Source organism: Engystomops pustulosus, chromosome 6 (assembly GCF_040894005.1).
Source record: "Engystomops pustulosus chromosome 6, aEngPut4.maternal, whole genome shotgun sequence".
NCBI lineage: Eukaryota > Metazoa > Chordata > Amphibia > Anura > Leptodactylidae > Engystomops > Engystomops pustulosus.
Window position 1 is genome coordinate 32,728,411 of NC_092416.1, and position 57,319 is coordinate 32,785,729.

The 57,319-nt window shown below is 43.0% G+C and overlaps 1 protein-coding gene across 1 annotated transcript; it reads right to left on the reverse strand.

Moving 5' to 3' along the window:
* Positions 1-3,603: 3,603 nt before the first annotated feature.
* MCAM (melanoma cell adhesion molecule) lies at positions 3,604-57,039 on the reverse strand. The gene is made up of 18 exons (XM_072155600.1): positions 56,930-57,039; positions 34,035-34,150; positions 26,564-26,771; positions 25,807-25,874; positions 23,193-23,280; positions 21,857-22,036; positions 21,641-21,762; positions 20,268-20,409; positions 19,876-19,991; positions 18,625-18,766; positions 18,427-18,551; positions 16,724-16,871; positions 15,256-15,291; positions 12,843-12,878; positions 11,254-11,283; positions 9,517-9,658; positions 7,042-7,153; positions 3,604-5,822 (listed from the first exon to the last, which is right to left on the reverse strand). Exons 1-18 carry the CDS (start codon positions 56,973-56,975, stop codon positions 5,796-5,798), a joined length of 1,884 nt encoding a protein of 627 aa, XP_072011701.1. The 5' UTR covers positions 56,976-57,039; the 3' UTR covers positions 3,604-5,795.
* Between the last annotated feature and the right edge of the window lie 280 nt (positions 57,040-57,319).

Here is a 57,319-nt window from a genome sequence, read left to right on the forward strand (position 1 = left end):
TTGGACAGTTTTTAAACATCTGTTTTCAGTCCGTTTTTGGCCGTTTACCATGCGTTTGGTTGCTTACAACCTGTTTATCTATTAAGATAATTGGTAAAAACGGACCAAAAACGCCATTTGTGTGTCACCAGCCTAAGTGATCACATTCTATATATCCCTTCTTAATAAGACAAGGTTATTAATACTCTTTCGGTCTCTGAATGGAGGCGTGGGTTCATATCCCAATTCTGACACACTATGGAATATAATGGCGCTAGATAAATAAAGATTACCGGTATTATCGTCACTTTTCTATGATGTAATATTTTACAAAGTCTCCAAAAAGCAAAAATACATTTTGGCCAAAAAGTTTACTCAGAGGTGAGACGGTGTTAAATTACCTCAGGAAATCAGGAAATGAAGGCCGCCCCTGCAAATATACAGCATCTACCTGAACAACGTGCAGCTGTGTCATAGGGCCACAGGGAAATGGCTGGTTTGTTTAGTCTCCTCCTACAGGCCTAAGCCTCTAGAAGTGGCGGGAATCCAGAAGACTACCATGAGGGGGTTTATTTTCCTGCCAAAATAATAATTGTGATGTTTTTTTTCAAGAAATGCTGCCGACCACATTCATTTCTACAACATACTGTATTTAGCTTCTTCATTGCTGTTAATTTTCTCTTTTACTTCATTCTCCGAAGGCTGTGGATTTGGATGTAGTGGGCAGAACCAGGATTGGTCACACTGGGTCACACTGTAGTCAATGCCTTAATATGTAAAGAACAAAAGTATCCAGAGAGGATACAGCAGCGCGTGGTGAGTCCCAAGGGAGGGGCAGCTGCAGCCTGTTTGTGCCCAAGTCAGTCTCCTCTTCCCCACAATCATGTAGTTCCCTCCCCACTCCTGTCCTGTGCGTTGAGAAGACAGGGGAAGGACGGGGATGGTATAGAGGAGATGGAGAATGCAGGAGGAGACACAGAGAAAAATAAAAGAAAACTGTTACAGCACTTCCTCTATAAAAGCTTTCTTTTCTATTTCATATTAGTTAAAAATAGGTAACGGTTACAGGTAACATTTTCCCTTACCTGGGGTAGTGTTTAGGATGAGTATTTGCATTAACATGCAGCTTTTATGTTGATCATCTGTATTAAGCCTTGTTTTTTGCAGCCTGGTTACTATTTTTGTGTACAAAATGTATATGTTAAAAATGTAACTTATATTGATTGATGCTTTTTTCACTTCTTACTTAAAAGAACACTCCAGTCAAAGCTAATTCATTGAATAAAACATGGTGCAGGACCTGAAGGGAGGAGCAGGACCTGAAGGGAGGAGCAGGACTCATTTTCCAAGTATTCCTAGACCCTTGCTAGAACCTAGAGTCATGCTCCTCCCTTCAGGCCCAGGGTCAGCTCCAGGTTTCAATAGGCCCCTGGGCGATAGACTCCAGTGGGCCCCTTTGCACTGAACTCATATGGCAACATTAAAAATTCAGAAACTAAAACAGTCTCCTGTTCCCTAAAATATTCCCTACTTTATCATATTAATCAGCCCCCTCATGATTATTTCATATAAAGCCCCCCTCACCCCTTATGGAGTCATTAGATATAGCCCCCCTCTCCCCCATGGATTCCTTATGTACAGCCTTATGTGGGCCCCCCAGCAGCTCTGGGCCCAGCACTTGCCCTTGGTGTATCAGAGTTTTAAAAAGCTACATAACCATTTATTAACTTATTTATTTTTTATTTTATCCATGCATACGTAGAAAATTTACCATAAGTCAAAGAGCCCCTGTCCAGCTTAGTAATGCTAATGACTTACCCATATCAGGCAGGTCAGTAGGCAATGCATGATCCTCACTGATCACATAAATAAGGCAGCAGAATCAATACAGAGAACAGAACTCCAGCCCAATTCTCATAGCCGTGTTCTCCAGTCCGGCCGCTAAGACGAAAAATCTATGTCATTGTCAAAATCAGCTATTAGGAGGGGGTCCTGAGTGCATAGGTCATCTATATGGATATGGGAGCATTGCAATCAGGGGGCTACAAAATTAGTGGCAATATGTGGGTGTTACCAAAAATGGGATATACAGTGGATATATATATATATATATATATATATATATATATATGTTGGGGGCTACAAAAAAGTGAGCATTAAAAGTGGGAATTAACCTTTTAAATGGGAACCAAGAAAAAGAAGATATAATGAGTAGTTTGGGGGGGGGGGGTACTGAAAGCATTAATAGTGGTGCTACAGGGAAACTAAAGGGCATTATTAGTTGATCGGTCACATAAGGCGCCTTCCTCTGGGGGAAGACAGTATACAATGTGGGGGGTACCAAGGGGGATGTTGAATAGTGTGGGGGCCAGTAATGTCCATTCCTCACATGACATTCTGCTTCTACAACTCCAATATTCTGGAACACTCTACCAAAATATATCAAACCTTCCAACCTAAAAACCCATTTGGTTAGGATTGTCTACAACGCACAACAACCCCACAGCTCTGCTCCCTCACCTACTATGTCCATCTACCCTCCCATACAGATTGGGCCACATTTATCACTTTTGTGCGCCTAAATGTAGTAGTTGCGCCTAAATTCGGGCGCACTGTTTTGCCAGAATTATCACAAGCTACAACCATCTGTGATAAGTATATTTTCTGCCTCTTATTAATCACTTTACTTTAACACAGTTTAGGCGCAGTTTAGGCGCAATGTTAGATTCGGGCACTTACATGTGATCCTGCTACAAGCTCCTCTCTGCTTCTCCCACAGCCCAGAATGAAGATAACACTCACAGCAGCACCCAGGTGTGTGACACCCTGCACCCAGTGACCTCCTCAGCAGCACCCAGGTGTGTGACACCCTGCACCCAGTGACCTCCTCAGCAGGGGCTTCTCCTGGAGGGGATCCCCCAGTGCTGGTCTCCTGCTGCACCCCTGTAATTCTGCACAGTATCCCCCTCAGATACACTGGTGATGCTGTGCAGAATTACATGGGGGACACTTGTATGTAGTATCTGCAAGCTTCTGCAAACTTGTGCAAACTTCTCTTGCTCTTGCTGTGAGCTCAGGGTTTTGCAGAATATTTTGTAAATAGAAGGTGATGAACTGTAAATAGTCTGCAGCTCCTGTCTGTAATGTATCTAATTGTATCTATTATATGTTCCAGTGTCTGGCTGAGCTCTGCTGCTAGAAATGAGCTCTTCTGCAAAGGGGCTCAGTGCTTTCTTCTCAGATAACGCCACCCTCGAGCTGGAGTGTTTTTGCGCCCGTTTTTGCGCCTAAATGCAAAAGTCGCCCGTGATGAATATCATTAGGCGCAGCAAAACATCTGGAATTGAACGATAGATGAGGGAAAGGTGGTTATTTTTGCTGCGTGGCTAATTTGACGTTTAATCGCAAAACGGGCGCAAAAACGGTGCGCCTAAACGAAAAGGCGCAAAAACAACAGAAAAAACAAGTGATAAATGTGGCCCAATGTCTATAAGGTAACTGGTATCTCAGAAAACTGCAATTCAGAACTTCCTAGACATCTGATCTTCAGGAGAAGGTTGAGTTCATAGATCAGTTTCTTCAAAAACATGTCAGAAGATGGAAAGACAACAGAATTATGGACATTCCAGGATCGATTTTTTTTATTTTCACATACATAAAAAACATAGGCAAAGCAATATTAGATTCCTCAAATTTACACACAAACCAATGCAAATATATAAGTATATATAATATATTTATATATATATAGAATTTATTTCAGCATGATAAGAAGTAGTAACGTCTGTAGAAGAGACCCTCTCGTGTATAGCCATGTGCTCTTCTAGTCCCTTCTTGCCCTGAGGTTACGTCTATGTGTCATCTATGGGGGATGTGTTGATAAGGCCTATCAGTTCCAGCTAATATAGAAAGAATGACCTAGAAAATTCTGGATGAGAAGGTGAAGTGATGGGTTGTAGGATTGTCAGTGCATGTTACCAGAGGGGCACTACTAATACTGGCGGAGCCGTACATCCATCTTCTTTGTGCTGAACCACTTTACTGGTACCACCAGTCCTGTAGAGAAGTGGAAACTCCATGTCTAATGTTTCTCAAAATATATATGTTCCCTTTTATTATAGACAAAGTCTCTGCTACTTTTTGAACAAAAAAATAAGCAATCATCATATTTCTAGAACACAGTCTATGGGCTGTTGATTCCCTCGGCAGGTCCACCATTGTTTAGTTACATAGCAGGCACTAAGCTGTAGACAAGCCCTTAGTTTAGGTGGAGGTCCAACTCTCATTAGTCCCACCGGATGGGACAAAAATTTCACCATGATCCATTTAAAGTAGTGTAACTCAAGCACCAAAGACCGGGGGTAACCAAAAACTCACTCCAATGCTATTGGATGATAGTTTGGGGGCACTTTTTAGATATGACACAGGTCTATCAATCTACCATCATTGTGTGTATTGAAGGATGGGTGCAAATGTTGGCTCCCTCAAAGATCTCATTAAAATTGTGCTAAGTCTCAGAATCCCAGTGACCTGATCCTAACGAAAGACCATTTTCTGTGTATATCTGAGGTCCATGTGCTATTATGTTGTCGATTAAAACTGATTGGAAAGAGGGAATATGAGAATTGTGTGTTGCCTGGAAGGTTTCTTACTTCTTCCTGTTTAAAATAGTTTTTGGCCAAAAAATTCATAAATATTTAATAAAGTTTAAAATGAAGCCATGGAACCTTCTTCTTTAAGTAGAACTCTTTTACTCCTTTACCATTAGAAAGTTACATGATGTGAACTGTAGGGATGAATCTTATCACCCATGGATGAACATATGGGTTATCCTCTCCTTTCTGGTCCTGAGCTTTGTCCTATGACCAGCATTCTGATTCCCTGCCACCTCATATTGTCTTATTTGTGGAGCATAGTTAGTTTCCCTATGTATTTTTCTACTACAGACTCAATGAAAGTCTTATCGGAATGAATAGAGGAGATAATACACCTAACATAACGAGTCCGGTAGAGAGTCAGGTTTCTGGGCACATGACAAAGCTCAGGACGAGAAAGGAGCAGATCGGTCACATATACAGCCATCAGTGATATGATTATCTTCACTACAATGTACATCATGTACTTTACTAAATTCTTACTTTAAAGTAGAAACTATTGGATCTTGTAGAACACTGAGAAGGTTGGAAAATTTAATTGTCTTTTGTATATTTTAAATTCTATCAGTTTGTGTTTTCTGAAATAAATGTCAGAATTTGAAGTAGAAATTCCAGCCCAATATTAAGTTGGCCAAACTTCTTCGATAGGTTATTTAGCCAACAGCTGTTTGTCCCATTGTCCATTCAAATACCCAATCGCTTTGGTAAAATATCCCAGATTCAACATGTCTGGTTCTTTATCCCCCTTATATCACTATTCATGGTGGAGGTTGGGACAACAGTCATCTGGCTTCATCATAATGTGCTCAAATAATGTTAATATACAGTGTATGGACATCTTTACATTTGACAGAAATCTAGACCTTCAATGGAGGTCTGCATCATATTCATACCGGACAACCCTGGTTTCATCATACATGGACAGAGTAAAAAACAAAGTCAACAAGAAGTTGAGACCACACGGATTGTTACTGTGTCCATAGAGAATGTCCAGTACAAGCGGAGGGTACAGGTAAAGGGGGCATATACTTCTGCCAGCTGTTACAATACGATTGTGGATTGGGAGATCTTTGGTGGGTTGACCGTCGACATCCATATTTACAGATAAACATGGAGACAGTAACTGTTACTCCGGGGTTCAATCTTAAAGTTTCAGGAAACTCAGTTTCTTAAGTCCATGTATTTTTCCTAAAAAAAAAACACAAGCAAAATCTTTCAGTATCACATTCTGGAGAATAGAGTTGAAATTGCTCAGTAAAACCCCAACTGGAGATGCATTTTTTAGTGTATAACATTGATTTTGGCTGAGCATGCATGTGCACAGGGGGCCAAATATAGCTGTCAATTGAAGCAATGTCCAGCCAGCTTAAAGGGATTTTTCCAGTTTCAGACATTAGATCCCAACAATCGGGACACCAATAGATCTGATATTAATGACCAGTTCTATAGATAGATTGTCAATCTAAAGCTTAATAAGACCTTTAAAACCCCTTTGATACAGTCTCGGAGAAGTGATGAAGGCAGGGACGAAGACTTATGTGTGTATAATGTATTGTTAACTTACCCTATATAGGTCCCTAGTACAATGGCCTCTGGCCTCATCTCATATACAGTAGAAAGTGTCTAATCTACTGAAATTGACCAACAGTACTCCTTCAAAAGGATTGGCCACCCTCAATCCCTACTTGTTAGCTCACTCTAACTCCTAGCAGTAAGATCGGATCTATGGGGGACATTTACTTACCCGTCCCGTTGACGCCGCCCATCTGGAATGTCCGACGAAGATTCGGGTCTCCCGCGATTCACTAAGATCGTGTGTCCAATTTCCTGCATGTGTCGCTTCCCCCGCTCAGGTCCGCCGGAGTTCACCTTCTTCTTCCCGGTCCATGTGAGTGCTTGATCTTGTGACACAATTTGCTTTTTAAATTCCGCGGTTTGTCCGAATCAGTTGGGTGGCCCGACGTCCATAAAACCCAATGGATTCGGAAAAAACGCGGAATTTAAAAAAAAAAATGTGTCACTTGACACGCGCTTACCTGCACCCAAGATAGGATGGTGAACTCCGGTGGACCTCGGCGCAGCAGCGACACCTGGTGTACATCGGGCGCACTACTTTAGTGAATCGCTGGAAGACCCGAATCCTCGACGGAGAACGCGCCACTGGATTGCGACAGGACCGGGTAAGTAAATCTGCCCCAATATGTTTTTTTTTCATGCATAACAATAGGAAGACTTAGCGACTTCTACAAGATCTCAGGAGACCTGAAGGAAATGCTCTTCCTGTTGTTACCAGAGGGCAGTCTAATGGTGCCTTGCATAGTAGTAGAGCTTTAGTTGCCGTCCTAGGTCATGACCTCTACCTATATACCTGCCTCATAGTTTTATGCTTACTATGCCTTCAAATTACCTGCTCCACCGGCTGCTTCTTGTCTTGTGCTCCCGGAAGAAGAACAGATTCTTCAGCTGGTGAGTCCGGCTTCATTTCTACAACAATATGGTCTTTTTCTCCTGGCTTTGTGCTGGAAATTGGGAAAAAAATTGAAAGAAAAAAAAAAGAAAAATTAAAAAAAAAATTATAATTTACCTTACTTATATCTTAGTTATCTGCATGTAGGAGAAAGGTTAAGATGTTTTCCTCTTTGAATAAACCGCTCTAAAAATGTTGTGAGAAGTTCCCATTTTCAGCAAATAATTGATATTGTTTGTGTAATGGAAAAGTTATACAGTTTTCCACTATACTTTCTGTATCAATTCCTTACAAGTTTTCTAGATCTCTGCTTGCTGGCATTCTATAGGAAGCTTCAATGTTTACTTCCTGTGGGTAAAAAATGGTCATGTGATATCACACAGGTGCATGGCCCGTTATATCCCTGGTCATGTGATGTCACACAGGTGCACGGCTCGTTATATCCCTGGTCATGTGATGTCACACAGGTGCACGGCTCGTTATATCCCTGGTCATGTGATGTCACACAGGTGCACGGCTCGTTATATCCCTGGTCATGTGATGTCACACAGGTGCACGGCTCGTTATATCCCTGGTCATGTAATGTCACACAGGTACACGGCCAATGGTATCCATGGGCATGTGATGTCACACAGGTGCACAGCTCATTATATCAATGGTCATGTGAGGTCACACAGGTGCACGGCTCATTATATCCCTGGTCATGTAATGTCACACAGGTGCACGGCTCGTTATAACACACAGCTCTAATTACTCCAGTGATGGCAGTGACCGAGTGACCAAACTGAAACCCAAAACCCCCCTTATTTATCGCGAGATGCCAACCAAAAATTAAAGCAGTAACTTATTGCTCCCTGTTTTTCAACAGCTTTCAATCATATTGGCCTCCTGAGGACAGCAACACAGTAGAAAGATGGAAAATTTGCATCATTTTAGCTGCTTTCCATGGTCCCTCTGTACACTGAGAACCATGGAGCAGCAGAAGGTCTTCCAAAGATAATTTGGCCCTGTCTACTCATTCTCCCTCTTCCTACAGCTCTAAGTAGAGAAGCAAGTATCAAAATATGTCTGAAAGCAGCATCTTTTACGTGGCTTGCACCTCTAGGAAGATTCTTTGAGTCCTGTCTGATGTGCTGGGGCAATGACCAAAGTGCCCACAGAAAGGGCTCTGAGTGCCGCCTCTGGCACCCGTGCCACCACTGAATTATTCAATGTGATATAACGAGCTGTGCATCTGTGTGACATCCCATGACCAGGGGTATAACGTGCCATACACCTGTGTGACATCCCATGACCAGGGGTATAACGTGCCAAACACCTGTGTGACATGACATGACCAGGGGTATAACGTGCCATACACCTGTGTGACATCACATGACCAGGGACAGTTTTCAAAAAAGTAAAAATTGAAGCTTCCTATAGAATGACAGCAAGTAGAGGTCTACAAAACTGTGAGGAATTTATATAGAAAGTATATCGGAAAATTGAACAACTTTTCATTACACAAACAATTTGAATAATTTGTTGAAAGTGGACAACCCCTTCAAAAGTAAGTAGAAGAGACATAACTACCATCACCTGATTTGTTTACTTCTTATTTACTAGAGCATGGATATTTTAAATGGGTTTCTGACATTAAAATCAATTTTTAAAATCATGCTAAGGAGCCTGAAGGGCTCTGGAAGGTGTTACCCAAGCCCTTCCTCCTGTAGCTTCACACTGTGCCGGTCCCGTTGCACTTTCCCCTCCCACTGTGTGCTGAAACTTCCTCTACTGCTGTGAGATTACATCAGGCAGAGGGAGTGGGGGGTAGGTAACGAGGGAGCAGGGGGGAGGGAAAGATATTCTTCTGCACAGCGTAACAGTCTTTGAAGCCAAAGCACGGCTCCTTGGGCATACATAAATGGTGAACAAATTTGTATACTCCACCAGTGGAGGAAAAACTCTGATAATGAATGGAATGCACCGTACTCCAGATAGGATTTTAATTTACTGATCCCACTTTCTCTTTCTCTTAATATTAAACAAACCCTATTAAAAAGTTTTGTTTAATTTATGACAAAATGGGTTTATTTTACCCAACGGTAAGTTTCTAAAGTAATTGACTAACTAAACCCGGACATTACAGTGGGTCGAGTGGACTGTCTTTGTATCAGTTTATGAGATTAGAACAACCCCTTTTAAATGCAGCACATGAGTCATATCAAAAACTGAAAGCACAACATAAAAGTACAGTAACAGACATAAAGGTCGGCCTGAGGGTGACTCATATTGTACAGGAAGTGTTGCAGATCGCTATACACTGATTTGGGATGACTAATGAAGACAACATGGGGCTATCTTTTGTGTACATGAAATCAGATCTGAGATTTCCATTTAGAAAAGTGTCCGGCCATGTAGAAGACTTCTACTCACATATCTTTTGTTCCAGAACGTCCGCACGGAATACGCCCTTTCTTATAGAGGAAATACAGCACAGCGCCCAAGATGGCCAGCAGAAGGATACACACAATGACCGCCACAATCACCACACCGTAGCTCTTCTGACTCCTGGACTCTGCACACATAGTACTTTATGTAGTTAACCAAACATTATACATATAATACATATACATCTATATCCTGGCACAATCCTGTATATTCAGTGTCGGACTGGGTTGCCTTAGGCCCACCAGAGAAAATTAATCTGGTGCCCAATCTTCATTCTCTGCCAGGAAATAGACTCTAGCAACTTCCAAATTGGGTTGATTTCTGTTGGGTCTCAGTTCAGTATACAGTATAGTTGAACAAGGGCCCACCGGAGGATCCTCTGGTACTCCCGTGGGCCAGTCCAACACTGTGTATATTCCTTGTTTAAATGGTAAAAAAAAATGGGTGTAGTGTTTTTTGCTAAATCCATATATTTTTTGTATTTTTTATGTAAATTTAGATAAGTGCCAATACATTGTTTTCTTGCAAATCCAGATATTTGACCCAAGATAAATTTGACCAAAAAAATAAAATCTGGATATTTGACCCATATTAACCCGTGTAAGTGTTCTCACCAACTGGATGCAACTAAACCAATGTTTCTTACCTCAAGCAACCTCATTAAAGAGATTATCCGGGGTAAATAAAAAGTCTGCAGTTGTTCCCTCCCATCTCACTTTTTAAAAAAAAATCTACTGGTCTAAGGGACCAGGAAGCAGTGCCTTTCTACTGCCTTTCCATGACATGGTCTCTCCCTCCCAACAGTTGGAGCGTCATTACATCATGTATTTGGCTGGTTTTTGGATGCTGTACTCAAGACATCCAGTCCCCTCAGTCACAGCAGCTTCTGGATTGTGTATGTTTTTTATAAAGAAGTGCATGCGCCATTTATCAACTCCATAAACCCTGCTGGGACTGAGGGGGCTGGATGTCTTTAGTACAGCTGCATGAATTCAGCACCTGGTCACAAGATGCAACCACGCTTCTCATAGAGACCGCGTGGCCTGAAATCAGAACATCATTGCAAGGCAGTGTAAAGGCACTGCTTCATGGTCCCTTAGACCATATGAATTATTTTAAAAGTGGAGCCAAGGGGAAGGGGAAAACCAATTAATAAATGATATCACTCAGGATAATATCACTCTGCAAAATCCCTGTGAGGGTCTAGTTACTTAACTATTTTTGGAAAATTGCATCAACAAATGTATCAATTAACTAAAAAGCAACATTAAGGGGGTGGTAAAATCACTAAAAATGGCGGCTCTAACATAACAAAATTACTCGGATCTCCACAATCCCCTCCTTAATTCTACAATACAGACACTCTTCATGTCCTCCCTGCACTCCTCTAATAGGTATCTCCTAGAACACATGATATTCTTGAGACTGCCACTCAACCAATCAGTGACTCAGGCGGGTTGATGCTTTTCAGAGTGATTGGCTGGGGAGGAATCTCCAAGCATTTCTAGTGTGTTACGAGACACCAGAGAGCAAGGAGAGGAGACCTGAACAGTAAAGAAGGAGAGGTGACACCACTACAGGTTTTTTATTAGGGTCCCTCTGTTTATCCATATTAGCAACATTTTACTAAACCTGTAAATAAATTTCCTTAATTTGCTAATATATTTCATTTTTAAAAACAGTAGAATATGAGCTTAATGTACTTTTATTGATTTCTCTTACCTATGCTGGGGTCTTTTGTGGAATCAGATCCTATGGGGAAAATGTTAAAAATTTGTAAGCATGGAGATTTATTTTAAATAATGTTAAATTATAATAAGATTATTAGTATTATAGAAACTTTGTGATAATAAATTCCATAATTTTTATACATAGTAGAGATGTCACCTTTTAGGAGTTGTACATATAAGCATGAGGCTGCCTGCTCCATGATATGGTGCACGTACACTCACCGGCCACTTTATTAGGTACACCATGCTAGTAACGGGTTGGACCCCCTTTTGCCTTCAGAACTGCCTCAATTCTTCGTGGCATAGATTCAACAAGGTGCTGGAAGCTCCTCAGAGATTTTGGTCCATATTGACATGATGGCATCACACAGTTGCCGCAGATTTGTCGGCTGCACATCCATGATGCGAATCTCCCGTTCCACCACATCCCAAAGATGCTCTATTGGATTGAGATCTGGTGACTGTGGAGGCCATTTGAGTACAGTGACCTCATTGTCATGTTCAAGAAACCAGTCTGAGATGATTCCAGCTTTATGACATGGCGCATTATCCTGCTGAAAGTAGCCATCAGATGTTACAGGGTACATTGTGCTCATAAAGGGATGGACATGGTCAGCAACAATACTCAGGTAGGCTGTGGCGTTGCAACGATGCTCAATTGGTACCAAGGGGCCCAAAGAGTGCCAAGAAAATATTCCCCACACCATGACACCACCACCACCAGCCTGAACCGTTGACAAGGCAGGATGGATCCATGCTTTCATGTTGTTGACGCCAAATTCTGACCCTACCATCCGAATGTCGCAGCAGAAATCGAGACTCACCAGACCAGGAAATGTTTTTCCAATCTTCTACTGTCCAATTTCGATGAGCTTGTGCAAATTGTAGCCTCAGTTTCCTGTTCTTAGCTGAAAGGAGTGGCACCCGGTCTTCTGCTGCTGTAGCCCATCTGCCTCAAAGTTCGACGTACTGTGCGTTCAGAGATGCTCTTCTGCCTACCTTGGTTGTAACGGGTGGCGATTTGAGTCACTGTTGCCTTTCTATCAGCTCGAACCAGTCTGCCCATTCTCCTCTGACCTCTAGCATCAACAAGGCATTTCCGCCCACAGAACTGCCGCTCACTGGATGTTTTTTCTTTTTCGGACCATTCTCTGTAAACCCTAGAGATGGTTGTGCGTGAAAATCCCAGTAGATCAGCAGTTTCTGAAATACTCAGACCAGCTCTTCTGGCACCAACAACCATGCCACGTTCAAAGGCACTCAAATCACCTTTCTTCCCCATACTGATGCTCGGTTTGAACTGCAGGAGACTGTCTTGACCATGTCTACATGTCTAAATGCACTGAGTTGCCGCCATGTGATTGGCTGATTAGAAATTAAGTGTTAACGAGCAGTTGGACAGGTGTACCTAATAAAGGGGCCGGTGAGTGTATAATGAAAGGCACGTGTATCCCTATGGCAGTCCAAATGTTAGTAAAATCGTACTAAGGCCATGTGCATAAGATCTAATGAGCAATATATAGAGCTGCATCTTGTCCCATCTGAGATATTAATCTGGACTCAGATCCAAGTAATTCTCACCTGTCTTAGGGAGTGGTTCTTCTGTGGTTTGTGCTCCTAGAAGATAAAGTTGTGCAATTTAGTGGAGAAGAAATTTACCAACAATCATACAGCCCAAGTTGTCAGCTATTCCTCACCACTCCCCCATACATATACATGCTCAACAGTTAAGTTTCCTTGTGAACAGTAGTGATGAGCGGGGTAGACTGACTCCAGATCCAAACACCACAGATTGAGGGTAAACTGGGTACACTCCCGCACCGGTAACATCCATTTCCGTGGGAAAAGCGAGGGGAATTGATGATCCTCGGTATGAGCAGACCCAAACCCCAATGTTTGGGTTTTTGCCGAACGTTGCGGATTCTGGTCTTCAGAACACAAACCAAGACTTCAGTCAAAAGTCCAGGATTGGTTGACCCCCCCCACCGGTAACACCAGCAATCTATTTTGGCAGTAGCATGTAAGGCATCGCCAGCATCAATTGTGCCTGTTACCAGTGGGTGAGCGGACTCACAGGGGTTGACACCCGTGATCACTTGGTCCACAAACCCACAGGACCTAAATACTGATGGGTCCACTCATCACTAAGCAACAGTAAAATGCAAGTATTTATAATTGGCGTCATACAGAGGTACAGAATTGCCTGTGGTTGAGTAAATTACCGAGACATAATTTATAGTTCATATAGGTGCTGTACCATAATAGACACAATCTCCTTTCTATAAGTATCAACCACGAGGATCAATTGGAGACTGTAGGTCCAATACTGTACCACATACAGATTGGAGTGGTGGTGTGATGCTCTGTTCACTGCTATGGAACTTACCACACAGAAAGTCCATAGTCTATAGTAAAAAATGGAAGGAAATTCCTGGCAAATCTCACGACTCACAGTGAATGTTGTGAACAGTTCCTCTTTATTAAGAATAAAATCCATAGAACAAGTGCGTTGCAGCACCAGAAGTTAGAGACATTTTGACGCTGAGCATCTTGATGACCATTTATGACTCAAGTGAACCTTAACATACACTTAAAACACATTAATTAACAGGAACTGTTCCCAACATTCCATGGGAGTCGTAACTGTATCGGGCATTTCCTTCCATTTTTCCCACGTTGTGTCCGTAGGCTTGTGCACCTTATAAATTATCCACAGTACCATGAAGAGTTATCTTATTTGATGGCCATACATCTACATCTATTATCAATGTTAAAAAAGGTTTTTAAAATAATATAATATAATCTATCAATTGGTTCGGAGATTCTGTCTGTATTCGCCATTTTTGAAGTCCCAAATTGAATGTGTATCTTCTCGGCTTTACTTCTTTTAAAATGATGGTAAAATACTGCTGTCATTCATCCTAGAACGTAGGAACTTATAAAATATTTATAAAAATTTTATTTAAAAAAGCAATGTTTTAGAGGATTACCAATTGGAGCAACATGGTTCAGATCAAATAGATTCAGACCTGAACCGAAACATCAAATCAAAAATGACCGTAGGCAAAGTCGACCGTATCTTGGATAATTTGCTTGTTGTCTCTTAATATTATAAAACAAATTGTGCCATAGACTGATGTGAAAAGTAAAAGCAAAAAAAAAAAAAAACTGTGAAAAAAAATACCATGAGTGATCATTTCTATATTTAACCGTGTGGAGATGGGACAAAATGTTTCTACGAAAATCTTGTTCTTGTGAGTCTGTAGATAAGTGATAGTGATGTGTTATCTCACACTGTCTCATGTTGTCCTCACAAATAACAGCAGAATTACTTCCTTTGTGGAATGTAGATAAAACAAGGGAAAGATACAGGCAGTCCCCGGGTTACGTACAAGATAGGGTCTGGAGGTTTGTTCTTAAGTTGAATTTCTATGTAAGTCGAAACTGTATATTTTATAATTGTAGATCCAGTAAAAAAAAATTTTGGCCCCAGTGACAATTGGAGTTTAAACATTTTTTGCTGTAATGGGACCAAGGATTATCAATAAAGTTTCATCACAGACACCTTACAGCTGATTATTGCAATCTGGGACTATAGTAAAGCATTCAGAAATCTTTACCAGAGGTCAGAGGGGTCTGTCTGTAACTATGGGTTGTCTGTAAGTCGGGTGTCCTTAAGTAGGGGACCGCTTGTATTCAAAAATATATGTGCCCTTCTCCTATATTATTCCACAATGTGCTATCCAGGGTCTCTCTAAAGCTCATTGCCCACGAGCAAGTTAGATCCGAAAAATTTGCTCCGCACACTGTGGTATTTCCTGGACCAACCTGAACTTGAATCACCGAACTGAGCAGAGCAGCTGAGTTCAGTTCAGCTCGGTCCGAAATGTTTGCATTCGCATGGAGTAAGTTACTCGTTTAGACCGTAACCACGCAGAACAGCTTCATTCCGAAAAAAAATGAAATTTTCAGACAGATTTAATATTGAACATACCTATGTCTTCATCCGGTGTCACTGTGGTCACAGGTTCTGTGTAAGAAAAAAATAAAGATAATAAATAAATTAGACTGATATTACATAATGACTCATACTGCTAGCTGTTCACATGTGCTATTGTTCTAGGTACAAGTCAGCAGCAATAACTATTTGCTAATTTTGAAAATATTGCTGTATAACACTTTATAACACTATATCTGACCAACTTATTACTTTGTACTCTGCATTTTTAACAATTTTTTCACCTTGTCACTTCAAAGTTTCCCCAAGCTGGCAGGTGGAGACCAGCTGCTATGATGTCTCCCATACACTGCTCACAGGAAAGTAGGAGATTCTCCTCCCTCACTCAGAGACATGAGGTATTAAATTATATGGCACCGGGTATATAAATTGTGAATACAGGCGGTCCCCGTCTTAAGGACACCCTACTTACAGATGACCCCTAGTTACAGACAGACCCCTCTGCCCCCTGTGACCTCTGGTGAAGCTCTCTGGATGTTACTATAGTCCCAGACTGCAATGATCCGCTGTAAGGTGTCTGTAATGAAGCTTTATTATAAAATTTGAAACTCCAATTGTCTCTGGGGGTTAAAAAAAAATTTGTCCAGAACTACAATTATAAAATATAGTTTCGACTTACATACAAATTCAACTTAAGAACAAACCTATCTTGTACGTAACCCGGGGACTGCCTGTATAGCACTTGCAATGAGCTGGAATGCTTCCTATAACATGTTTCTATCTCTTTTTATTAGTCAACTTGTTTTCACTCCTCTCCTATACACAGACTACGATGTACTCATTTGTAATCTGATATCTCTGTGAGCTGCAATCAGGCAAATTCAGATGATACTTTACGAAAATATCAGACAAATAAGGGAGGATGAAAAGAGCCGGGTTAGAGGAGAAAGAAGCTTTTTATCTGATACTATTCTTATATTCATGTGATGTAAAGTAAGTCTCTATAAACTGTTGTGTCTCTTAAAGGGAACTTGTCAGCAGAAATTAACCCACTACCAGTATGTTGTCAAGCAGCTGAACACCTTCCAGATGATATTTCTTTCATGACCGAGAGTGGTGGCATTATCCAGAAAATCAATTTTGAAGTGAGATGTAAATTGGTTGTACAAAGTCAAGGAGGAGGAGATTTTAACACTGAAGTCAAGCTCTCTCTTCTGGAAAATGCCCCTTCACTGTAATTGATGGTCCTGCATCCAGAGACATCACTAAACAAGTTCTCGTGAAGTCCGATGAAGTTGGATGCTTCCCACCTTGACTTCAGTGTTAAACTCTCCGCCTCCATGCAACAAATTTACATCTCATTTCAAAGTTGATTTTTGGATGATGCCCCCACACTAGACAACAGAAACAAAAACTAGAAGGAGTTACGCTGTTAGACAATATTCTGGTAGTGGTTTAGTGTTGCTACGGTAGAGGATCATGGTGAATGCTATAACAGACTTACTTTCCTGTAATTGGATATATTCTGTGCTGCTGTTGTACTCGTTCTGGGCCACACACATTACTCGCTCATTAAAAAAGTCTTCAGTCACTATGAAGGTCAATTCACTACTGACTTCATAATCAGAAATAGGAGAATTCTGACCATCTACCTGTAGAATGAAGCACACAGTTACTTTATAGATGTAAAGGGGACATAATAGACACAATCAGGGTTTGCACTACAAAAGACATGTAGGGGCTTGTTTACTAAGGGTCCCGCGGCCGCATTTTCGTCGGTTCTCCGACTTTTCGGGGATCGCACCGGGGATTGTGTTGCACGCAATCGGATTTTGTCGCATCGGCACCAGCTTTCACGCGACAGAAATCGGGGGGGGGGGGGGGGTTTCGATCTGTTGGACGATCCGACGGATTCGGACTAAGCGCAGGATTTAACATCTAAATTTGTGTCGCAAGCCAAGCACTTACATGCACCGGGAAGAAGAAGGTGAACTCCGGCGGACCTGATCGGGTAAGCGACACATGCAGGAAATGGGGCGCACAATGTTCTTGAATCGCGGCAGGACATTCCGAAACGGGGGATCGCGCAGGACCGGGTAAGTAAATGTGCCATAAATATCTTTAAGGAGACACCAGGTAGTTTATGGCTCTTTACAGCCAATGAATCCTGGGAAAGTTATGCATCTGATTGAATTCTTCTTTCAATACCACCAATAGGTAGCTATCACATAGATCAGTAATGGCAAATTTTTAGAGACTGAGTGCCCAAACAACAACCAAAACCCACTTATATAGTGCAATTTAAGCAGTGACTTATTCTTCCCTGCTCGGTCACAGCTTTCAATCGTATCAGCGTCCTGAGGACACCAATACAGTAGAAAGAAAGTGGAGACATTTAGTCTATTATTGTAGCTTCCAGCCAGGGTTACTTGAACAGGAAAAATTGGTGGGGTCCAAAGCAAAAGCTCCAATGTTAATCCAGCTCTGTCCAAACCTTCTGGCTCCTCCAGTATCTCAGGAACTGAGCACGTTATGTCCTGGGCTTCCTTGGACTACAGGAGGAGGCCATAAGTCCTGAGTGATAAACTCAGTGCTAAGGTGACAGCCTGGGTGCCCAAAGAGAGGGCTCTGAGTGCTACCCGTGTCATAGGTTCGCCACCACTGATGCAGATTAATGTCTTACCCATTATATCGGTACTGAGCAGGGTGCTGGTTGGTTAAGACATCTTTCACACTGCCATTGTCTGTCTATAAATCACCGACCAGATAGTGTCCTGTTTTCACGGACCAACCGTGATGCACAAGATGGGACTTATATAGTGATATAGGACACAAGGAGACACTGTTTCTCGGCCAAACAGCAGCAACAAACTGTTGTCATGATTATAGTTCTGGGCTGCTGTTCTATCAGTAACATGGGACTTGCATCATATATTGAAATGATGCAAGGAGTCCCATCCTGGACACTGTGTTCGACTCAGAACACTGCACAGTCTGTGATTCACGGATGAAACCATAGTAGTCTGTAGTATCCTAAATCATGTCACGTTCATTCTCAACGTGGCCCTTTACCGTTTAGCCACAATCCATATTCTGCATGGCACAAAACGTCAAAAACAACTCCAGTTTCTGGGGATTATTCTGCACATATGCATAAATATCTCTCAAAGTTATAAAAAAGACTAACCATAGAAACAGTTCACTTACCGCCGAACCATTTATATACCAGGTTATAGTAGGTGTGGGATTGCCGAGGGCCATACATTTCAGAGTTATCTTTTCCCCATCTTCTACTTCTACAAGTTGTGGACTTACAGTCACTTGTGGCTTCCCTACAATAAGTAGACATGGTTAAATGGAATATACGGTGATCTCAGTCTCTATCACAAATTATATTTTTATTACCTTTGAGTATGACTTGCAGCTCTTTGGTCTGGGTAAGTCCAGGTACACTAGTTACGCTTGCAACACAGACGTAGCGTCCTGCATCCGTGTAATCCTGAAGACTAAGGTTCAACTCAGAGCCTTTGGCTACGGTGGTACCATCCTAGAGATGCCCAAAATATACAAGAGATCAGGAAAAAAGACATCAAAAATTTGAATGTAAATATGCATTGTCCTCCGGTGCCTTAGGGGACACAAAAGTTGTCTCCTCACCCTTCACTGAAAGGGATAATGTAAATAATTTACTATAGTTGAGGGCCCTGTACAGGGCCAGCAGCTTCAAGTTACATCTCTCTCTGGATACTTTATAAAATTGTAGATGGCTAAAAAGTTAGTGTTAGTGAAATCTATGAATTAAGGGGGTTGTCCAGTCACAACAAGTTAGCCCCTATCCACAGGTGATCGGTGGGAGTCTCAGTGGTGGCACAAATCACGAGAACGGGCATCTGTTGTACCCACATTGCAACTCAAAAGAATGGTTGGAGCAGTAGGTCGAACATGCCCGGTGCCACTTCATTCCCTGTCTAAAAAACTGACTAAGCACTCCACTCTCTCTCAGTACCATAGAGATGGATAGAGCAGGAAGGCGCATGTATGACCAGCAGTTCTGTTCGTATGGAGTACAACAAACCCTTGTTTTGGTGTTCCACTGAGACCCTCACGAATCCGCAAGTTAGCTCCTATTCCGTGGATAGGACTTACTTGTTGTGACTGGACAAACCCTTTAATATTTGCAGATTTTTATCTTGAATTGAGCATAAGTGCACATTTATTACTTTATTCAAAGTCCCCAGCTCTGGCAGCAGTGGTCATCCCCCCCTCCCCCCCGATTTATAGCCCTGTGGCAACTGTGACCACTGCTGCCGGACCTGGGAACTTTGCCTGAGAACAAGCCTCTGTACAACACAATTTGTTGTCTCACAATTTAAGCATCGTAACTCCTTCAAATTTCCTCTGTGCACTGAAATTTATGACACAAGCTGCCACACTGTTCCCCTTATTAAGCTTATAATGTCAGGCTATACACACATATTATCATTTTACTGTATTTTTATTACATTCAGAGAAGATGTCACTGGATATAGAGCATAATCACTACTCACCATGTACAGCTTGTATACATCTAACAATATAGAGGTGTCCCAGGGCCAGGGTTTTCCTTATTACGCCTAATAATTTAAGTATGGGTTTAAAATATACACCAATACTCACCCGCGTCCAGTGAATATCTGTTTGGGCTGATGCATTTGCCTGGCATAAAACACTAAGAACGCCCCTAAGCTCCACATGAACCGGTGACTCTTGAGACAGAACAGGGGGATCCAGAACTACAAGAAACGGAGAAGAAATAGAGGCATAAAGAATTGATCACACTTGTAGTTCACGTTGTAGGTGAAATCAATGACTCGTAAGACTGATCAGTTTAGTCACAGGAGGGAACTTTACTTTCCTGCAGGATCAAACTTCATCGATGAAAAGATTGGTTGGTTCCCAGTGTCTTTACCCATAGCCTATATGTATATTACACAAGGTGTAGATATGTAACCAAGTGTGTCTCACACAATACAGTGGTTAGATCTACACCTATGAAGGAAACAACTTACAGTGAACATGTAATTCAGTCTCTGCTTCCAGTTCATTAAAAGTATCCAGATTAAGCGCTTTACAGATATATCCTCCAGAGTCTCGCCTTGTGACTTTCCAGGAGTGTGAGAAATCTTCTGCGAGAGCCTCCTCCTCATCTTTCTGTAGGAATACACAGATATATTAAAATCTGACAAAATGTCTCATATCCCCCCCTTCAATGCTTTTTTTTAATGAAATGTACACATTTCTGAAATTGAAAATTTTAAATTTCGAAAATTTTTGACAATTTGGAAATTTTTTTAATTGAAAATGTTTTTAATGAGATTTTTTTTTCTAATACAATTCTGTGTTATAATACAAGAGTGCTTTTTTGTTGACGGCGCCAATAAAGACCACGTCAGGTGGAGGAGGAGTTTCATAAGGTCGGATGAAGAGAGTGGTCTACCTCGATAAACTTTACGAACTCTACCTGCTCCTGACATGGCCCTTATCGAGGTGTACTTCCCTCTTCATCAAATCCGGAACGCCCTACTAAATTGGGGCTAACCTTGATTCCGTCCGGAGTTCCAAATCTGATGAAGAAAGTGGTAAACTTTGATTAACCTTATGAACTCTACCTTCACCTGACATGGTCCTTATTGGCGCATCGGGTCCAATTTTTGTCTTTCCCTACCCACCTTGATTTCTTTGGATGACCTGATCATTCCAAGACTCTGACCTTGTCATCAAAATATGGCCTAATAAACCACTACTAGAGACTGCTTACAAGTCTTACATGAGCTGAGATCCATCATCTATGTATCAGTTATTTGCTGCAAAAAGTTCCAATGTTTGGCTAAAGGATCCCAACTTGGCTATTACCTCTCTTATCTGCTGCACAATAGGAATGCATTTAGCTTTGATGTACCAATATTGAAATCATCTAGGCCTCTCCAAATACTTTAGGAATGAAATAATATGAAATGTTACCTTACAGTACTACATTTACCGTAAGATCACGTCTTATTGCATTTAGATTGTTAAAAATGTACCCAGGAGTATCCAACCTCTGCTGGATTCTAATAGTAAGTATCCCCTTTCATATTTCCCAAACTCTAAAACCTATTGACGGGTTAAACATAGCAGACCTACTCTTTTTCAATTATTCTGCCTTCCAAAAAAAGTGGTAAGAAAAGAAGAACTAACAAGTAAACAATAGAGTGAAATAAAAGAGTGGAAAAACAGATTAGGAGGAAAGTAAAGTACAGAGGTTGATAAAAGCCAAAGTAAGTGGAGCAGGAAGCAATTTCCTCTGATATAAAGATTCTTGTAGTCACTTTTACTACTGATTTATGTAAAGTTTGTTAAGTTCCTGACCATTTAGAACTGGAAAGCTAAGATGTCGTCTTACCCTGTGCAGTGTAATCTGAGGTTGTGGGTTGCCATTACCCTTACATATCAGCTCTACTTCATCCCCCTCCTTTATCATGTCATGTTGACTCTTCACGTATATCTGTACTTCAGTATTTGGGTCTGTGAAAACCATATAAAATGAAAAAAAAAAGAACTGTAGTGAGACTGATACATATAGTATGAAGAAGAAATAAGGCATTGGGTAATTACTTACAGTCTACTGTAATATTTCGCTTCCCCGATTCCTTCATATAAGCCCCCTTCGGAAGGTGATAAGAAACCTCACAGTAAAAAGTAGAGTAAACATCAGACATGTATACTGGAGAGGACAGAACGCTCTTGACCGCGATCAGACCACTGGACTCCACTGTGATCTGAGTGCTGACCACTACACCTGTAGATGAAACGGTAGAAACGGGTGTTTAATTCACAATGCCGACTTTGACCTTACTTGCAAATGGGTTTGGGCCTATGTGCATGGCTCACATGGCTCTGTAGATCTAACTCAGGTCCAGGCTGGTAAATTCTGCCGAAACATAGTCTTAGTCACTTGAAACTTGGACTAGATGTTACCCCATTAAACCACCAGCCCCCTCAGGTAGGGTATGAAAGTTCCATTCTAGAATTCCCTCTAGAAAGCAAACCAGGGCAGTTTCAATACTCTATGGGGGAGATCTATCACCACCTTGTGTAGTTCGAACTACACTGTCAGAGTAGTGGATCCTATTCAAGAATGCAAAGAGTTGATGGACGTGGTATAAGGTCCTCTTTAATGGTTGCACAGCATCCATTGTGGAGAGGTCAATGTTGGACCATGATGTCCACAGTGACATGCGGGCAGGCAGTATTGGGAACGTTGTGGTATGGGATCTGTAAGATAAGAGGTCTTTAAAATATTTTTTGGAAAGGGTAAACCCATGTGGGTGCCCATACAACCTCAATAGATGATGACCAGAAACTTTTCTTTTAGTCAACAGCTTTCCCTTCCTGAATTATTTTGGCTTTGCGCGCGATCCATTTTTCCCTCAGAAACAATAAGACATTTCCCTACAGTTTGGACCTGCATACATGCAAACACCTCTGTCTTTGGTGTATGAGTGCTCTAAACATGTATTCCCATCTCAAAAATGACGATTCGTTATAGTAAAGTGACAAACGAATTTCCCATTGGGAGAATACATGTTATCTTATTTCAACAATGAGATCAACAATGTAAGCAGAAGGTGGCAGCGCATGCACAACTCAGTCCACTGACAGTGGTAGCGATACGAGGGTCGGGAAACCCTGTTCTTGAGATAGATGTAGGGATCCCTATCTATGGGACATTTATGTTTATTAGGTTACACATGGAGTTTAAAAAATACAATGCCACGAAACTTGGCAACTTCATAGTCTCCATATATGTCTGCAAAGTATCACATGTAGACGGGTAACTTATAGTTTCATAGTTTATACGGTTGAAAAAAATACACTTGTCCATGAAGTTCAACCAAGGAAGGGATTACTGACCAAGGTATTTTGAACATCTGTGGTCTCCAACTCTTACATACCATTCTTTTCATTTATCATCTGGGTATCGTTCCTATACCACGTGATATTGGGTGTGGGGAAGCCGTTCTTACTTTGACATGATCCAATCTGAAATAAAAGAAACATGTCTTATGACAACCATCATTAAACAAATTGTCTCCTGGTTCTTAGTGTTGAGTTCTTGTTGTGATGTTCTCCTGTCTTAAAAAACCTCAATAAAAGAATGATAGACACGCAGCGCACCGTGGCATAGTAGAGATGCACGTCTCCTGATGTCCAATAGATTTGGATTTGTAGGCACAATTATAGAGAGGTACAAAAAGTTAGGTAAGTAGTGGCGCTCCGGGCTCCATCTTTGCTGAGGTCTGAGCAACAGATCAGTACTTTACCTAACTTTTTGTACCACTCTCCTATACCCAAAGAATCTTCATGTTAAACTTCAACATGCGCAATCCTTTTGTTTACAGGACAGATAAGGCACTAATGGTGCCAGTCACTCCCATCTAAAATTGTCCTTCTCTGAATCACTTCTGTAGCTTGTCTTTTTACAATGTTACTTAAGAGTTTCAATCTTCAGGAGTTACAATCTTCATGGAAATCTATCATCAAAATCTATCATGATAAACCATGGCCTTCTTATATTTGTTATCCATGACCTCCTCCCTTCTCAAATCAAGTGTTAAAACTATGCAAAGGAGCCAGAACGTCTCTGTTATGTAGCTTCAAAAGCTGTTAAATTGTGCAGAAGCACTTCCCCCTCCCCTTGTGTGAGATTATATTAGGTAGAGGGAGGGAGTAGGGGGAGACAGTGTAACAGTTTGTGAAGCCGTAGCTTGGGGTGGGGCTTTAGTAACGCCCCCCAGAGCATTTACAGGTTTACAGGCGTCAAGATAGCGACCGGAGGCTTGCACTTAAGTTGAATTTGTATGTAAGTTGGAACTGGTATATTTTGTAGATGTACAGTAACTCCAGACAATTTTTTTTTGTTTTGTATGGCATAGGATTCTGTGAACAACCCTGTCAAGTTGGTTTTGATACCCTTGTTCAGATTTTATTTCACTTTCTGTCACTGTGACAATAGGATTTTCAGAATTTTGATAACCTTTGACAACTTTCTCTTACCCAAAGGGTATGGAGACTGTGACTTTTTGTTGTGTCAGAATGTGAGATGAAACCTTTGACACCTCTGATACCAGTGGATCGTACTTCTTCATGCACGTCTGTGTATAGATGTAAGGGCTGCCATCTTAATGTTATTCCAGCCCAAATATGCAAATCGCTGTATTTAGAACAGCCCACGGGTTGCTGGTAACTAAGGATGCATTAGCTGGTGCAATCTCACGCTTCCTTAGTTACCCGCAACCACCGTCTTGCAGTTCTTCCTGTGCCCCTGTGCTTCTTCCTTCGCCCACTGACTGGTAACTAAGGAAGCGTTATATCGCACCAGCGAACACATCCTTAGTTACCTGGTCCCCGGCATCTCCGTGTCTGCGCTCCAGCTCTTGAAACCGGAAGTGCAATGTGCATGCGCGTGGTGCCGAGTGTCCCGTTCGTATCTACAGGTTGTTCGTATCTCGGAACTCCGTAAGTCGGGGACTGCCTGTATTAGCATAATTGTAAAAGTTGATTTTAGAAGAAGGAGGCTATAGATAACAAATATAAGAAGATTACCACAGTCCCGGTGCCTGGATCTATGAGTAAGTGGTCTATCATGATGGATTTTGATGTTAGATTTCCTTTAAGTTTAATGTTTAACCACTAGTTAAAGTGAATCTGTGAGTGGTATATGATTGAGTGAAAAAAGATAAGCTTTATGATATATAGATTTATGAATAAGAGCGGATTTCACCACTCCGTAACTCCGCCTACGTGGGATGATTGACAGCTCTCCCTGTATCAGCATTTGTACACAGAAGGTTGTTAATCACTGGGTGTAGGTGGGGTCAGCTGGACTCTGTCTCTCTTTGGAGTCCTTTCAGGATTTTCATTGCTGTTTTAACATTTAAGCCTTTAATTTGCAAAGCTCAACTTTTCCTTCTCTAAAATATACTTCTGACAGGTTCACCTTAAAGGAAACCTACCACCACAGATCTACCTATTAAGGTAGATCCGGTGGCAGGTTCCTCTCATGTGGAGTTGTATAGCCCTTTTTAGGGCTAATTCTTTGGTGGCCCATAACTTTTGTAAATTTTAATTCACATAATATTCAAATTTTCTAAAGAGGCTACTGGGGCGTGGAGTAACCGGAGCTCCCACCTGACATCTTCAGTGCACAGTTCCTGGTAGCTACGCGCACTCGTCTGAGAAGCTGGGTTCTGCGCATGCACTGCACAGTCTCGGCTTATGCGCAGAACCCAGCTTCTCAGACTGAAGATGTCAGGGTAGCGGAACACAAGAGGCTACTGGGGCGTGGAGTAGCCATGCCGTGCAGCCTCAGCTCTGGCTATTCCACGCCCCATTGGCCTCTTTAGGGCTATACAACTCTACATGAGAGGAACCTGCCACCAGATCTACCTTAATAGGTAGATCCGTTGTGGAAGGTTTCCTTTAAATTATTGGCACCGTAGGTGACAGATTTATATTGCCTTTATACAGGGGAACATTTATTGTGTATATGATTTATTTCCCATTTACCTGAACACTCTCATCTGTGATGGGAATTCCATTTTCTTCCATTGTGATTTCTGGATCATCGGGAGTCTCTGTGTGAAGATATCAGATATTTATTGTCCTGGGACCAACATTAAACTCATCATTATCATGGTACATCTGCTTATCATTACAGCAGATGTACCTGCAGCCACCACCAGGAGAAGTTTACTGCTTAGAACAAACCCTCCCTGATGCCTGGCATTGGCATATTTTACATTATAGAAAACCAGAAGCCTCGTCTTTGATTGGGGATAGCTTCGATCATGGACCATAACTCTTTAGGTGTCATGGTCAGAGATGACCATGCTATCATAGAGATTGCTCTCAGCAGTGCAGTACACAGTGCGTTACAGCAGTGTGAGGACACACACTACTCCTTGAATATGGAGAAGGTACAATTTTTTATGAACTTTTGCCCGTGATTAATATTTAGTTACTGACTGTATTGTGTGTATACCACTATTAGACACCTATATTATTATGGCCTAAGAACCCCTTTGACATCAATGACATAAACAAATCTCAAAGACAAGGGAGTTATTTCTGAATAAATCTGTATTGACACGAGTAAAATATGTTGATCATGTGCCAGTCAATTAATAATAATGTCTCAATATAAAAATGACTATGATCTGTAAAGCACTGACTCTTTCTTGGAGACTCTACTCATGGCAAACGTTGGGCAGACTCCCGGTTGTTCCCCTCGGCCTATACTATGAGAATAGTTGTATAAACTCACTGTAGACTCTGAGTTGCACTTTGCTTTCTTTGGTTAAACCATTTTGGTCCTGGATCCGACAAATAAATAGCCGTTCATCGGGTATTTGTACATTTTCAATCACCAGCTGCATATTCTTCTTAACCTTGACGCGATCTTTCACGTCGGAGTCTTCCATGGATGTTCCTTTTGGGCCAGTTGTTAAAATCAGGTGATTTCCATTCTTCTCCTATGAAAAATGGAAAAGGATATAACATAACTGTACATGTATCTACATAGGGTGCTCATTTTGGCCACAGAAGTAATTCACTATTCAGGGGTTTGGTTACAAACCCCAAATGGGGGGGAGGGGGTGGCGTAGAAAAAAATGCTATCCTAACCCCTCAGACGTTCCAAATCTCCATTGCTTCCAAATCCCTATTACTTCTGCTCCCGACAGGTCTCTGGTCAGTTTCAAGTAGTATGTGATGTAATCCCTGGCCTAAAACATGACTTCTGATGGTGCATGAGAAGCAGAAGTTTTAGAGAGCAAATGGCCACCACAGAAATTCAGGACATCTTCAAGCTGGGTAAATATAGAAATTTCTGCTATTTTCCCCCCATCCCACTAGTTTTTGAGTTTATCTTGAAAATTGTATAGTGATACATTTTTGGATGGGTTTGTTACAATGCACTTACTGAGTCTACTCAAGGCTTTATAGACAATAGATACCCTAAGATACTCCAATGTTGGTACTGGTACAATGTATCATACTACTATAGACAAATTAACAATAATAAAGTGGAAGTTGATGATCTAAGCAAATTGAACCAACACTGGGTACAGAAAGAATTCCGACCCCTTTAAATTTTTCACTCTTTTTTTCATTACAGCCAATTGGTAAGATCAAAAAAGTTTTTTTTTTTACATAAAAAACATGAATGTAGATATTTTTTCTAATTTATTAAACAAGAAAAACAATAATATCACACGGTCATAAGTATTCAGACCCTTTGCTGTGACACATATTTAACTAACATGACATCCATTTCCTCCTAATCCTTGAGGTGGTTCCACTCCTTCAATGAAGCTCAGCTGTGTTTAATTAAACTGATTGGGCTTGATTATGAAAGGCGCACACCTGTCTATATAAGACCTCACAGCTCACAGTGCATGTCAGAGCACATGAGAATCATGAGGTCTAAGGAACTGCCCAAGGAGCCCAGAGACAGAATTGTGGCAAGGCACAGAAATGGCCAAGGTTACAAAAGAATTTCTGATGCACTCAAATTTCCTAAGAGCACAGTGGCCTTCATAGTCCTTAAATGAAAGAAGTTTGGGACAAAAATAACCCTTCCTCAACCTGGCCGTCCAGCCAAACTAAGCAATCGTGGGAGAATAGCCTTGGTGAGAGAGGTGAAGAAGAAACCCAAGATTACTGTAGCTGAGCTCCAGAGATGCAGTAGGGAGATGGGAGAAAGTGCCACAAAGTCGCCTATCACAGCAGTCCTCCACCAGTCGGGGCTTTATGGCAGATTCTGGCTGGGAAGACCCTTCCAGCAAGTCAATGACCCTAAGCCCACAGCTAAAATAACAAAGCAGAGGCTTCAGAGCATCTCTGTGACCATTCCTGATTGGCCCAGCCAGAGCCCTGACCTAAACCCAATGGAACATGTCTGGAGAGACTTGAAAATGGCTTCCACCAATGTTCACCATCCAACCTGAGGGAACTGTAGAGGATCTGCAAGGAAGAGGTAGAGGATCCCCAAATCCAGGTGTGAATACTTATCACCGGGGGCTGAATACTTATCACCGGGGGCTGAATACTTATCACCGGGGGCTGAATACCTATCACCAGGGGCTTAATACTTATCACCAGGGGCCGAATACTTATCACCAGGGGTCGAATACTTATCACCGGGGGCTGAATACCTATCACCAGGGGCTGAATACTCATCACCAGGGGCTGAATACTCATCACCGGGGGCTGAATACTTATCACCGGGGGCTGAATACTTATCACCGGGGGCTGAATACTTATCTCCAGGGGGTGAATACTTATTACCAGGGGCTGAATATTTATCACCGGGGGCTGAATACCTATCACCGGGGGCTGAATACCTATCACCAGGGGCTGAATACTTATCACCAGGGGCCGAATACTTATCACCAAGGGCTGAATACCTATCACCGGGGGCTGAATACTCATCACCAGGGGCTGAATACATATCACCGGGGGCTGAATACCTATCATGGGGGGCTGAATACTTATCACCGGGGGCCGAATACTTATCACCGGGGGCTGAATACTTATCACCAGGGGCTGAATACTTATCACCAGGGGCCGAATACTTATCACCGGGGGCTGAATACCTATCACCAGGGGCTGAATACTTATCACCGGGGGCTAAATACTTATCACCGGGGGCTGAATACTTATCACCGGGGGCTGAATACTCATCACCAGGGGCTGAATACTTATCACCGGGGGCTGAATACCTATCACCAAGGGCTGAATACTTATCACCAGGGGCCGAATACTTATCACCGGGGGCTGAATACCTATCACCAGGGGCTGAATACTCATCACCAGGGGCTGAATACTTATCACCGGGGGCTGAATGCCTATCACCAGGGGCTGAATACTCATCACCGGGGGCTGAATACTTATCACCAGGGGCTGAATACCTATCACCAGGGGCTGAATACTCATCACCGGGGGCTGAATACTCATCACCAGGGGCTGAATACTTATCACCGGGGGCTGAATACTTATCACCAGGGGCTGAATACTTATCACCTGGTGCTGATTACTTATCACCAGGGGCTGAATACTTATCACCGGGGGCTGAATACCTATCACCAGGGGCTGAATACTTATCACCGGGGGCTGAATACTTATCACCGGGGGCTGAATACTTATCACCGGGGGCTGAATACTTATCACCGGGGGCTGAATACCTATCACCAGGGGCTGAATACTCATCACCAAGGGCTGAATACTTATCATCGGGGGCTGAACACTTATCACCGGGGGCTGAATACTTATCACCGGGGGCTGAATACTTATCACCGGGGGCTGAATACTTATCACCGGGGGCTGAATACTTATATCACCGGGGGCTGAATACTTATCACCAGGGGCTGAATACTTATCTCCAGGGGCTGAATACCTATCACCAGGGGCTGAATACTTATCACCAGGCTCCGAATACTTATCACCGGGGGCTGAATACCTATCACCAGGGGCTGAATACTTATCACCGGGGGCTGAATACTTATCACCGGGGGCTGAATACTTATCACCAGGAGCTGAATACTTATCACCGGGGGCTGAATACTTATCACCGGGGGCTGAATACTTATCACGGGGGCTGAATACTTATCACCAGGGACTGAATACTTATCACCAGGAGCCGAATACCTATCACCAGGGGCTGAATACTTATCACCGGGGGCTGAATACTTATCACCAGGGGCCGAATACTTATCACCGGGGGCTGAATACCTATCACCAGGGGCTGAATACTCATCACCAGGGGCCGAATACTTATCACCGGGGGCTGAATACCTATCACCAGGGGCTGAATACTTATCACCGGGGGCTGAATACTTATCTCCGGGGGCTGAATACCTATCAGCAGGGGCTGAATACTCATCACCGGGGGCTGAATACTCATCACCAGGGGCTGAATACTTATCACCGGGGGCTGAATACTTATCACCAGGGGCTGAATACTTATCACCAGGGGCCGAATACTTATCACCGGGGGCTGAATACCTATCACCAGGGGCTGAATACTTATCACCGGGGGCTGAATACTTATCACCAGGGGCTGAATACTCATCACCAGGGGCTGAATACTTATCACCAGGGGCTGAATACCTATCACCAGGGGCTGAATACTGAATAAGAAACCCAAGATTACTGTAGCTGAGCTCCAGAGATGCAGTAGGGAGATGGGAGAAAGTGCCACAAAGTCAACTATCACAGCAGTCCTCCACCAGTCGGGGCTTTATGGCAGATTCTGGCTGGGAAGACCCTTCCAGCAAGTCAATGACCCTAAGCCCACAGCTAAAATAACAAAGCAGAGGCTTCAGAGCATCTCTGTGACCATTCCTGATTGGCCCAGCCAGAGCCCTGACCTAAACCCAATGGAGCATGTCTGGAGAGACTTGAAAATGGCTTCCACCAATGTTCACCATCCAACCTGAGGGAACTGGAGAGGATCTGCAAGGAAGAGGTAGAGGATCCCCAAATCCAGGTGTGAATACTTATCACCGGGGGCTGAATACTTATCACCGGGGGCTGAATACTTATCACCAGGGGCTGAATACTTATCACCAGGGACTGAATACTTATCACCAAGAGCCGAATACCTATCACCAGGGGCTGAATACTTATCACCGGGGGCTGAATACTTATCACCAGGGGCCGAATACTTATCACCGGGGGCTGAATACCTATCACCAGGGGCTGAATACTTATCATCGGGGGCTGAATACCTATCAGCAGGGGCTGAATACTCATCACCGGGGGCTGAATACTCATCACCAGGGGCTGAATACTTATCACCGGGGGCTGAATACTTATCACCAGGGGCTGAATACTTATCACCAGGGGCCGAATACTTATCACCGGGGGCTGAATACCTATCACCAGGGGCTGAATACTTATCACCGGGGGCTGAATACTTATCACCAGGGGCTGAATACTCATCACCAGGGGCTGAATACTTATCACCAGGGGCTGAATACCTATCACCAGGGGCTGAATACTGAATAAGAAACCCAAGATTACTGTAGCTGAGCTCCAGAGATGCAGTAGGGAGATGGGAGAAAGTGCCACAAAGTCAACTATCACAGCAGTCCTCCACCAGTCGGGGCTTTATGGCAGATTCTGGCTGGGAAGACCCTTCCAGCAAGTCAATGACCCTAAGCCCACAGCTAAAATAACAAAGCAGAGGCTTCAGAGCATCTCTGTGACCATTCCTGATTGGCCCAGCCAGAGCCCTGACCTAAACCCAATGGAGCATGTCTGGAGAGACTTGAAAATGGCTTCCACCAATGTTCACCATCCAACCTGAGGGAACTGGAGAGGATCTGCAAGGAAGAGGTAGAGGATCCCCAAATCCAGGTGTGAATACTTATCACCGGGGGCTGAATACTTATCACCGGGGGCTGAATACTTATCACCAGGGACTGAATACTTATCACCAGGGACTGAATACTTATCACCGGGGGCTGAATACCTATCAGCAGGGGCTGAATACTTATCACCAGGGGCCGAATACTTATCACCGGGGGCTGAATACCTATCAGCAGGGGCTGAATACTTATCACCAGGGGCCGAATACTCATCACCGGGGGCTGAATACTCATCTCCAGGGGCTGAATACTTATCACCGGGGGCTGAATACTTATCACCGGGGGCTGAATACTTATCTCCAGGGGCTGAATACTTATCACCGGGGGCTGAATACTTATCACCAGGGGCTGAATACTTATCACCAGGGGCCGAATACTTATCACCGGGGGCTGAATACCTATCGCCAGGGGCTGAATACTTATCACCGGGGGCTGAATACTTATCACCAGGGGCTGAATACTTATCACCGGGGGCTGAATACTTATCACCAGGGGCTGAATACTCATCACCAGGGGCTGAATACTTATCACCGGGGGCTGAATACCTATCACCAGGGGCTGAATACTCATCACCAGGGGCTGAATACTTATCACCGGGGGCTGAATACTTATCACCAGGGGCTGAATACTTATCACCAGGGGCCGAATACTTATCACCGGGGGCCGAATACCTATCACCAGGGGCTGAATACTTACCACCGGGGGCTGAATACTTATCACCGGGGGCTGAATACCTATCACCAGGGGCTGAATACTCATCACTGGGGGCTGAATACCTATCACCAGGAGCTGAATACTCATCACCAGGGGCTGAATACCTATCACCGGGGGCTGAATACCTATCACCAGGGGCTGAATACTTATCACCGGGGGCAGAATACTTATCACCAGGGGCTGCATACTTATCACCGGGGGCAGAATACTTATCACCGGGGGCTGAATACTTATCACCAGGGGCTGAATACCTATCACCAGGGGCTGAATACTCATCACCAGGAGCTGAATACTTATCATCGGGGGCTGAACACTTATCACCAGGGGCTGAATACTTATCACCGGGGGCTGAATACTTATCACCGGGGGCTGAATACTTATCACCGGGGGCTGAATACTTATCACCGGGGGCTGAATACTTATCACCGGGGGCTGAATACTTATCACCCGGGGCTGAATACTTATCACCAGGGGCTGAATACTTATCTCCAGGGGCTGAATACCTATCACCAGGGGCTGAATACTTATCACCGGGTGCCGAATACTTATCACCGGGGGCTGAATACCTATCACCGGGGGCTGAATACTTATCACCGGGGGCTGAATACTTATCACCGGGGGCTGAATACTTATCACCAGGAGCTGAATACTTATCACCGGGGGCTGAATACTTATCACCTGGGGTTGAATACTTATCACCGGGGGCTGAATACTTATCACCGGGGGCTGAATACTTATCACCAGGGACTGAATACTTATCACCAGGAGCCGAATACCTATCACCAGGGGCTGAATACTTATCACCGGGGGCTGAATACTTATCACCAGGGGCCGAATACTTATCACCGGGGGCTGAATACTCATCACCGGGGGCCGAATACTTATCACCAGGGGCCGAATACTTATCACCGGGGGCTGAATACTTATCACCAGGGGCTGAATACTTATCACCGGGGGCTGAATACCTATCACCAGGGGCTGAATACTTATCACCGGGGGCGAATACTTATCACCGGGGGCTGAATACTTATCACCGGGGGCTGAATACTTATCACCAGGGGCCGAATACTTATCACCGGGGGCTGAATACTCATCACCAGGGGCTGAAAACTTATCACCAGGGGCTGAATACTTATCACCAGGGGCCGAATAATTATCACCGGGGGCTGAATAGCTATCACCAGGGGCTGAATACTTATCACCAGGGGCCGAATAATTATCACCGGGGGCTGAATAGCTATCACCGGGGGCTGAATACTTATCACCAGGGGCTGAATACTCATCACCAGGGGCTGAATACTTATCACCAGGGGCCGAATAATTATCACCGGGGGCTGAATACTTATCACCAGGGGGTGAATACTCATCACCGGGGGCTGAATACTTATCACCAGGGGCCGAATACTTATCACCAGGGGCTGAATACTTATCACCAGGGGGTGAATACTTATCACCAGGTCATATTTCAGTTTTTCTTGTTTAATAAATTATCTACATTTCAGGTTTTTGTTTCTGTCAAGATGGAGAAGACTTTTTTGATTTTACCAATTAGCTGCAATGAAACAAAAGTGAAAAATTTAGAGGGGTCTGAATACTTTCAGTATTCATTGTAAACTGGTAGAAAAGTGATTGCCATTTATGGTTACTTACATATAACCACTGCACTGTGGAATCATCGTGGCTGTGGACGTCACATGGAAGAATGACTTTATGACCCAGCATGACATGCTCTTCTTTGGGTACATGATCATGCTGCCCCTGTGTCCCTACAACAAGAACAAAAAAAAAAAAATAAAGCAAAAGAAAAGAGTATAAATAATGAATAAATGTAACATATAAACTCTGCAAAAATGAAGGATATCAACAGGAAACAGCTGGAAACAACTCTGGAAAAGATAAGAACAACAATCATCTCAAAGTTGCTACACTTTCCCGTGTTAACAAAATTATATATCCCCTATTAATATGAGATATAAGTATATATACCGTACACACAGTTGACCAAGGCTCAGGAAGAGCTGAAACATGTCTGGTGCTGATGCTATGTTTATGTTAATTCTTTGATTTTGGAGAATAAAAGAATAATTTTGCAGTCTCGAGGTGTCATCCATCTATCTATCTATTCATCTATTAAAAAATCAAAGTGATATATATATATATATATAGTGTAATATTACTGGACTGTTGCACTGGGGTCGGTAGGTGGCTCCACTATGAGTCTGACGTCCATCAGGAGCTACTCTTGTTTCTGTGTTTATAATTTTCCAATGTCTTTTTTATATTAGTTTTTCTTTCGGGAATTTCATGATATTAATGTGGGGGTACATAGGGGGGCATCACAGGTCGGATCCAGTGAGGGTTTGCCCTTTATTAGGAGGATCCTGTGTTATGTGTCAGGGTGGACAGGACAAACTACAAGGGATGGACCTAGTTATTGTCCTTGAAGCATCTAGTTTGGAAAGCTTGAGGGAAATATGATTTAATGTCACAGAGCTTCATTCCCAGTGTGGTGGTGCTGCAGACAATTAGAACACTTGCTGTTATATTCCATTACAGATTATAGCTGATCACTACGACACTGAGGATCCTGTTACACAAACCTTCTCAGAAACTGGGCTTATTAAAAGCAGAAACCTCCTAAAGTGGGTTAGGGGTACAGTATTTCTGGTCGCACTTCCAGGGGGGTATAGGGCCTGATGCAGTCTATAAGTCACCTCCTCGAACCACAGGTTATCACTTCCATATTCCAGGGGAATTCCTTTATTGACCACTGGTCGGAGGAGGCCACCTATAGGCACAAGCAGGTCCCTTGATCCCCCAAAACTTCAAGGTTGACTCAGGTCTTAAAACTAGAGGTACTAAACCAACAGGGAAACTAAAGCAGGGTAAGTATACACACTTTTTCTTCCTACGCCGCCCCCCCCCCCCCCCCGGTTGTTTTCCAAGGCCTCGTTCATTAACACATTATCGGTACAGGTGCAGCTCATAGCCACCTTTGCCTGCAAGTCAAGACTAGAATGTGAACGGAGCCAGAAGATCTCCATACCGCAACATCTGTCCAGGCTCTGCAATAACCCTTTCTTCTGCTTAACTATGGGTGTAGCTGTCAGACCCTGGAAAACCCCCAATAAAACTTCCCAAGCTGTTAGTTGCCACCGGCTTTAAAGGGAATCCACCACATGGATTTAGTGGTTTTAACCCAAGGACACGTACAGGCTGACATGTGCTCCCTGAAACAGGATCAGTGCATCAGCTGTTAATGGCTTCTTTTTTTGTGAAAATGGATTTTTAAAAATATGCAAATGAGCCTCAGGAGCTCCTGTGTATATCACAGAAGCCCCTTCTTGCTCCCTTGGCTGTCACTTACTCTCTGGCAGGGGAACGGAGGAGGTGGACATAAAAACCGAAGGGAGGTGTGAATAATAAGCAGCCGATGGAGCCAGAAGGGGCTTCTATGATGTAAACAGGAGCCCCTGAGGCTCACCTGCATATTTTCATTCACGAAAGTCATTTTTCACGAAAGATAAGCTGTTAACAGCTAACTGAAGAACTGATCCTGTTTCAAGGGGTGCACGCCCGCCTGTAAGTGTACTTGGGTTTAAACCACTAAATCCTTGTTGTTTCCTTTAAATTTTTGTCTAAAGAACTTTTATGATTTTAAATCCCATATTGACTCCATTCCTCGCTATATATTAAACCAAACCATAAGAGGTAAGGGGACATCAAAATCATTATTGGCATGATCAGTGGAAATGTGCGATGAAACAAAAAGTAGAAAAAAAAATAGTAACAAAAAGTTTATAAATCAATTTCTAAACCTCACGGCTCCATTAGATAACAATGCCATTATCTCCACATAGAGAAGACTTGGAATGGTTAGAAGTCTTCCCCAGGGCAGTCTGTATGCCAAAATTGTATTAGTATTGGGCAAAATTCATTGCCACAAGATTAATGCTAGATATATTATTAATCATAATATATTTTTTATGAATATGGCACAAACAATAAGTTTTCCTTAAAGGAAATCTACCACCAGGATGAAGCATTGTAAACCCAGAACACTGACATACTGGTGGGTGCCCCCCTCTGGCAAGATCTGCTCTTATTTTAGCTTCTTATTCCCTTGGTTTAACAAAAAAAGGCTTTAAAAATTATGCAAATGAGCCCAAGGGGTTCTGGGTTCCATAACTGTTAATTGAGTCTGCAGCCCCTCAGGCTCATTTGCATAATTTTTAAAGCCTTTTGTTTTAAAGCAAGGGCATACGAAGCTAAAAGATGAGCAGATACTGTCAGAGGGGGCACATACCAGTATGTCAGTGTTCTTGGTTTACAATCCTTCATCCTGGTGGTTAATTTCCTTTAAACTCAATGAAAATTAAAATTAGGGCCTATTCTAAAAGGCTTTCTCTTCCGATCTTAGCACATGGGCCCATACAAGGCAATGGCTCTACTGATACTTCCATTATTACGATGACAATTAAGGGGAGTGATATTAGGATACAACATTTATATGGATGAAAATTGGTCTATTTTTGGACACATTGGGGGTCATTTACTAAGGGCCCGATTCGCGTTTTCCCGATGTGTTACCCGAATATTTCCGATTTCCATTGGGGCAGATTTACTTACCCGGTCCATTCGCGATCCAGCGGCGCGTTCTCTGAACAGGATTCGGGTCCGGACGGGATTTATGAAGGTAGTTCCTCCGCCGTCCACCAGGTGGCGCTGCTGCGCTGAAAATCATCTGAACACGCCGGAATACACCGAGCTGGACCAGGTGAAGGTAAGCGCTTCCCAAGCGACACATTTTCGGTTTTTAAATGCGGCGGTTTTTCCGAATACGTCGGGTTTTTGTTCGGCCACGCCCCCCGATTTCCCGTCGCGTGTATGCCAGCGCCGATGCGTCACAATCCGATCGCGTGCACCAAAATCCCGGGGAAATTCAGGTACAATCGGCGCAAATCTCGGGTAACACGTCGGGAAAAGGCGAATCAGGCCCTTAGTAAATGACCCCCATTTATGTGAATTTTTGCACCTTTTTAAACCTATTTTGCTTTACCCTCATAATATAATGCAAAATAATGGATGCACTTTAAAGCTGGAACTTTCCATACATTAAAAAATGACATTTCAGTCCCTAATCACACAACAAGCGATCCATAGAAGCTCACAAAACCCGGTCTGCAGCAGGACGTACAGACAGGTCCTTGTATTCATGATATATAAGGCTCTGTTCTTACAATCCTTGGGGATAGTGTAAGCCTGGGCTCAGGGAAGCAGAGGAAGGAGCCGCTACTACACACCACATGAAGTTTTCCTTGTAATGAGTCTTAGAGCTTTTAAGATCCATTAAGATGCGTTTTTACAAATTATTAAGAATTCAGAAACAACAAAAGCAATCCACAATTTTCGGATTTTTCAGGGTTGAATTGTACAGGGAAGTCACATCTTTAGGACATGTTATTTAAGTGGTGATTCATTTTGTCATGTCAAAATCAAAAGAAAAGGGCCGTGCGCCAGTTTTCTGGTGGACCTTGCACTTTTTTTTGGGTGCAAACTTCTTGCACAGGTATTTAAGAAGTGTCCGCACCCCATATGTGTCGCACACGTCCTTTCTGTGGCGCGGCTGCAATAGGCATCATGCGACACAATTTAGAGGGGATGCCGGGGCTCAGTCGGACCGTCCGACAGAATTGTGTTGCACGGCCCATGTTAAAGGTGCACCAAAAAAAAAAGTGGTGCACTCTGTTGGGGCAGTGCAGGGGGCGTTTGGTTCCCCCTGCTCACTAAACAGGCAAACTGCATATAATGCATTTTGCACTGTTTTTAGTAAATGTGGGCCAGTAACTAGGTTGGAGTACCAAAGACCAATGAAGATGTATGGTTTATTCCACAACATTCCCACAAGTAGGACCCTATGTACAATCTGCTCAGCACCTCGTGCTATGTAACATGCCGCCTGCAGATAGGACACTATATACAATCTGCTCAGACTCTCCTGCTCTATAACATTCTACCTGTAGATAGGACAGTATGCACAAACTGCTCAGCCTCTGCTGCTCTATAACATGCTGCCAGCAGATAGGACACTATGTACAATCTACTGAGCACCTCCTGCTCTATAACATGCTGCCAGCAGATAAGACACTATGTACAATCTGCTTAGTTCCTCCTGCTGTATAACATGCTCACTGCAGATAGGCCACTATATACAATCTGCTCAGCGCCTCCTGCTCTATAACATGCTGCCTGCAGACAGGACAGTATGTACAATCTGCTTAACTCCACCTGCTCTATAACATGCTGCCTGCAGACAGGACACTATGTACAATCTGCTTAGTTCCTCCTGCTTTATAACATGCTGCCTGCAGATAGGACACTATGTACAATCTGCTCAGCTCCTCCTGCTCTATAACATGCTGCCAGCAGATGGGCCACTATATACAATCTGCTCAGCGCCTCCTGCTCTATAACATGCTGCCTGCAGACAGGACACAATGTACAATCTGCTTAGCTCTTCCTGCTCTATAACATACGTCCTACAAATAGTACACTGGTCCAGATCTAATATTCCGGTTACGTCAGTTTTCTGTCTAACTTTGCACATAAGACTCCTTGGAGCTTGCACATGTATTTAAGAAGTGTTTGCACCAGATTTGCATCGCAGCTGCACTGTGTCTGACAAGACAGAAAAAATGTGCACCTAAAAAGACTGTTAGTGCTTAGTCAGAGTTTGTGACAAATTTATTACAGCAACTCGACAATTGTGTCACACGCTGTATGTTAAAGGTGCACCTAAAAAAGATGGTGTGCACTTCCTGAGCGGTGCAGGGGGCGTTAGATAATTGAAGACCATGGGGCACATTTACTAAGAACAGTGCAGTCTGTACTGTGTGCAGTCGCCTGTGTAGTGTGCAGGGGGTGCCAGATTCATGAATTGTGACGCCTGTTCTTCGTGAGTCTGGTGCCCCCTTCACTTTTTTTTGGTGCATCTTTAACATAGGGCACGCAAGATACTTCTGATGGACTTTGCATGATAAATCTGGCGGACGGTCCGACTGAGCACCAGAGCGCCCCCTTTAGAGCAGAAATTTGTGGTGCATGAAGGACACTTCTTAAATACCTGTGCAAGCAATTTGCACTAGAAAGAAAAAACGGACGCACGACCCTTACTAAATGCCCCCATGCGTCAGTATTCAATAATCTTCTGCACCCAGAAAATTTGTGAGGAAAACTACACATAGAATAGTTTGCACTACTTTTGATTAATCTGGCCCATTATGTGCAATCTGATCAGCTCCTCCTGCTCTATGACATGCTGACTGAAAATCAGTTACTATGGGGGGGATTTACTAATTCTGGCGCAAGCACGACTGTCAGCATCGGAGATCAGTCTCCGGAAAGCACAGCCCGATGTATTAATATGGCGTACGGCTGTAAGTAAATAATGGGTAGACGGTAATAATCAGTCGTGCGCCATAAAAATGCCGACATCAATGAGATATGCGCCAAAATCTTACATGGACTGCGCCTTAATTTTGCCCTCTGACCATTTTTTTCCTGGTCTATTGTGCGCCAAAAAAAAGCAGACAAAATACACATAAATGTGACGGATAATGTGGAAAAGTTAGGCCATGCCCACTTGCGCCAAAAAAAGATGGAGGAGTCGGGATAGTCGTAAACATCTTTTCTTTCTGACGCAAACTCATCATAAATGATCCGCAACAATTCTGCGCCCAAAAAAAAACAAAAGATCCCGGCATTTTTTAGGCGCAGTTACGATAATACATGTCCCCCAATGTGTAACTGGCTGAGCCCCTTCTGCTATATCACATGATCTAGTTAGATTACACTGCATTTTCATGGCAGTAAGTTCCCGTTAAAAGTGGGTCTGCATAGCATAAGGAAATCGCCAGAACAATTTCTTATTTGCATACTGGTCACTGCCCTCAATCTCCCATCATTATTCATCTCACATTGTAGACAAAAGATCAGTGTGCGATTTAGAACTTTCTCAATAAAACTCTTGTCACTCAGATTTTATACGATTTCCCTGCGGAATGTAGAATGGAATCTCTTCAGTGACTGATGACGACCATCCATGGAAATCACTCGAAGTGAAGGAGTTGCTCCACTTGTGTTATGTTAGTCCTTGACACCCACATCTACACTTCATTCCCTCGCTGTATGTTTCGGCAGAACTTAGCGTCTTATTGTTGGTCTCGCTCGTAAATACATCCGTCTTTCTTCCTGACATCTATCTGTCTCGGTCAATGCAGGTCCTTCTTGTATAATACAAGTCCTGTATTCAGTCTCCGCTGTGGATCCAGCTGGGGAGATGCTTAGTAACAAGATGTATTTTTCATTCATACAACAGAGCTTTCACGAGGCAAAGAAATTTGAGAAAACAGCAACGCAAAGTATGAAGCGAAACATGGAGTCAGACCAGCAAAATAAGCAGAAGTATCCAAAGTAAAGCAATACATTAGAGTACCATAATGTCAATTCCAAAAACTTTTCTGGTGGATCTAAACATTATGTCATGAAATAGACCCCCAAGTTTGGGCCGTGTGTGTATATATACATCATTCTGCTGATAGCACAATCACTCCCGCCCTAAATAAATATTCATGATATTGCAACGCCTCTGACTGGCCTGAAGTCAAGAATGTGCCATTTATGATTGACCACCTCATTATAAGGAGCCCATAAGTGGCCAGCAAAATCATGCACACTACATTACCATAAGTATGAAGGAACCCAAACATAACACCCGTAAGGGCTTCTCAAAAGGGGTGGCTGGCATTTCCATCTTGGAGCACTGAGGTTCTGGGCAACATTCAACATAAGCCTCGTGCACACGACTGTGGTTTTAAGACATGTGCTAGTCGCTGTTTCAAAGGCTGAGCAGATCTAATGAGGGTAGAGCTGCACCAGCCATGAGGCAAGTTGAGCATCTTGCATCAGGCAGCACCACCTGCTGTAAGATGGGGGGGGCAGCATCAGGAGCACAGTCACCTGCTACCAAGCAGGACTTTAAAATTATTAATAATGTCTCCTCACACCCGGTGTCAGCATGGATGTGAGACACTGTATGCAGAACCCACTTACTAAAAAATAACCTGATACATTAGTACTGGATGGGGCAGAAGGGTCGCCATTATACAGCTTTCCTTATGGAGCAGTGAGTTTAGGTTCATCCCTGGATAAGCTCCTACCTGGAAAAAAACATTTCATTTGCCCAGCTTGTGACTAATCACAACTTATCTCTATGCAGTGATAAAACATGGAGAGCAAAAGAGCGGGAAAAACCACAAATATGAAATACCACAGAAATGATCAATACCTCAAACCTGAGGTAAAATTAAGTAGCCACAGTTAGAAAAACATGAGGTACTGTGACATCATGTATCCCCTTACACAATAGGGGAACATTTATGTAGGAAACTTCACTAAAAGTGCTCTGCCTGTATATAATATTCGGTGCGTCACATTCATTAAGAACGTGCACCAGAAATCATGAATCTGTCACTTTCCTGCACCGGCCCCCATAGAGTTCACCAACTTTTTTGTGGTGAGCCTCTAATATAGGCCATGCGACAGAATTTGCTTATTAAATCTGGTGCACATCCGACTGAGCACCGGAATGCCGACGAATTTGTGTGGCATGGTGCCTAGTGCGGCTGCGGTCGTGTCCGACACAATAGTGTCGCAGACACTTCTTAATTACCCATGCAAGCAGGTTCCACTAGAAAGAATGTGCAAAGTCAGATAGAAAACTGGCGCAAAGCCCTTAGTAAATGTGCCCCAATGAGTTCCAGGGGCCCGTACATTTCTGTGAGCTCTGAATTATTCCCCATATTCCTGCCAAGCCAAGTTTTTGGCTTAGTAGGTCTCTTCTCCTATCATAGGAGTGTCAGTGGAGCTCAAAGACTGACGACAGAAGGGCCGAAAAGAATCACTACTGGAGACATGCAAGAGGTGCGGTGGTCACATTTTCCCTCCAAATTCCATTCAGACGAAAGTTTTCCACTTTCATCTTTTTAGGACTGCTTTTCCATATGGCTCATACATATATCTGTTATCTATATACCCTGAGTGGCAATCTGCTTTCCATCCATTAGACTTGTTGAGGATATCCTGTAGATAATAAGGAGATCTGTGATGAATTTAATACAATAAGATACAGGCATGTAGTGAGGGAATGGCTGACAGTGGTGGTGGTAGAGGGGGGGTAATCTGGGACGTCTGTTTTCTATCGAAAAAGGAAATATCTCAGTTTATCTTTATTACTGTCATCTTCTATGGGAATCCAATGATAGTCGGTGGACTAGCCTTCCATTGACCTAATAATAATAAAATCGACCTAATAATTTTACTAAGTGCTTCCCACGCCACAAAATGGCTAACACATATGGTAGCCACTTATCATATGGCTAGACCAACACACAACAGAGCTTTTTGCTCCAAGATTTCATGTATTATAGACGATAACACACATCACTTAAAGGGGTTTTCCGCAAACTAAAGTTAACTTGCCGATCAGTGGGAGTGATCGTGAAAACGAACGCGAAAGTGACACCTCGCTGCTCCGACACACTAATGGAGCAGGCGGTCAATGAATGGATAAGCAGGATGATGAGGGAGAGCTGTCAATCACTGTGTGTGGTGGATTGAAATGTCTCACCTAAGAGTCCTGTAGGCGGGATTATCAGGACTCTCATCATCTCCTGACAGGATTTACTTTTTCTCGGAAACACTCCACCAAATTCTATCATGTTATATATCCCAGAACTCAGTGTCTTCCCTTCTACCATAACCTGATCTCAGATAGGACACCATATATCACCTGCCAGATTTATTTTGTAAGACAAGAAGCAGGCACACGCTTCTGTGCAGGCCTCTAATCTTATTACTGTGAATTTGCCTTTAGAACAGAACAGTTTGATGCATTGAAGACGTCCCAATTACCCAGCTTTCTCCGTCACTCTATCCAGGCCGCACGCTTCATATATATATAGATATGTACCATTTACAGACACTTTATAGCGGCATTACATCTTTTACGTCATTGTCATGAGATTGCGGTGTAATTTCTATAGATTATCATGGCAGGACATGCTGTGTTAGCACCAAACAAGCATTAAAAGTCAGCGATCTGAGGCGTTTCCGGCTCGTACATACAGAAGGGGTGGCTTACGTTTTTCACATTTATTTGTATAATTGATCACTTCCAGCTGTCTATTTTGAAGAGTGAGAATTAGATAGTGAGTCTTCATTTCCGGTTATCTCGGGTGAAACTGACTATAAATATACTGCATCCCTTTAAAAAAAAAACTTATCCGCTACAAGGTCTATTGTCAGGGCGAGTCATTTAGTGTAAATCACAATGGTAGTTACAGATAAGGATAGCGCTATACACTGACACCTCTGCCTGAAGTTTGAACAAGGACTAAGGGTGACAAGTGGAGGGGGTAACATGACGAAGGAGAGGGAAAGAAGACTAGGGGGTTATGTGAGCTTGATAAGACCACTGTTGGAATGGGGTTCCTTGGGACCACCAGATAAAATTATCCTGGGGAATAACCTTTCATTATCCCCCATTAAATACTACTCCAAATTAGATTGTTCTGCTGTATCTATAGAATCCAGTATTAGGTCAGAGCCTAGGCTCACCAGGCCAGTCTTACACTGGGTAAGTAATTATCATTAGGGGAAGCCAGAAATGAGCAAAGTCTCCATGGGAACATATTGGCACACCATGCCACCCTGTTTTAGCGTCATGCCTTAACCCCTTAAGGACACAGGGTTTTTTCGTTCATTTTTCGCTCTTTACCTTCGAAATTTTAATCACTTGCTACTGTACTGTATTGCAGGTTATGGCATTTTTACATAGTATTCATTACAATGAGTCACTGGCTCATTGTAACGAATCTTCAGAAGCCATGCAGCCTGCAGTCTGTCGAAGACCTAAGGCTGTCATGGCAAACGATCGCCGATCACAGATGACGTCCCGGGAAGCAATGATCGTAACAAAGATGGCAGTACCCATGCGCTGCTATCTTTTAAATGGGAAGAGTTAGACCTACACAATGGGGCAGATTTACTTACCCGGTCCATTCGCGATCCAGCGATGCGTTCTGTGCGGAGGATTCGGGCCTTCCGGCGATTCACTAAGGCAGTTCCTTCGACGTCCACCAGGTGTCGCTGCTGCGCTGAAGTTCATCGGAATGCACTGAACTTCACCAAGCCGGGCCGAGTGAAGATAAGCGCGTGTCCAGCGACAGTTTTATTTTAAAATGTAAAATTTTTAAATTTGGCGGTCTCTCTCCGAATCCATCAGGTTTTTGTTCGGCCACGCCCCCGATTTATGTCGCGTGCTCGCCTGCACCGTTGCCCACAATCCGATCGCGTGCGCTAAAACCCTGGGGCAATTCAGGAAAAATCGGCGCAAAACAGAAAAATTCGGGTGACGCGACTTAAAAACGTGATTCGCGCCCTTAGTAAATGACCCCCAAAGGCTTGTGATGTCACCTGAGTGTTAGTTATGGTAATTAACTGTTATAGTAAATGGGTCGTATGGAGTCCAGAGTTAATTATTACAAGTGCAGATTGACCTGGGTAAGGGGTGCAGAGAGACCTTTATCTGAGTTGTATGGAGGATCCCTTTCTATTTCTCATGACTTGTATTCTGTATTTTTAGACTCTATGGGGCACATTCACTTACCCATCCCGTCTCGATGCCTGATCCGGAATGTCCGACAAGGATTCGGAGCTCCCGCGATTCACTAAGATTGTGCATCCAATTTCCTGCTTGTGCCGTTCCCCCGCTGAGGTCCGCCGGAGTTCACCTTCTTCTTCCCGGTGTATGTAAGTGCTGATCTTGCGACACAATTTGAATTTTAAATTCCGCGGTTTGTCCAAATTAGTCGGGTTGTCTGATGGTCATGCCCCCCAATTTGTGTCGCATGAATCTGTTCGCGTGCGCCAAAAACCCGGGGCAATTCAGAACTAATCAGAGATAGACGGGAACCCTGACGGAAAGGTGTCCAATGGACCCTTAGTAAATGTGCCCCAATATATAATTCTCAGATGCCTTTTAGTGTACCTGATGCCTTCTAGTGACCCAGGAAACAATATTTGAAAACACATTAGGCATGAGTAGTACACATTCCCGTTGCAGTGGATGGGACGTGTCTATGACTTATTCGTACTGTACCACAAGAAACCAGTGTCCATTTTAGGGGAGACCCCAGAGAGCAGATAAGTAGGTAAGGCACCAGTCTGTCATATTTTACATATGCACAGCCTGCTTTACCACAATGCTGTAATTTGTGGCATTACTGCAACCTCAAACATGGAATAGTTACATTGCCATGTTATTTTAGCTATCTGGGTTCAGGATGTCAGATTGGGGTTATACATCATTGTGTATGTGTATGTTTGGGGCATTCAGCAGTCAGGGCCGGGGCTGATTGTGTGCTCCCGTTTTAGTGGAGATATGCATTTTTCAGCAAGGTTAGTATATACCATTTACAGAAGCCAGAGTGACTGCAAAATACATTATTTAGATGGCCGATAGCTTTTATGTACTGCTGCTCCTGACACTAATGATCTCATTGATTTTTAACTCCTTTATGCACTTTCCATGGACGTTTTATGGTAAAAAAAACGAAAGGAACACAAAGCGTTGAGATAATTGCTTACATGGAAATATATATATACCGTATATACAATTCTGAGATTCACTAAGTTAATGATTTACCATACCATGGAAAATACATAGAAGATATGGGCAGAACACTAATTATAGTTGAAGTTAAAGGGGTTGTCAGGTTTTGAAAAACTGATCAGCTATCATTAGGTGATCAATTTCCGATCAGCAGGGGTTCACCACTATCAACAGTTATATGGCCACATGGCTGAGCTGCAATACCAAACACAGCCACTGTCTAATGAATGGCAGCGTGCTTACTAGGAAATGAAGAAACAGTAGTGCACATGTTACCACTGCCATTTCTTCATTTTCCAAGTCTTGTTCACACCCTTTTAGGGTGACCGGCCCCTTTTTTACCCCTCTTACTTAGGTTAAGATTAATTTAACAAGATTTAAAATGCATTTAGAAATCCATGTGTCAACCTCTACTACAGATCTTCTAGTACATGTCGGATTTGCTGGCTTGATGTGTCCATCAGAAGCCTATTCCTTGGAATGTCAATCCCGATAACCGGCTAGTGTGAAGGTGGCTGCGTTCGGCTGACCTCTTGGTGACAGCTTTTATTCAGGTCTAAATATGTATAAAATAATATGCATAAAATAGCATAAAATAAGTATAAAATAGCAACTACCAGCACTTGTATGTGCAACCAAGATATGTTTTCTCCTGATCACGGCTCATTGGTCCAGGTAAAATTTTGGTAAACCGATCAACCATAACAGCCACCATCACAAGGCACAAGACTGATTGTCAAAGTGAGCCTCTAAGCTTTCCCCATGGTGATAAACATCAACCACTTGAGACAACTTCAGACGTTCACTGTGTTTTTATCCAGAATTGGAAGAGTCTTGTAATAAAGTGTTTGAGATAAGAAAGATCTGGCTCTAATATCCTCCCCGATATAAAAGACAGATGTAATAAAGACTTCACACATGGCTTCTTCACAAATCAATTTTGTCAATCAGAAGACTCGGGCCAGAGCCTCATAGTAGATCCGGTGTAGCAGGCCAGAATAACTGTGTACCAGATTATACCTGGTTATAGTTTGATCTAGGTCAGAGTATATCCCATACCTAGGACAAGCATAAGGTGAGGAGGAGGAGGAGGGAGGAGGGGTGAGCCCTCCTCACCTTCCCCTCTCCATAGAAAGCCACCATAAAATGTCAAAATATAGGACATTTCCCCTATTTTGCACACAGGTCACGGTATACAGATGCTTAGGGGCTTCTACTATGATGCAATGTACAGCTATAGGAAAAAGTAGAGGTGTATTGTACCAGTGATCAAGTCCAATAGATACAGACATTTTCTTTAAAGAGTGAAAAGACTTTTTACAAATTTACATAATTAAATTAAAAAATATTGAAAGTTCAAAGCCTATCCCCCATGTCCAATTACCCTCTAAAAACGAATTGGTATGGAATGGTTTTATATATCATATATTGTGAATTTCGTAAACATATAAATTTCTGCAATGTCAGAATTGTAATTTTTGATCACATTGCCTCCAAAAAGCAAGTACTCAAAATAATGAAGAATGATACATACTAGGGGTCATTTACTAAGGGCCTGAATCGAGTTTTTCCGTTGGGTTTCCAGAATATTACCTGTTTTGTGCCAAATTGCCCCAGGTTTTTGGCGCACGCAATCAGATTGTGGCGCATTGGTGCCGGCATGCACAGAAATAGGGGGACGTGGCTGTCGAAAAACCACTGTATTTTTAAAAAAAAAGTGTCGCTTGACACGCACTTACCTGCACCCAGCGTAGGATAGTGAACTTCGGTGAACTCAGACAGACTTCAGCGCAGCAGCGACACCTGGTGGACATCGGGCGCACTACCGCTGGATTGCGAATGGGCTGGGTAAGTAAATCTGCCCCACTGTATGCAATCAAGAACTACAGCTCACCCTGAAAAAAAAACAAGCCCCCACAAAATTCCAACAAAAAGCTAATAAAGTTACGGGTCTTAGAATTTAATAACGCAAAGTAAGATGCCTTGTGCAGTTGAGTAGTACAACATAACAATACCAACCTAAATCTGTTTCTGTCATAATTTTAACAATCTACAGAAATAAAAAATAAAGTGAAAAAACAAAATATCAACAAAAGACAAACCAAATACACTCTATAATGGTGCCAGCTCAAATTACAACTGTTCCCACAAAAAAAACAAGTCCTTTTATGGTTCTGTCAACTGAAATAGAAAAAGGTTATGTTTTTCTAAAGGCTCAGATGGAAAAAATGTTAAAATATGTGCCGTGTCCTAATGACCAAAATAGTTTGTGCCCTTAACAGATTTATTTCATCTTACTCTCATCTTATATATTTTTTCTTTTGCTAAGAATTAATATAATGGTGATATTTATGCAGTGTCGGGTATACAACACAGACTAAAAGTATTGGATCCCATATGAGTATAAACATGTACAACTGCATACATACCCCTAGCCTAATTTATGTAAAATTACAAAAATATGACCTCTTCCCGGCTGGGATGTTGGTTTCCTCTCTAGAATTTACTGGCATGACTACTTTTCTCTGCCGTTCCACATCAGACTCTCTCCCGATAATGTGCTCCTCGGTAAGGCACCTTAAAACTTACCAACTTTTTTCCCACCTTTTTACCCATACACCCCCACCCAGAAGTAGTAGGGGCGGTGTGCGAAGGGGGGTGCCCAGCAGCAGAATAGGCCGGCATGGGGTTTTTTCTGTCTACGCTTGTGCACTTGCTATAGCATGGGACCATTTGGGTCTAAACAGTCACTGGTAATAGCACAATTCTACATCAGACACTGCCTGGAGTAGAATTCTCAGCCAGCACAGTGCACCACCAGATTCATCAGGAGGCTGGACCCACTTGATGTATACGACGCAGCAGAGGTGCAAGACTTCCATCATATGCCAATAATAATGGGAACTAGGTGGTTAGGACTGAAGAGTCTGTCTTGGTAATGACCTTAATGTGGCCGGTGTCACAGTCCTAAATTAGGCCTCATGCAACCCTCTCTCGGCCAGCAGGGTTTGAAGAAAGAAAAGGAGGGGGAGGCAGGGTATGGTAGATAGGAATCATGGGGCCCTCCTGATGTACATAGGTGATCAATCCTTGACAGGTGGCAGAATGGAGGCCCTTGGTGTCAACATCAGGTCAGGGATGCACACTGGAGACACTAAAGCCTGTGTAGTCCCCTTTGGAGCCCATTTGGCTCCGCTGCATCAGCAGCTCAGTAATCCATAGTATGATCTTTTAGCAGACTGCATTATAACAGAGCTGCAGACCAAAAATAAAGGATAATTCTAAAATAAAGGCAGTAATAAAACATATTCTATGGAGTAGGATTTTTTTTTTACAGATTTTAGAATTCATTTGTATCGAAAAAACTGAAAAATCCAAAAAACGACAAAGTACCATTTCTAGCACCATCCATTTGTACATATTTACTATACTATGAAGATTTCAACGTTAGTGATGATTGAATGTCCACAGCAGCAGGAGGTGGTGACCTCTTCTGTTATTATCTGAGTAAGTAGTAAAGGAAAGTGCATGTGGATTGATGTGCAGCATAAGGAATCACACACATGGCCATATTATGGTTCAATATTACCACCATCATTAGGGCCCATAGAAGTCTATAATACTTTACTGTATATACAAATGCATGGACCTTTATACAGAGCCTACGAAAATTTTTATAAGAATTGTGCCAAGTTTCACAGGAAACTTTAGAGAGGACCTATCACCACGTCTACCAAGTCTTTACATCCTTCAATAGGCGTTGCCCACTGAATCCGATGCAGTTGGAATTTTCTTCCGTTAGCCTCTATTCTATGGTAATTGGTATCATCGCTTTGGCTTTCTATTGGCCTCTGACTCTATATAGTCTAGATAACATGTTGGGGGAGGTTATAGCAAAAATCTCCACCAGTTCCAATCTGGGCTATAGGTCAGAACTGGATCGGGGTGGGGTGGGGGGGATTTTATGTCTGACGTTCTAAACATTTGCCGCATTGTTTGCTGAAACTAATATCACATATTAGATTACTAATATCACAGATTACACAGCACTGCACAGAGCTTGCCAAATCTGTCCTTGTCCTCAAAATCTAATCAACCTACCAGTATGTTTTGGAGTGTGGGAGGAAACCGGAGGACTTGGAGGAAACCCACATAAACACAGAGAGAACATACAAACTCTTTGCAGATGTTGACTCTGGGACTTGAACCCAGTTCCCCAGCACTGCAAGGCTGTAATGCTAACCACTTAGCCACAGTGTCAGGTTTATATGTTATATTCAGAACAATACATATCAAACTTTTATATCCCACTAAGTTTACAAAAACTCAAAAGTAACTCAAAATTTTACTTCAAACAATGGGACATGTTGGGTCATCAACAATGGGTCGACCTGATTGAACTGATACCTCCAAATATTATATGACCTAAAGGGGCTGAATCGCTGGATTTCCTGATTATTACCAATTTTTCCCTGAATTGCCCTGGGTTTTTGGCGCACCCGATCGGATTGTGTGGCATTGGCACCGGTTAACATGCGATGGAAATCGGGGGCGTGGCCGTCGGAAAACCCAATGGATTCGGAAAAAACGCAGTATTTAAAAAAAGTGTCACTTGACACACACTTACATGCACCGAAGAGAAGAAAGGGAACTCCGGCGGACCTCAGCGCAGCAGCGACACCTGGTGGACATCGGGCGCACGGACCTTAGTGAATTCCGGCAGAACCCGAATCCTCGTCGGAGAACGCACCGCTGGATCGCGACTGGACCAGGTAAGTAAATGAGCCCCATAGTGTTTCAGTATTAGTGGTAAACATGTAAAGTATCTTCTATGGTTCGTATGATAACTAGGATACAGATAGGTTAATGTAAGTTATGGCTCCTAGAATGCCGGACGTATCTCATACATAATTGGACACTAAGGTGCCAACCTGTGAGGATGTATGAGATATGTCCTTGGTGAATACAGCGTTAAAATATCACAGAGATCAGTGTATCTTGTCTTGCCTTAGTCTGCAGGAATAGTCCTCTACGGTGAACTTTACGCTGGGGTGATCTCTTAGGTTACCACAGAGATTGCTCAGAGTACCACCTCCGGCACACTTGCCATAGGTTTGCCCCCACTACCCCCAAGGGGACAAGTTGTGTTTGTGTAAAAGCTTTTGGGTCAATATCTGATCAGGGGAAGAGTGATGACTGGCCATTGCAGCTGTGTGGGAATGGCCATGGGTGAAAGTCCACTGTGTAAGGACTCATCCATGGTTCTCATACACTTGGTTCCTGTAAAATTGAGTATACGTGACTGCCAGAGATCTAAGCACACAATGGACAGAGGTCCTTCCATCCACTGTCTGGTCCGAGAATGTTGAATGTTACGGAGACCAAGTGTGTGATGACCATGATGAGTCCATACGAGGTGGACTGAGCCGTTCATCCATGGCCAGTCCCACACAACTGCAATGGCCAAGCGTCAACAACCAAATACTGACTGCAACAGTATGGGGCAGATTTACTTCCAGTCGCGATCCAGCGGCGGGTTCTCCGACGCTGATTCGGGTCCGGCCCGGGATTCACTAAGGTCTGTGCGCCGATAACCACTAGGTGTCGCTGCTGCGCCGAGGTCCACCGGAGTTCACCTTCTATTTCTTGGTGCAGGTAAGTGTGTGTCAAGCCACACTTTTTTTCTTAAATACCGCAGGTTTTCCTGAATCCGTCGGGTTTTCCGACAGCCACGCCACCAAATTCCTTCGCATGCAACGCGCCGAAATCAAATCACGTGCGCCAAAATCCCGGCGGAGTTCGGCGCAAATCGGAAATCGTTGGGATACCCGATGGAATCGCGTGATTCGGACCCTCAACAAGAAGACAAATTGCCACCTCATTAGCAAACGCTATACTAAGCAAACATTATCATTCATTTATAGACACTCCGGCCCAGCATTAATGATGCACGGATTAGATGTTCCTGTAAATCACATTCACGTTGAAATCCATAAAACAGGAGCACGGCCAAAGGGAAGACAGAAGCAATAACGTAGAATACGACGGTAAAAGATCTTGTCGAGAGCAGATAGCGGTGAGCGGCGTCTCTACGGCCTGTAAACAAACCATGGGGTGGGACTCCGCAGCAGAGAATGATTGATAGAAAGGAAAGTCTTGGTTGGAGATTTCGAGGCTGAGAGCAAATGGAAGGTTTAAAATAGATCACGGGCAAGTCAGAGATCCTAGTAGTGAATTGCCTTGACCCTAAATGACCCAGAAATCAACACCATATCTTGTATTAGGCAATGCAATCCTAGATACAGGGGAGATAGATAAGCAAGACCCATATGCATTACATAGATTTCATCTTAAAGTGGTTCCGTTTCATTTTTGCCGTTCTACAGGAGGTCCAGCCTGGACTCCATTGACTTTTATGGGATTAGACCTTCAGACCCAATGCAATAACACATTTATCCCTTATCCTGTTGCTTGGGTACAATACTTTGATGCTTGTTCCTCCATACCTCCCAATGCACATGCACTCTCAGCTCGGCTTAGCATTCATGTGTTCTGAGATGAGGCCATGAGAGGTAACCCACTGGCAGAAGCAATGGGTATGATGCGTAATGCTGCGTAAAGAGACAATTGATGACAGGGTTAACAGAGAAAGAACCCCGATTATAAGTATTCAGGAGGAATAACGGAGGAACAGCACAACAAAATTATGTTTTAAAGTGTTATTTGGGGGGTATTTACTTAAACTGATATGGCAAGTGTGCTGCCCCCCTATCAAACATCCATTTTAACCCTTCTAATACCACAGGGCATCCTAGAATACAGGCACTGACAGCAGGATTGTCCCTCATACAACCGGTCTACCCCCCCCCCCCTTCCTCTAATGACAGCAGGATTGTCCCTCCACCCGCCCCACCGGCAGCAGGTTAAGGCTCTGCACATGTCATCATGATGTCATCATTGGTCAACTATTTTGGCCTTGGAAATTGCATAAATGATGCATGACAAGAATAAACATTATCAGCGCAGTTTCGTTTTCCCATGGCAGGTGGTTCACCCATCAGAAATTATAAAGGGTAGTTCAAATTACTAGACCCGGGATGAATTTTTAAGAATTGAACATTTAGTTTGATCTAGTAGCAAAAATAATCCCACTTGCCAACAGTATCTATCTCGCAACTTTTAGCGGTAAGCATAGTTGTAGTATTTAGTATGTATACTTACTACAGAACAGGAGGAGCTGAGCAGATTGTATATAGTGTCCTATCTGCAGGCAGCATGTTATAGAGCAGGAGGAGCAGAGCAGATTGTACATAGTGTCCTATCTGCAGGCAGCTTGTTATAGAGCAGGAGGAGCTGAGCAGATTGTACATAGTGTCCTGTATGCTGGCAGCATGTTATAGAGCAGGAGGAGCTGATCAGATTTTACAAAATTTTCTATCTCCAGGCAGCCTGTTATAGAGAAGGATGTGCTGAGCAGATTGTACATAGTGTCCTATCTGCAGGCAGCATGGTATAGAGCAGGAGGAGCTGAGCAGATTGTACATAGTGTCCTATCTGCAGGCAGTATGTTATAGAGCAGGAGGAGCTGATCAGATTTTATATAGTGTCCTATCTGCAGGCAGCATGTTATAGAGCAGGAGGCGCTGAGCAGATTGTACATAGTGTCCTATCTGCAGGCAGCATGTTATAGAGCAGGAGGATCTGAGCAGATTGTACATAGTGTCCTATCTGCAGGAAGCATGTTGTAGAGCAGGAGGAGCTGAGCAGATTGTACATAGAGTACTATCTGCAGGCAGCATGTTATAGAACAGGGGGAGCTGAGCAGATTGTACATAGTGTCCTATCTGCAGGCAGTATGTTATAGAGCAGGAGGAGCTGATCAGATTTTATATAGTGTCCTATCTGCAGGCACCATGTTATAGAGCAGGAGGATCTGAGCAGATTGTACATAGTGTCCTATCTGCAGGAAGCATGTTGTAGAGCAGGAGGAGCTGAGCAGATTGTACATAGTGTCCTATCTGCAGGAAGCATGTTGTAGAGCAGGAGGAGCTGAGCAGATTGTACATAGAGTACTATCTGCAGGCAGCATGTTATAGAACAGGGGGAGCTGAGCAGATTGTACATAGTGTCCTATCTGCAGGCAGTATGTTATAGAGCAGGAGGAGCTGATCAGATTTTATATAGTGTCCTATCTGCAGGCACCATGTTATAGAGCAGGAGGATCTGAGCAGATTGTACATAGTGTCCTATCTGCAGGAAGCATGTTGTAGAGCAGGAGGAGCTGAGCAGATTGTACATAGAGTACTATCTGCATGCAGCATGTTATAGTGCATGAGTAGCTGAGCAGATTGTACATAGTGTCCTATCTGCAGGCAGCATGGTATAGAGCAGGAGGAGCTGAGCAGATTGTACATAGTGGCCTATCTGCAGACAGCATGTTATAGAGCAGGGGGAGCTGAGCAGATTGTACATAGTGGCCTATCTGCAGACAGCATGGTATAGAGCAGGAGGAGCTGAGCAGATTGTACATAGTGGCCTATCTGCAGACAGCATGTTATAGAGCAGGAGGAGCTGAGCAGATTTCATTTAGTGTCCTGTATGCAGGCAGCAGATTATAGAGCAGGAGGAGCTGATCAGATTTTGCAAAGTTTCCTATCTGCAGGCAGCATGTTATAGAGCAGAAGGAGCTGAGCAGATCGTATATAGTGGCCTATCTGCAGGCAGCATGTTATAGAGCAGGAGGAGCTGATCATTTTTTACAAAGTTTCCTATTTGCAGGCAGCATGTTATAGAGCAGGAGGAACTGAGCAGTTTGTATACAGTGTAGTACATTTTATACCATGCTCCACAGGTTAAACATAAATTAATACACAAATGTAGCATTGCAGGATATACTCAGGTGTATATAGGCAGGGGTATACACCCGGGGTTATGTACAGGATATATTCTGTAGGTTTGTTCTTAAGTTGAATTTGTATGTAAGTCAGAACAATATATTTTATCATTGTAACCCCAGCCCAAATTTTTTTTTGCTCTCTGTGACAATAGGATTTTAAAAATGTTAGGTTGTCATAGGAAACAGTATAAATAATAAAACTAAATTGCTGGCAATCTTGATAACTGTTACAGCTGATTATTGTAGCCTGGGGCTAAAGTACAATAAATTACCAACATCCAGAGGTCCGTCTGTAAGTCGGGGACCATATATATATAATTTTCAGGGATAATGCATGACCCAGTATAATAACAATAATAATACATGAAACTATTATTCCATGAATGATTATTGCATTCCACAAAGTAATACCAAATAAAGACGGATCTGTACATAAAATACTTAGTAATACATAGTTGACCTGGAGTGACTATACGGAGATGGTTGAATGAATTAAATTCCATCTTCCGTGATATGCAGAGGGACGAGATTCCCATGTGTAATTTCCTCTGCCAGTAAATGAATGGCATCACATCCCATCTTAATAACGGCATTATGGAGGCTCCACAAGAAGCTATTGTTTAGTAAACTTGTAAGGAAAGGGGTAGGAAGACGGATTTGGAGGGTATGACGACAGAAAGGTTATGAGGTCATTGTAAGAATTGGGGGATCTCTTGATGATGATGAATAATTACCAGTAATAGACAATTATCTCCATAGTATGTGTCCCCCTGAAAGGCCATGGAGAAGAATTTAGGAGGGGGGGGGCCAGGCTGTACATCATCAGCAGCATCACAGAAATAGTCCCAGTTACATTCCCTAAATCCCATACACTCCCAGTGACTCCCATAGACTGTGTGACTACATAACTAGCCATAACACTGATGCACATGTTCAGCCCGGGAGCTTTAATTGTTTATAATGAGGCCGTCAAAGCTTTTACTAAATAAGGCAAATGTTCACGTCTGCTTTTGCACCATATTTTTCCACTGAGGCTCCAGTATAAAACTCCGACTCTCAACACAAATCCTATGCAAACAGATACACATGGAAAAGTCATGAGACTTAAACATAGAACACTTGCCCTTTAAGGGTGCGTTCACACGATCAGTTTTTCAGATGCAGTTTTCGATGTCCAAACCAGAGAGTAGCACCTATTACCCATTATGATCCACACCTGCTTTTGGCTTTGAAAACTGCATCTGAAAAACTGAATGTGTGAACATACCCTAAGGGAGAAACCTCCTTGGCTCTTGTTATGCACTTACACTGATCAAGTGATCGCTCTAAGTGATCCATCATGGGTGACGATCACCGGAGCCGCCCATTTACATACAGATATTATTATAGGAAGACAACTTTGTTTTATAAACATAGCAAAATATCAATTATTTAAAAATGGCAAATTTCAATAATTTTTAAAATTGATTACAACTATTAGTTAATTTGGAATAGAAATAAAATAGAAATATGTCTAGTATAGATTAGATCATAGCAGAAGATAGCACTAGACTACAGCACTAGATATATCTAGTTCTGTTTCCCCTAATAATGTCATAGGCAACACTATACAAGACACAATTTTCTAGTTTTTGGTCAAAATCATAAATTGGAAATTTTAGCTATTATTCCTGTAAAGTTGCCCGTCATAAAAAAAAAAAGTCAATAATCCTTCTATGACCATAGTCATGCACAGCGCTACGTAGGTAATAAGCAAATATACAGATATACACATCATTAGGCACTCATGTAATGTAATAAGTGCAGTGGGTGCACCTATATATATCAGTCCAGTATATATATGTATATATGTATATACATATACATATATATAGCAGAGCTAGTCTCACATGCCATAGCAATATGTGCTCCATTTACCTCTGCAGCTGAGCAGGCACAGGGAGAGCAGGATCAGTATATCCATGGTCCTGTATGTTACTGTATACAGCAGCCTGCAGAAGCTGAAGAAGACTGAGAGCAGAGCCAGGCTGACGTCAGGTGGGAGAGGGAGGGCGGGAAGAGGGTGTGCGGGGAGCGGAGGCAGGGAGGGGGGCGGACATGCAACACACTGACCCCACCAGATCCCAGCAGTCATGACTACTGCTGCTCCAGGATCCAGGTGATGGGCACAACCTGACGCAGCACAAGAAGACGGAACGACTGGATATAATAAAAGCTACAATTCCCCCAAAAATTGATCTATTGCTCGATTCGATCGGGCGACGTGGTTGGAGCGATTGTAGCGCTGCATCGTAACGCTGCAAGAAG

Bases quoted from the DNA above. Each gene is read 5' to 3' on its own strand.
- MCAM (XM_072155600.1), bottom strand. From the start codon at position 56,975: ATGGATATACTGATCCTGCTCTCCCTGTGCCTGCTCAGCTGCAGAG. The intron at 22,037-23,192 runs GTATGTAAGAGT...TTTCATCTACAG, and splicing joins GATGATAAATGAAAAGAATG to GTGTAGTGGTCAGCACTCAG. The intron at 11,284-12,842 runs GTGAGAATTACT...TTTTCCCCATAG, and splicing joins AGAACCACTCCCTAAGACAG to GATCTGATTCCACAAAAGAC.